This window comes from Carassius carassius, chromosome 2 (genome assembly GCF_963082965.1).
Source record: "Carassius carassius chromosome 2, fCarCar2.1, whole genome shotgun sequence".
Classification (NCBI taxonomy): Eukaryota; Metazoa; Chordata; class Actinopteri; order Cypriniformes; family Cyprinidae; genus Carassius; species Carassius carassius.
In genome coordinates, this window is record NC_081756.1 from 34832377 (window position 1) to 34904465 (window position 72089).

The following is a 72089-nucleotide window of genomic DNA, read 5'->3' on the forward strand; positions in this document are numbered from 1 at the left end:
TATTCTTATATGCCTGCTTACAAGGTTCCATTCCAAAATCTTACAGTCCGAACACATGCACGCTCACTTCTTGACAGGCTCTGCTCTCAGACTATTTGCCCAAGCTGTCTTGATTATAGTTGTTTGTGACAATCAGAGGTCCACTCTCTCCATTTTGAGAGTGGTTCTCTCTCCCTCACTGTCTGGCCGTACAGGCTAATGGTAATTCACTAAAATGCTCATTAATCTCAATCTCACAGTTAGCTGACTACAGTTCACCTCTGAATGATAGTATTCTCTTCCCTCTGAGGAATTAGCTTTTAAAATTGCTACTGTATGGCAACAAATCATATTGTGACATGCTCAAATACAACGGGTTAGAATCAATCAGCCACACTGTGAACTCTGACATACAATAAACATCAAAGAAATTTATATGCATTGCTAAACATCTGATGAAACCAAGGCTCATAGATTACCAAATAGGATAACAATTACTGGAGAGCTGGTCATCCCAAGGGCTGTGGACCATCAGTGATGAAGAGAAGAGTGCGAGGGGAGGAGGGACAGAGGGGCCATCAAATTAGCCTGGTCATATGTTTGTGTGCTATGGCTCGTGAGAGGGGAATTACTTTAGACTGTTTGCTTCTAATGAAGTATGATCATGTGTGAGATAGAACCCAGCAATCACAAAACAGATTTAAAAATGAAAATGCAAAACCATCCTCAAATACACATTTGCAAGTTATCATGTACCCTGCACCCACATATATATCTTTTTTTATCTGAGGAAATGTCATTCATGTAATGTTTATTTTTCCTCTTTACAGGCAGGCAAGTCACTCCATTGAGATGGAACTGTGAGAAACAGATCATAAGGTTTTAGATGAGATTGAAAAGGGATGAGCTACCTAAATGATTCAGCTATTTGAACAAATCTAACAAATGAATAAATGAATTGATGACTTAATCATTAAGACATTTACCACCACCTACTGGCAGTTTTAGTTTATTATTAGTTTATTATTTAGAAATAATTTAATATTTTCATAGTAATTCTCTGGCAGCCAAACTCATCCGTCCTTCCTCTTCTCCTGCAGGGGCGGGATTCTGCTTTGTGGGCAAGAAGGACGGTTCCCTGCGTCCTTGTATTGATTACCGAGGGTTGAACAGCATCACGGTAAAGAATACTTATCCTTTGCCGCTGATGTCTTCAGCTTTCGAGAGGCCGCAGGGTGTTTCTTGGTTCACCAAGTTAGATCTACGTAACGCCTATCATTTGGTCCGCATCAGGAAGGGTGATGAGCGGAAAACCGCGTTTAATACCCCCAGGGGGCACTTTGAATACTTGGTTATGCCTTTCGGTCTTTCCAACTCCCCCGCGGTTTTCCAGGCACTCCTTAACAATGTGCTGAGAGACATGGTTGATCAATTCATATATGTTTACCTGGATGACATATTGATTTTTTCTTTGTCTCTCCATGAACACGTTCAGCATGTTGTCAGAGGCTGTTGGAGAATGGGCTTTTTGTCAAGGCGGAGAAATGCGCTTTTCATGCACAGTCTGTTCCTTTTTTAGGATATATCGTGTCGTCTGAGGGGGTGCGCATGGATCCCGACAAGATTCAGGCAGTGGTTAATTGGCCAACTCCAGATTCCCGCAAGGCCCTGCAGAGGTTTCTGGGCTTTGCCAATTTTTACCGGCGTTTTATTCGCAACTATAGCCAACTAGCCGCGCCTCTGACAGCCTTAACCTCCACTATGATGACTTTCAGGTGGTCTAGTGCAGCTGATGTTGCATTCTCTAAACTCAAGAACTGCTTTTTTTCAGTCCCCATTCTTGTTGCTCCTGATTCCTCTCATCAGTTTGTGGTGGAGGTCGATGCGTCAGAGGTGGGGGTAGGTGCGGTTCTCTCCCAGCGCTCCTCTGTGGACGGCAAGGTTCATCCGTGCGCTTATTATTCTCATTGTTTGTCTTCCGCTGAACATAATTACGACATTGGTAATAGAGAGTTGTTGGCAGTCAAGTTAGCCTTGGAGGAGTGGCATCATTGGTTGGAGGGTTCGGGGGTACCTTTCATTGTTTGGACCGACCACAAGAACCTTGAATACATCAGGTCCGCCAAACGACTTAACTCTAGGCAGGCTCGATGGGAACTTTTTTTCGGTCCGTTCGATTTTTCCATTTCCTATCGTCCAGGTTCCAAGAACATCAAACCTGATGCATTGTCCCGCATTTTTGACCAATCTGAATGCCCGGTTTCTCCCGAGTCCATCGTTCCACATAATTGTGTGGTTTCAATGTTGACCTGGGAGATCGAGTCGAAGGTCCGCATGGCCTTAGATGGGGTAGTGCCTCCGCCCAGATGTCCACCGGGTCATTTATTTGTGCCAGAGAAATTGAGGTCCAATGTCATTCGGTGGGGTCATTGTTCCAAGCTGGCGTGTTATCCAGGAGTGAATTGTACCATTTTTCTCATTAAACAACGGTTCTGGTGGCAAACTATGGCTCGTGACACTCGTCATTTTGTATTGGCCTGCTCGGTCTGTGCCAGTTGTAAGTCTTCCACTCGCCTTCCTGCTGGGCTCCTTCAACCGTTGTCAGTTCCTTCGAGAACTGCCTCACAGGCTAACACAGTGGTTTTAACTGTGGTGGACAGGTTCTCGAAGGCTGCGCATTTTATCCCTCTGCACAAATTACCATCAGCTAGAGAGACAGCAGTTGCTGTCATAGACCACGTGTTTCCTATCCATGGCCTCCCGACAGACGTGGTCTCTGACAGGGGTCCCCAGTTTATATCCAAATTTTGGAGAGAGTTTTGTCGGTTGCTGGGGGCGAATGTCAGTCTTTCTTCTGGGTTTCATCCCCAGAGCAACGGTCAGATGGAGCGGGCCAACCAAGATTTGGAACGAGGGTTGCGATGTTTAGCGTCACAGAATCCGTCCTCTTGGAGTCAGCATATCTCATTGGTTGAGTATGCGCATAACTCATTACCGGTGTCGTCCACGGGCCTTTCTCCGCTTGAGAGTAGTTTAAGCTACCGGCCACCAATTTTTCCTAGTCTGGCATCTGAAGTCGCGGTCCCCTCTGCTCACGAATTCGTCCAGGGGTGCAGAGACATCTGGAGAACGGCCAGGGAGACCCTTCTTCAGGTGGGTTTGCGCACTAAGGTCCAGGCCGATCACCACAGGTCGAAACCTCCCGTCTATGTCGCTGGTCAAAAAGTGTTCATCTGCTGATATTCCTCTCCGCTCCGTTTGTAGAAAATTAGCTCCTAAATTCATCGGCCCGTTTACCATCACCAAGATCCTTAGTCCGGTGACGGTCCACCTCAAACTCCCTCCGGCATACCGGAGGATTCACCCTGCATTCCACGTATCTAAAATCAAGCCAGTTTTTCGTTCAACTATTAATCCGCCTGCCGCGAATCGTAGATGGGGAACCAGCCTATTCGGTTAATCGTATCCTGGACTCAAGGCGGAGGGGATGTGGATTCCAGTACTTGGTGGACTGGGAGGATTACGGTCCGGAGGAGAGGAGTTGGGTTCCTGCCCGGGACATATTGGATCATTCTCTTATCGATACTTACAATCGCCAGGTAAGACCCTCTGAGAGCATCAGGTGACGCTCCTAGGGGGTGGGGTAATGTCACGGTTCGCAGGTTTGCTTGCTCATTTTGTGTGTACTGCACTGATCTGATTGCCTTTCAGCGCCAGCTGCACTGACGAGCAATCAGATCAGTCGCAGGTGTGTCTCGTTTATTAGCCCTATATGTAGGGCTGTGTCAGTCAGGTTCAGTGTCAGATCGTTTGGTTTGCTGTCTCTGTTCTGATCTCTGTTCTGTGCAGTTCTGGTCAGTTCTGGTTCCGCTCTTGGTTTGCTCGGAGATCCAGCTTACATGTCTGCTTGAACTGTGGTCTACCTATGTTTGAGGATCGTGGCAGCACATCACATTTCTGGTCTGCCCTGCTTGGAGTCTACACTGCAGTTGTCGTGTTTCCTAGGACCTGCTTGGTGCCCATTGTCTGCCAGCAATTCTGTTTGGTCTACTGACTGTTTCAATAAACCTTATTACTACTCTCTACTGGATTCTGTTGTATGATTCCTGACAAATAATTTATTTTCTTAATTTTATTATTATTAAAGTTATAGTTCACCCAACCAAAAATGACAATTCTGTCATCATTTACTCACATGGTCCAAAAGAGACCATGTCTCTTATAAATTTAAATTTATATAATAAATTTAATCAAACAAAATATTTCTACTTTTTGTAATCTGTGCTTGATGCTTTGCACAACAATGACTTTAAATTGTCTTTTATATTTATAAATAGAGTAATTTCTCTAAATCTGATGTGTGATTAATCAGATTAATTAATCACCACATCATGTAATTAATTAGTTTAAAAATTTTAATCGCTTACCAGCCCTAGAATAAAAGCAAATAACTAATTTAATAAAAAACAAGGATTTTTAAAATATTTTTATAATCGATCATAATGAAAGATCACCTATGCTGCGTTTCACATGCTATTACATGCTATCGGAGTTATTGTAAGTGTTTTCTAGTCATAAATTGGACATGAACAGACCTTCAAGTCATATATACAACTCGGAAACCCTGAGTGAATTTTGATAAACGAGTTTCTGAGTTGGGAGGGCCATAAACTTGAAACATGTAGGTAGGTAAAAACATAGCTGTTGTAATGTAAAGCTTTATGCATTTACTTTATGCATCTACTTTGCTTTCTCTTGTTGTCTATAAAACAACAAGATGCATATTGTATATACTAAACACAGCACAAATAGTATTTATTTGACAGAATATCTGAGTTGTATCTAGCATGACATTCACTGAATATTGAGTAAATATCCTCTACACTTTTTTTGCCAAGAAACAGGCAAGATTGAACTCATGAATGGGCTGCGCTCAATGATTCATGTTCTTTCTGACAACAAAACACTTGAACACACACACACACAATAAAACTAGTAATTATAACTTAAGGGTACGTAGGACAGTTGAGTGTAAAGTAGACATTTCTGATAGCGTGTGAAGGCAGGATCATAACCAGTTCCAAACATTGTCTCTTAATGTAAGCACGCAGCAATAAACAGAAGTGCAAAGACGAAAAAAAATATACAGTATGTATTTCAGTTTAAAGCAACTTACTATAACAGTTGTCGTGTAAAGTGGAAGTTGTGGATCTGTTTAATTGCTTTATTTAAAGCAAACTAAAAACTAGTAACACTGGGAACTATAAAAAAAAAGTTGAACAGGGAAAAAAAATGTGCTTTGAGTTGAAGCAGGTACAGTAGTTTAAATTAAACCAACAAGAATCATTTTAATGTACATCAACAGAAGTGATCTGAAGTAGACATTTTTATCCCATAGACACAGTATGCTTATCCTATTTGTATGGTGCAGACCTACAGGTAACTGCCTAAATCATGTATTATCCACCACTGGTCAAAGCAAATAAAAGTTTCATAATTCATTTACAATTAGATTTATTTATTGATTGAATCACATTTTTGTCTGTTTAATCGGGGGAAAGTCATGGGGAATAGTTTTGGTTTATACAGAAATAGATTGAGTTTGGCATACCAGTGTGCTCTTATCAACTTATAACTTCAGATCTGTCAGAGCCATTGGCCCTCACAGACAGGTAAATCATCCTGTTGAGTACTGAAGGCCTTGCCTCTCTGTTGTCTGAACCCTAGGGCGTCTTCAGGTGGGGGGAAATATTGGTCACTGATCTTTACTCTACAGAAATTTTTCACACTTTTAGAATGAAGACTTTATACTCTTTTAAAGCTCTAATTGCTTGTATCCTGAACGTTCAAGTCTGACATTGCTCAAACCAAGCAGTTATCGCTACGATGTGGTTAACTGTTAAATTCACGTCATTCATATTTGTTGCACCATTGTTACATTCTACATTGGCATAATTGCTTTCCTTTGAAAGTAAATACACATTGAAATACTGTTTTTTTGTCTATTTCAGTAAGTCTGGTCTATGTGCGCTTGGTTCAGTGGGGAAAAAGTGGAATCTGCAGTGTGCAATTCCTTTATTTGTTATGCATCTTTCAAATATGGGATGTGTATTGAATGTGTATGTGCAACTTGAGAATATGCTCAAGGTGAGTAAGTGGGAGTAGAATTGGAAATGACACTCGTGGGAAATGGTACTCAAAGTGGTAGTGGAGCATCATAATATGGCCTCTTGTTGTGGTGTTTCATGATTTGCACATGATATCATTGTTATTATGTTGCTGATTGGCATCATGCTAGATTTGAAGTATTTGTCCGGAAAGCATGTTATGAACAAAAACCTAATAACAGTTCTCTCCAAAACATTTGAATTAATTCTCTCAAAATCTCACCTGTTCTAGGCTATTAGTTCAGTTCCATTATATATATAAAAAAAGGTTCTTGAAAGGTAACTTGAAATTATTAAATCAATGATGATTTTTCTTTTTTATTACATAATAATGGAAAATATCCATCCCATTCAGTCATGTCACTGGGGTGGTTGTAATGGCTGATTACTGGATTAAACTGGCCCAGGTTTCTTATTTAATATCTTTTTTATAGCTTTACTGATTTATTGCCAATAACACAACAGAACATTGGAATTCAATTTAGAGATGGGTGAGAAATAGCTCTAAACCAGCCTAAGTTGGTCTTAGCTTAAAAGTACTCCAAGATTATATTAATAAAACCACACTATAAACCAGCTTCACCAGCTTTAAAGCTGAGTTAAGATGTTTTTGTTTTTTTAATAAGATGTATTTTCATAGTTTTTGTTGTCCTTTGTCAATACAAAGTCATCACTTTCATGTACTTTAATTCACTTTCCACACTATCATGCCACTGTGAAATTTTCAGTAAGGTCCTCATGATCACACACATAGACACACACACACACACACACACAGATCTCTGTCTTCCTTTAAGGTCATTGTTTTGGCCCTAAATTGGTGATAAGATGTCAGGGTCAAAGTGTCTAGTTTGTTTGTTTGTTTTTGTTTTTTGTTTCTTGGGGCCAAAAGTTGAAGAATATAAACAAGCACACAGCAAATACCAGTCTAGAAACATACAGTGTGTTTGTTTGTGTGAACCTGCACACACTCTTTTTGGAATACGCCCATGATATTGGTAATGATGTGCTCTCCCACACCTCCTTGTCTCCTCTACTGAGTGTGTATCATGAGATGTGCCAAGCCATCTGTTCCGCCTGTGTGTGTGTGTGTGTGTGTGTGCTTGAAACCACTTTCTTTTGATCATGCCTCATAACGTCCCTGTTCCCCATGTGCTTTTACTGACTTTGATATATTTTAAGGAATTACTCCATATTTTGTCAGATCCAATAATCCTGCTCACAATTATTACCCGAAATACAGAAAAGCATTTCATGACGCCCACACTTTGAAATGTACTCAGCAAAAAGCTGTTCTTTTGAAGCTCATGCTGAATCCTTTTATTCAAAAGAGTGCCATGACTTAGAAAATACTTTTTTGTCTCGGTTCTTTGATTATGTGATTGTATTAAATGCAGCAGAGCAGCTAAAGTCATATCTTAGAGTTGCAGTTATGGAAAGAAAGACTGCACAAACAAAAGACAAGACAGAAGGAAACTGATTTGCTGAAATGAAATGGACATTAAGAGGAAGCTGGTTTTCTTGTGTTGCTACTTCTCCAATTTGTACTTTTTCTAGTATGGAAAAATCCTATGTACAGTTGTGTGTCTTACGAAGCACAGAACGCTCTAGAAACCCGCATACAGCTAACAAGGATTGTTGCTCTCAATAATAATTAGTTAACAAGCATACCGTGAACAACAACAATAATAATAATAAATAAATCATATAATAATATAATAATAATAACAATAATAATAATAATAAATCATCTCTTTAATACATATCCAGAGAATACAACATCAACAACAGAACATATATATATATATCAAAGATATAACAACCCTCATCCAGTGCATATTGGTAACATAAAAAAAACACTGGAAACATAAAAGAGTGCGGTTATATTCTGTATTTTTTGAACTTTAAAAGGTAAAATGGAATGTTTCCTTAACTTATGCATAGTTATCAAAAATAATGTTGGAACAAAGAAGCAGTTTGCAGAAAAGAATCTTACTTCCCAGGTAATAATGTTGCAAAAAAGGGACCAAGGACCACATTCTCATCTAAAAATATTCTTTACTGTCCTACTGAAGAAAAAAGTTTTTTTTTTTTTTTTTAAGAAAACAAGTCTATTTTTGTGGTAATCGAAAATCATGATCATGATTACATTCTATCCCATTCTATTCTATTCAGCTCTTCTCTGTTGCTCAGGAAGAAGAAAAAGCAGAAAGAAGAGAGATTAGAAGGCCTTTGGTCTGAGGAACATGATGCTATAATACTCACAAGCACACACTCAGTGGTGTGTATGGACAGAAATGCTGGCACAATTTGAGCATTAGAAGCAGCAGAATTTGATCTTAGAAGGTCTATTACCCTCTGCATTTCAAAGCAGAAACAAAGCACTGTCAGCACACACTGATACTCCCAAACACACACACACACACACATATGTACTGCGGCACTTAATAGAACCCTACAGCACTGAGTGTCCTTGGATGGCTGACAGTCCTTGGATGGCTGCTTAGGTCACACACAGCTTACACACACACACACACACAGATGCTCACAGTGCTGCCATCTATACTGTCACAAAAAGAGCCTCCCTACTGCCAATAATGAGACCCGATTCATCAAATTAATGTGTCTCTCTCTTCTTCTCTCTGTCTTTTTTTCTACTGAAAGAATGAGAGGTTTGAAAGGAAACTGAGGAAGTATATACCGCAGGGCAAAGGGAGCGAGAGAGAGGAAGGAGACAAGGCTTCTCCTCCCAGGGCTCTGGCAGTGGGGTGACAGTGCAAGCAGGGACTACTGGGGGAAAGAAGGGATGCATGGGAGATATTTAATAAGGAAGAATATGATGAAGGAGAGAGACATGTATTATTCATCCCCACTCTCATCTGCTGAGTTTGCACAAATCAAATAGAAGCTCTCTTTGTTTGAAAGATCAAGCCTGGCTGTTTGACTTGTATAGATTTTTATTAAATTCATTTGATCGAAGGAGGATGAGGAGTACAGATGTGCAAAGAGTCAATGTGCGGGATGTGTGGAGAGGGAAATTTTGACACTTAAACAGGAGTGAATTGGAATGGAAGAATACATTTAGACAGGAAGGACGAAAATGATCTTAGCGTGTTGCGTAACTCTGACTCTCAGGAGGGAAGCGATTTCCTGTAGGTTTTCGCAGCAGGCAGACAGAGTGCACGTGTGCTAAGAACGTAAGAAAAAAACCCCTCATATTTGCGATACCAAATGTGCAACATCCAAATATGCACAACCACGTAGTGACATATCACTTACATACAAATTCTCATGCACAGCAGGAAAGTGTGATGGCGTGAAAGAAGCAGAAAGAAGGTGTGCGTAACATGCAGAGGAACGAGTCGGTGTATGTGTGAGAAACCTACAGTATTTATAGAGTAGCCTAAAAGTTTCTGAAAGCTGCAAAAGCACTATGTGCTTGTTGTTTTAATTAAGTGGTGGATGAAGTACACAAATCTTGAGTAAAAGTACAGATACCTTAACAAAATTTTGCTTAAGTAAAAAGCACTCTTTTTAGTGTCGCAAACCTTGTTTATTCATTTGATAGTCTACTTTAGACATTATATTAACTATGCGAAACTTTGCAACTTATGTCAAATAACTCTAGCTATCATTCGAGTATTACTAAGTTAAGTAGAATACGTTGACATGAAACATCATCTACTGGGGGACCAAAACAACATGTTAACAGGTATTAAGCAGACAGTCTGTTACTCTAATGACTGGTACAGTAGTTAACATGCAGTTGCAAAGTTACAGAGAATGTCTAAAGTGGACAGTCAAAATATTATTTTGCCATTGTGCGTTCTTCATCTTACAGTACAAGGTATGATGATGACATTGAATGTATACTGATCTGCAAATAAGCAAGACACACAGATGATGACATGCAAATGTGCACATTCAAATTCAAGCATGTCATACAAGCAGCACACACTTTAAGTAGATTTAGTTCACAAAGGATTTTTTTTACTGTAATTGTCACAACTGGTGGTGGTAATCACTTGAAGACAAAGGTACAAGCAAACAGCAAATAAGGTTAATTAAAAATGAAAACATGTAAACTGCATGACACTCTCAACTCAGTAACCATGCCAACTAAAGCTTTGCAGGAACTAGAACAAAGGAAAAAGGAAACTGAAGTCTATGAAAATTGAAACGAAATTAAACATGACTGACAATTTGTGACAGTAGTAGAATTTTATGCTTTAGTAATACTATTAGTAAAAATTTCCCAAAATAAAAATACTCTAATAAAATGTTTAATTACAGTAACAAAAATACATTGTTACAGTACACAACTGGTTTACTTTCTTTTTGCTAGGGGCCAAAGAAAGCCATTTTCTTTTTATGAAACAGTTCAATAAACCAACAGTTAATATTGAAGAACTTCAGTCCTCATCTTTCAATGGTCCTCTCCATTCAACCAAAAGGAGCATCAAAAGGAGTGGGTGAAAATCTGCTTTTAGCAAACCACTTATTACATTTCGCAGACATGAAACCATTCAGGAGCTAGTCACAATGACTCTGTCTCTGTGATCTACCTGTACCTACTGTAACACATACACACAAACCCAAAGATAACTACCTTTCTAATCTACAGCATGTTAAAAGCTGTACATCAAAGAAGTAGCATGTCCAAATCACACCAAGCAAAAAATATCAGTATGACCAACTACTTCCACAGTGTCTGAAGACCCAGTGAGGAGAGGAGAGGAGTCGTCATATTTGTAAATGTCAAGGTACAGACATGCAGTTGACATCGTAAGTCACATGACCATGCCAGCATGATTGATGTATGTTTGGATTATATTCATACTACAGACATAAGTATTATGTACTTTATGAACTGTCAAGAAGCACATTTTTCAATAGAATACAGTACATACTCTGACAGCATGCAATTTCCTGCGGTAATTTCAGGTGTGCACAGCTACAATGATGATGTTCTCATGGTGATTTCATATGCAACAACTCCATAATTATGTATTTAGTTTTAAAACTTAGAAAGAAACGATGATAAGAAGCAGTTTGTTATTATAGTTTGTTTTAGATTGTATATAATGTTTTGTGAGATAGCACTCAGGGTCATTGTGGTCACAGAAGTAATGGTAAAACAACATACACTGGGACTCATAGTCACTGCGACGTGTTAACTCGTGAGCTGGGAGTGCTACCGAAATGGTTTTACTCTATTCCACACACTTCAATGGTACATGACTGCCATCTAGTGCAACATCTGTTTTTGCTGCGAGTGGGATCAATAAAAAATACTTTTTTGTGTATGTGTGTGTGTAAGAGAATGGCACTGAATTTATTTGAGCAAGAACCAGAGAGAGAGAAAGACAGCATGTTGGGGGAATATGCGAGAGCGAGCGAGATTGGGTTGTTTTAACATTTCTCCCTTCTCTCTCTCTCTCTATCTGAGCAGCACATTCATCATAAGAATCTGCTCGGCGTATCTCTGTGGAATTGATGAACCATCAACACAATTCTCCTTACTTTCTCTTTATATTGATAAAACAATCATGCATGTTTCTTCTCCAGTCACCAGTGCCCACTTATAATATAAATGGGGTGTCACACAAACACATTTTTGCTTTTGCTTTTATTGCTTTAATGTATACTTCAACCTGCATAAGAGACAGGGATAGAAATAGGACAAAAATAGTATTCAACATATTTTTTTTCAACACAGATTCTATTGTATTTTGACATTGTGTTAGAACTATATCCTGAAGTCAGTGGAGTTTTAGAATTGGTTTTTGGTTAAACAGCTGAAATAAGAGTTGTGTCCCAAATGACACACTATATACACTATATATTTATTCTATGCACTTTGTTTGTTTGTTATTTTGTCATCCAACATTGTATTTTATACCCTTGTAGCGCTTATACTTGCAGTCATGTAAATTACTTTCCGTCTTGCACAGTTCAAATACTGAAATGTGGTCAGAAGCTTAGTGGTGGTGACGTTGTAGTTATGTGACAGTGGTGTAGTTCATTTATTGCTTAATGATGGCTTCATGTCTGGCAATTGTATTTAGGCGTCAAAATTCATAAAAATGCTTCATAGATTAACAAATCACGTTTTGTTGGACATAGAGCTTAATTTCTGCAAAAAAAAACCCTATTTGCTTTTTGTCAAGGGAATCAGGGTGATGATAACATTGAGTTGCAACTATTGCAAACAGAGATGGACTGACAATTTAAGTCCACCACAACCGACAGCTCATGATCTCCCGCTATGTTTCAAATCATATAAATGTCAACCATGTTCTATAAAATACAAACTACTTCCTGCTGTACAATCTAGTGAATACATTGATTTTCACTGTGCCTTTATATATCAAAATATCTGTAAATTGGAAATACAGCACAATTAAATAAAACAATAAAATTAACAATAAAAAAGTCTAACCCAATCAGGCACTAGAAAGGTAAGATCCTAACAATAAAATTACAGAGACCTAGATTCAAATCCCAGATGATTACTCTTCAGTTTTCAATAAACTCAAGTGTGGAGCTCATTTGGTTGTGTTTATTTTATGAATTTACTGACTTGAATAAATTGACCGTTTATATATATATATATATATATATATATATATATATATATATATATATATATAACCACAATTTAAATAGCCCGGGCAGATGGTGACAGGAAAGTAAATCTGTTTACACAAGGTATATATTTGGTTTCGATAGCCCAAAAGTTGACTGCCCACTGGGAAAAGTCCCAGTACTCCCTATAAAGCACTACAGTGATGAAATGTGTTTATATGCTTAAACTTGGTTAGATTTTCAGCACTTCTGATTCCATCGACTTTAAGGCCCCATTTACACTTCATGGTTCAAGTGATCCAATTCCGATTTTTCCCTCTCATGTGGCACAGATCGGATATGACCGGTGAACGTGTAAGCAGGAAAAAACCATATTGATGCCGATGTTCTTAGATCTGATTCAGGCCTCATTCATATATGGTAATAAATCGGATATGAATCGTGTACTTGCATTTGCGTGTGCCATGTAAGCAGACATATCGGATATTCCCCAGTAAATGGGAGTTGTATGTCATTAAAAAAGTGGACACTACCAACTGAGATCACATGACTTATAGGCGCGAAATTCGCCCTATAAGGGCTCCTCTTTTTTCTCCGCCGTACGAGACCAATGTTTTGCTGATTTTTTTGTTGACTTTTCAAAATATTGGGGAAAGCAAAACACTGTATAATTTTATTTGCATCTGCATCCATTGTATTTCGTGCTGTTTTACTTCCTTTTCCGGGTCAGAACGTCTACGTTTGGTAGTTTCAGCAGTGTATAGTGTAAATGCAAAAATCGGATACGGGACACTTTTAAAAGATGATGTAAGTGGATCGACAAAAAAAAACGGATAAAGTCAGGAAATCGGATTTGGGCATCAAGACCTGCAGTGTAAATGCAGCCTATGTCAATGGTCTTTTAAATTGTATTTTGGTTAAATAAGGTCTGTGGTTATTCTACAACATAAAATACATCACTAATACCCCTTGTGATTTTTTTAAGTTTTTCTTGTCTTTAAAAAATGTGTTTTTTAGTGTATTTATTTGAAGTGTAACTTGGTTATTTTGTTTGGTTCAGGTCGCATTCATTCCATGTAGGGATAAGTGCAGCTGGAGCAATGGACGTGGTGAAAGTCTAGAGCAGTGGTTCCCAACCACATTCCTGGAGGCCCCCCAACACTGCATTTTTTCCATGTCACCTTAATCAAACACACCTGATTCAGATCTTCAGCTCATTAGTAGATACTCCAAGACATGAATTGGGTGTGTCAGACAAAGGAGAGATACAAAATGTGCAGTGTTGGGGGGCCTTCAGAAATGTGGTTGGGAACCACTGGTCTAGGGCATGCTGAAAGGTAGGGGCATGGAGAATGGTATTCATGATTGGTTGACAAAGCTGTCTCTCAGGGTGTGGGGGTATGGTTAGGGGTAGTTTCTGTTGTACTGATTTATCTTTTGTTACGCCTCCTTTCGGCACACCCATTCGTTTACATGGAGAGGGCGGGGTTTATGACCTATACTGCAGCAAGCCACCAGATGGCGAACAAAATGTTTTGGCTTCAGAACATGTGAGGCACACTTGGTTGATTAATGCATCCCTAATAAGTCACCAACAGTTTTCAAGTAATTGCACAGATGAGACTTCTGCCTCAATTTTTTATTAATTTGTCCTACTGTATACAAATATTCACACAAAAAAAACCAGCTCAGCTCAATCATCTCAACATTCACGTGTCCATGTCAGTCACTGTATAAATTTATATACACACACATAAACACTCATGTGTATATACATAAAACATTTTTTAGCCTTCATATTTATCAGCATACACAATGCTGAGTGAGAGAGTTCTGAGACAGACAAATTTAGGCACCACTGTTGCGCTGTCCTCTCTGGCACTGGACAAAGGTCTTGCAATTCAAAAAAGTTGCAATAATTTTTGCCAAAACAGAATCAGTTTAGTGCTCCATAGTGGATGATCTGTATGAGTGGAGAGAGGTATAATGATCACAGTGATGGTAACGCCCTTGAAACAGGGCACTCAGTTCAAGAAAGAGGAATTTTGGGTCAAAATCTGCATATCCATATACATTACTCAGAAGAAGAAGAAAAAAACTCGTTCCTCAGCTACCCAAAAGAAATCACATTAATACAATTTAATAACTTCTAATAATCATATTCATGATGAAAAAAATAATAATAATAATTCTGAGAATAAATGTGGCAAGAGGCGTTCTAATCTAATTACATCCTTTTTTTCTGGCTTTGATGTAAATTTTCAGCTTTTTAACGCATCTTTACAAATATTCTCCTTGATCTAACTATCATAACTTACTCTAATGCCGCCAAAAGCGACTCTTTCCTGGCAAGGAAAGCAGTAGTGCAACAACCTTTAGCAGGATAATTCAGTAGCGCTTTCCACACAGCAGTTAGTCAAGACGCCTTGTAAACGCCACACCTGAAAAGTCTTCATAACACTTCTAAAGGTCTGCTATCAATTGTACACAGCTTGGGTTTAATTGGGTTTCTTTGTATAAATGTATTTATAATTTATATAACAAATGTGCCAAAACAATATGCTGGCATTATTCTAGTACTGTAACATGGTGTTTTAAAACAAAAATAAAAAGAGTAATTATAATTGAAATATAGTGCTTAGGGAAGTATTTAGCACAGAAAAGAGTAATCTGTATTAAATAACTGAATCTTTACATTATGTTCATTATTTCACTATACAGGCGTTCTGACATGCTGCTTTATGTTAAGTGTTACACTTTTTCTTTTTTCCTTTCCCTTTTTTTTCTTTTCTTTTTTCTTAAAAAAATATTGTAGAAGTACAGGTGTAAGTACAGGAGCTCTGCGGCAGTAAACAGAAGTGACAAAACTGAAAGCCCAGATTTCACCCTGGACCCTTACCAGCTGCCTTTCAAACTCTTATGACTTCAAATGTGGGGAGAAAAAAATGGTAATTGTTAACTCAACCTAAATGTTAATAATTTGTATGTGGGTCACCAGATTAGGCGTTTTTAAAGATTTGTTATATAGGTCTTGTCATACAACACAGTTCAAGGGGACCATGGGATGTTAAGCACCCAAAAAAATAAATAAATAAAATCCATCCATATGACTTGTGCATTAGATTTCAAGTCTTCTGAAGCCATATGACCACTTTTTGAGACAACCAGACTTAAATTTAAGTGTTCTCACTAATAATCTTTACTTCCAACCAAGCTATGGTCAAGTCTGAATCCAGATGCAGCTTCAGAAAGCCTGAGTCCAGATGCGGCTTTATCATTTTTGTCAAAAAGCCATTGGATCTTGGCTGCCTAGTAACCAAACACAGCGTGCCATTATTTGCTGCAACGTGATCATTACAGCTGAACTGTTGTGTGAATAGTGTAAAGAAATTATTCTATCCATCGGGTGGTTTTGAGATGTTGGTACACTTAAAAATGGAATCAGATCTAAATGTGAACTTGAACAGTGGGCAATTGATGTTGACAAGACATCAAATTGATGTCAAATATGCAAATCAAGACGAAGTCAAAAACTTCAGATGATATTGACACATTGGCCAGCATATACATTAAAACCAATTTAAGTGTGGGATTAAATTACCCAACAATCAGGGGGGGAAATGATAGATGTTGATATTATGATAAAAAAGAAACATGTGTATGGAATAATGACTTAAATTTCAACCTGTTTGTCACACAAATCCCTAAGACTTAGAGATAGACATGAGTACTTGGAAATGATCAGTTGTGAAAACAGTTATTGATGTTTGACATGTATACTTAACCTTCAAAACCTAATTTAAACATCTGTACTGGGAGAAGCAAGATGGAACATAATACAGGATCTTAAAATGCATTTAAGACACACATTACTTTTTTTCACTTTTAAAATTGTCATATCAAAATAAAAATTCAACTTCTATCAAACCTGCCATGATGAAAACAAGTTTGTTACATAATTTCAGTAATCTATAAGATAAGCAGACTTGCTTTCTTCATTTTTTTATTTTTTATTTATTATTATTATTATTCATTTGGTCAGCAAGTCTTTATATAATGGCAAAACATGATGCCTTATTGTTTGATCATGCCACATACACACTGTAAAGTTTCAACCGCATTTAAATAGGGAGTAAATCCCCTACATTACAGTTTTGTGTGTGTATGGAGCAGAACTCACTGTCAAAACTGACACAATGGTAACCGTACCAGTTTGCCATCTTGCATGTTAGGTATCAAGCATTTTTGGGATTGGCTCCTAAAGCGGTCCAGTTTATGGAGTTAATAAAAGAGGCAGGTGCAAGTCACTATATTTTGATATGTGGCTTATTTCCAAGATAATGTGTTTGGAGTTTTTGTAAATGTGGTTGTCACTACTGGCATTTTTCAGGGGAGTCAATGCAATTGTAAAATGCAGTTGTCACTCCTGTAAATTAAATAGTGAGACACGGTGCAACAATCAAACACATCCATTTGTTGCATTTGTAACACAGGCCAACAGAAAAAAACAAAATGCAGATTTACAGAATACTTGAAATATTGCACATGAGTTGTAAAACTACTATTATGTTGCTCTTCGGTGTGTTTATTTTCTTTTATTTATTTATTTATTTTTTCTTTTCGAGATTAACAGCCCTTGGTCAATATTAATCTTGGTTGTATTGCAGGAACTCTGTAACAGTTCCTTAAAAAAGGTTTTGTGTACCATTAAACTACTTTATACAGGATAGGAGTGGCATGAGGGAAAGTAAATGACAGAATTTTCACTTGTGGGTGAACCCTCCCTTTAAGACATATTTCAGGAAAGTGTTTTTTGTTTGTTTGTTTTTTTGTTTGTTACAATTTGGAGATTTGGCTAATATTTGACTGTTCTTTTTATTCTGTTTTATTCTGTTTTCCTGAACCCCCTTCCTGGTGACATCATTAGGATGCACATTACAGAAAATTTAGACTTAGCAGAAAACAGTGAAGAGGACATGTTCTGCAAATGCTAACATAACCTTTTTTGGCCTTCAAAGGCGTACGTGTGAGGCTAAAAAAAGGCTTCCAACCCAGCACTGTAACTAGGTGAAGCTACATTCCATTTAAATTAAAAAAACGACAAAGTTACTGAAAAATGTTTTGGCTTATGATTGACCCTCATTTATTTCTTTAAGGCTTCTTTTTCTCTCCATTTCTTCCTCTTCTCTACTGTTCCTCACAGCTTTTTGCTTTTCTTGAACAAGCTCTTGATCTTGGAGCGTTTTTTCTCTCCATTGTCGCACAAGTCCTGGGAGGAGGTGGGCTGGAGTTTCTTGGGCTCCTTGATAGATTTGCTTTCTATGTCGAGTGAGCTAATCGAGGGGTAATGTCCCCCTGGAGGCATCCCACCAGCAGACAACTGCCCCATGCTGTATGACTTTTCCAGAATGCCATTATAGGCCGCAGATTTGGTGCCAGGGTGAAAGATTAAACTTTGAGATTCTGGGAGGACAGAAGAGCGGGTTATGTCAGGAGAGCCCTTGTGAATGGAGGAGGAGTCGAGAGGAGATGAAGGGGAGGATGTGGTAGAAGGTAAGGTCTCCATGGCGATAGCCTGGGCCTCCTGCGCCTGGAGAAGAAGTTCATCACGAGAGATTTTACGTGCTGGGGTCTCCAGGCCTGTAGCACATGTACTTTGAACAGAGGGACCGGAGAACTGCTTCCTGCCCAAAGAGGAACTGAGAGAATCTGAATCTGAGCATGTGTCCTGAAGATCCCTGTGTGATAGAAAGCTGCATTTATTTGATCGATATACAGTAAAAACTTGAATATTTTAAAATATTATTACAATTTAAACTATTTTCATGTATTTTAAAATGCAATTTATTCCTGATATGTCAAGGCTGAATTTTTCTGCAGCCATTGCTCAGTCTCAATCACTTCAAAATGCTAATTTGGTGCTCAAGGAACTATTCATATTATTATAAATGTTGAAGACAGTTTTCACTGCATAATATTTTGTGGAAACTGTGATGCACTACCATTCAGAAGTTTGGTTTAAGTACTTTTTCAGATAGTAATTAAGTTTTTTATTCAGCAAGACCGAATCAGCATCCAACTGATCAAAAGTCATGGTTAGAACATTTATAATGTTATTTCTATTCCTTAGAAATGTTGTTCACTGAACTATTACAGTTTCCACAAAAAAAAAAAAAAATAATAAGTAGTGTAAACCGTTTTCAACATAATAGTAAGAACCATTATTAATAATTGAGCATTAATAATCATCAAAATTAATTAAGCACCAGCTCAACATATTAAAAGGATTTCTGAAGGATCATGTGATACCGAAGAGTGGAGTAATGGCTTGCCAGCACAGAAATAAATTACATTTTAAAATATATTCAAGTAGAAAACAGTTATTTTAAATTGTAATAGCATTTAACAGTATTACTTTTAGTTTACTTTTATAGATAAACCTTGATTAGCATAAGTGACTTTCAAAACCATAAAAAAATGGAAATATTCTGAACTTTTGACCAAAACTGGCATTAATTGAAATTATTCATATATGAATGTCATTTTATGAAGGTAAATGGGTAAATGAACGTACATAATTTTAAATAAATGAATTAATACATACAAAGAAAAGCTGACATACCCTTTCCTTTCGACAGTGAAGAAGATGTGTTCATCGTCTCCCTCAGGTCTGTAGGCCAGTGGGGCTGAGGCCATAGACAACAGGTCAGGGTCAGGAGAAAGGGACGAGGGCTGAGAGATAAGACTTCTGCGAGAACGACAAACACTGCTGTTGCGGGTCAGAGAAGGTCGAATCAAAGTAGCTGTGTAGAAAACACAGTAGATCTTTATGTTCCTTAGAATGGTATACTTATCATAACAATGGAGGTAAGACTTTGTTTATGGACCAGTTGTCATGATTAACAGATTGTAAAATAAAATGTATTCATGAATAAAATTCATGAAATTCAGAAATATTAATACTTATTTCTGAACCGATTACATCTTACATTGTTTTTGGTAACACTTCATAATAACTTTCATTTATTGATAATAAACAAACATTATATAATGCTTAATATTAATATCGTTACTATATATGCACATAGCTAGAAATATGATATAATGTTACTAAACTATACATTACCTAATGATTAATATACAATTATTTTTATGTATACTTTTAGTTCATATGATCATCATTTGTTGGTCTTTGTTTGTTGTGTAGACCTCTATTTACACATCTCAATTAACAAATAATCTATATTTTTCAGTGTGTTGGCACAACGGCTGACACAGTATTTAAAACAAAACCATTTCATTGACACATTAATCCGAAAGACTGGTACTGCAGGCTTTTCAGGATCCCTTGAACATACGTAACAGCATCATATGGCATCAAATCCAAACTGCAAAAAAAGAAGGGAAAGATCTTCACATCTTGTTCCACGATCTGGCCAATGCCTATGGTCCCCTCATTTTTGTGGGCTGCTTTTTATTTATTCCAGGTACCAACTATAATCAGAAATCTAGTGAAACACTACTTCCAGGATCTACAGTTTTGCCTTACAACATCAGGCTTTACCACAAGTTGGCAACTGCTGGAGGTAGACATCATTGCAGGGTCCACCAACTTCCCATTGGCCTTCATGATGGCAATGGAGATCATTATCAGAGCCTCAAAATGGGCTTATGAGAGGAGAAAGAACAAATATTACGACCTGGCAGCTGAAGCATTCCAGAGCGGCAGGAAGACTAGCATCTTCCCAGTAGAGGTGGGGTGCAGGGGATTTGTTGCAACATCTACCACCAGTTTGCTGGGAAAAATAGGGGTGAAGGGTCACTCTCTTCAACAGGCCAAGTCCATATCAAGTGCTGCTGATAAAAGCAGTAACTGGCTCTGGATCAAGCGTAGGACCCCATCTGGGCAGCCTATTCCAATCAGCAGAAGACCTGTTATCGTGGTTCCGAATAGGTAGATATCTTTAATGTCCTCCACGGAAAGAGCCGCCAGACACACGACCCGCGAACTCTCCCAAGCGTCCATCGTGTAGCCAACTGCGAACGTTCCAGCAGGGCAGTCAGGTTCCCCCGAACCCAAGCTTCTCGTCGAGAAGATGGTGTCAATTGTGTTGAGAGACAAGTTGATGAAATCCATGATTTTCAGTTGATTTTCAGTTTGGAGAGCAGTGCAGAGAGAGTTTTTTTTTAGAAGTATTAGAAAATAGACGAGATGAGAGAGCAAGAAGGGAAGGCAAGGGAAGGAGAGGGAAAGAAATGCGTCCACCTCCGTTGAGAGCCAAGAAGAGAAAAAAAGCTTTACTAATTAATAATTTGTTCATGTTTTTGCAGTTCCCAATCTAAAGTGGAAACTATTAATCATTTGCAAATGTTTATAAATGTTTACTAATCATTAATACCTTTATGAGCAGTCATCTCAATGGCAAAAAGTGTCCCGAAATACATGAAGTTACCCTATTCACACATCTTTACTAATTATTTATTAATGAAATGTTCATGTTGTTACCATAGCTAATCTAAAGTTGAAACTATTAATCATTTGTAAATGTTTACAAACAATTACTAATCATTTAGTATCTTTATGGGCATTGGAATTTCAGCTAATTTAACAATGTTTGTGTAAAGGGTGACTGGTTAAGTTTAGCTAAATGCATGCTAAAGATATAACAGATTGTCATTTTGTCAGTGTTTTTTTTTTTGCCTCAACACTCACATTAGTATACTACTCTTCAGTATATCATTAGAGGATATTACCTGAATCATAAATAAACAGGGGAAAACAAATCATCAAAAAAAGAAAATATGTGTTCATTTATTAACACAATATAATATAAACATATTGAACTGTGTAATAATCAATTTGACCCCTGTACACTGTTGACGCTTTAACCAACCCTTAAACCAACTCATACCACCAAACCTGTCCCTAATCTTACCTGTATCACACCTAAATAGCAGCAAAATGGTTGTAAATGAATGCAAGCTTTTAAGCATATTATAACGTGTTTAATTTTTTTTTTAATTTGTAGCTTTTCAATAAGTGCTTGATCATATGAAACTGAAAGTTTAATGACTTGCGCAAACATTTTAACTTACACGAAATAATGATTAGTTTGAATATTATCTAATGTTTAATAAGTGTATTAGCAAACATTATAAAGAACATTATATCACATTTCTAACTCTTTGAATATATATGAACTAATGATCCATTAAGCATTATATAATGTTTGTAAATGATTTATTAATGAAGGTTAGTTAGAAGTGTTACCTTGTTTTTAAATACATCTGAATGGTTTCGAAAGAAAACCTTTTGCACATTAATAAGATAAACATTAGTTTAAAAAATATATATATTTTAAAGTCGCATTTTTAGAACATTTCACACAATCTTGAGTTTAAATAAGGGAACTTACAAGTGAACTGTGGAATGATAGGTGGTGTGTCCTCATCGAGATCATCCACACCACCAGCGATTGGGTAGGGTGGCACCGACATACGCGGCATGACCACCCAGCTGTGGTCGGCGTACAGGGAGGCGGTGAGGTTGGGCAGCCCAGAGTTATTAACCACTGGAAAGCCACATAACTTCTCTATTTGCTGCCAGCGGTGAAGACGTTCACGCAAACAGGCTGTGACCTCTGAAAGAGATTTTCTAAAAGGAAAAAGGAAAAAAAAAGAGACTAATAAGCTTTCATTTAATGTGGGTAACCATTAGCAAGTGCATGTGCATTATGTGTGCTTACTTAGCCTCAAGTATTTTGTGGTCTACTTCATCCAGTGATGAGCTGTGTGCAACATGGAGGGTACCAAACACAGAGTTCCTCTTCTTCTTGATCTTTTCCGCCTGAAATTCACACAAAATGACCATAGAAACACACAAGTAATGAAAATACAATGACATTGCATGGAAATGCACCAGTTGTCTCGTGGGTGATCTGCACAATTGCTGCTTGTACTGAACGCAAGCTCATCTCTCCTGCTGCAGTGACTGCTAATTGCTTTAGCTTAACTGCCGATGTCTCATTCTAGATGCAAATAACAAACGGCAAAACAAACCATGTAGTTAAAAAGTAATTTAACCACATCATTAGGAATTTCAATTAACATTGGAAAGTTCAACTTAATTTTTGTTAGTCACTTAGAGTGAATGTGAATGAGATGTTTGTTAACTTCACTTTTAACGTATAATAGATGATGTTAAATAAATATTTCATAAACTCAAAGATCCAATAAATATTTGGCCTGAAAAGTTCAGCTCTGTTGGTCAAACAAGCATTTCCTGCCCTGACAAGGAGTGTCAATAATTAAATCACTCACCTCGTCCTTTGCGACCGTGAGCTGCAGCTCGGCACTCTGTTTTTTAATGTTGTAGTACTGCAGTTCCACTTCATGTGTGAGCTGAAGCCACATCTGCAAGGCTTCTGGCACCAACCAGTCTGCCTGCATCTCTTTCTCTGCTCTCTTCAGTGCCATTCGCACCTGGATATACCCAACAAACACAAACACTCAAACATATATTACAAGTGGAACTTGTAAGTTATTACTTGTAATGTGGAATGACAGACATCTCAATTTGAGGAACGCTGCATCCATCTAGTGGTGTATTTACAGAATAAGACTGTTGTGGTGAAAGGCAATAGAAATCCAATGATAAACTACAGGAAATAATATGTTTTGGACAAAAAGCAATTAATTACATTTTACTATATTTAATACTTCTGTTCTGTTTCGAGTCTTAGAGACCCAAAGGCCATTTTAATAGCTTGAGAAAATATATTTAACATTGTTTTATCATGTTGATAGCTCATAATTTGCTACATAAAATGGTCTATTATTGGTCAGTTATTGTGGTAGCATTAATTTCAGATTTACCCTCTTCATATGTGCATCACGTAAGGAAAATGTTAGGCTGCATACTGTGTGGTCAAAAGTCTGGGTTGCCTTACAAAAAGAAGCATAAAATCTACTTTAAGTGTACTTTTTTTATTTTAAAAGTTCAAGTATACTGTATTTTCTAAGTATACTTTATGAAGGATACACTAATATCAATGTACTAGTAGTATTCTTGTTTACTAAATAAATTGTTAATGAATTTACAATTTACAGTTGTTAATGAATTTACAATTTAGACATAGAATAAAAATATTTTGATCTTGAAGAATTGTGTTTGTCAGTGTTACTGGCTTATGGGTACGTTTTTTCAATGCATATTTAAGGCCCATTCACACCAAATAAGTATTAACCTCAACTATAACCATAACTGCGCAGAGGAACGATAGTGCTGGAATCACTTTCACAAATATTTTTTTTTCCAGCTGAAGGACAATAAAAACAGTGACAGCCAATCAGAATCCATCCAGCTTTACAGAGCTTGGGCATTTACATAACTGTACATAACTGCAGCGCAGGCTTACACTTAAACTTAACGCATAAAATATTTAGAATACTTAATACTTTAAGTACTTAATACTTTATTATTTTTCTATGATCTAAATCTATGAAAGGCTTTGTTTGATTTATATTGGTTCCTACCTGCACTAGTTCTTCCTCTGCATACTTGAGTCTGCTGAGTTCACATTCAGCCCCCTCTCGCAGCTCTCGCAGTCTGCTGGCTTCTCTCTTTGCTCCGTTGATCTCGTCACGCATCTTCTGCTCCAGGTTCTGCTTCTCCACCGCAACTGTCCGATTCTCCTCCTGAGCCTTCTCCAGTCTGATGAAACCACAGAGAAATGTAAGTCACATCTGAAATCTGGTGTGCTGCAATTTAAAATAGTAATTATAATGTTATGTCATAATTTGTTCACCCTCATGTTTTTCAAAACCCAAAGGACTTCAGAGGAAAATAAAACAAACCGTATCATGTGCACTGTTTTCCATATATGCAAGTGAAAGGGTTATAGGCAGTCGAGCTCAAGAAAAAGACAGAAAAATCACATTATGAATGTAATGCCATACTTGACATGTAATGGCAAGGGGTCTCATTATACTGACATATGGATGTGGGTGAAGACAGCAAAACCCATTCAGTTTGTGTTCCACAAAGAAAGTCATGCAGACATGGAACGACATGAGGGTGAGTAAATGATGACAGAATTTTCTTTTTAGGGTGAACTCTTCCCTTGAGGGTGCTTATAGAAAAGCTTAACGAGCCTTCTCATAATAAGAAATGAAATATGATGTTAAACAGATGATAGAATAATACAGAATATTTAGTGCTCTTGTTCTCTCTCTCACCGGCTCTGTAACTCTATCAGGCTCTGTTCAGCATGCTGTAGACTGTCCAGATCTTTCATCATCTGGGAGATGTGAATTCTAGACGATTTGTTCTGTATGTATGCAAACCAGCAGCCTCCCACACCAATGATGATTGAAATCATCAAAACAAAGTCCTTCAGCCAGTGATGGTGAGGACCTGGAGGAAAAGGAGAGAAAAGAGAGAGCATTTTTACCCACTAAGCAAGCAAATATTACAATAAAAGAAATACTTCTATACAATAGCTTTGTGCAAAAATGTAACAATTTTAAATGTTTGAAAGAAGCATCTTATGCTCACAAAGACTGCATTTATTTTACCAAAAGTACAGTTAAAATGGCAATATCGTATTGTAAATTTCAAATAACAGTTTTCTATTTTAATATAATTTAAAATATAAGTTATCCCTGTGATGGCAAAGCAGAATTCTCAGCTGGCATTACTCCAGTCCTCAGAGTCACATGATCCTTCAGAAATCATTCTAATATGCTGATTTGGTGCTCAAGAAACATTTCTTCTTATTGTTAATCTGAAAACAGTTATGCTGCTTAATATTTTTTTTTATTTTTTCTAGTATTTTTGTAGAAGTCTATCACTTTTGATCAATTTGCTGTGTCCTTGCTGAGTATTAAAGTGACAAAAAAAGAGAAAGTGACGTGACATACAGCCAAGTATGGTGACCCTTACTCAGAATTCGTGCTCTGCATTTAACCCATCCAAAGTGCACACACACAGCAGTGAACACACACACAGCGTCAAAACACACCCGGAGCAGTTGACAGACATTTATGCTACAATAATCCAACCTTTTGGATTATGAGTCCGAATCTTTAACCATTAGGCCACGACTTCCCCCTAACTTAATCTTAAAATCTTACTGACACCAAACTTTTGAATGCTAATGCAGTCATACTGACTACTTATGACACCTTTGTGTTGCTCATGCATCCTTTTTAAACCTTAAAACTCTCCGTTCTCATTCATTTTAACTGCATTGAAAAAAGCGACATTGTTTGTGACATTACAGTACACTATTTGTATTCCAAGAAAGCAAAGTTTGGGACAACATAAATTTTGGTTTGAACTATTCAATTACATAAACTATTTACCAAGTCTTATTACAGCTTATGTGCATTGACTTACGTAGTGGAGGTCCAAAGAGCACTGCGTCCAATGCTTTTAGATTTAATTTCTGTTTATGTCGTTGGTCTAATATCTTTAGCTGCATTGACATAAATGACGGTTCATTGGCCGCTATTCTGTAACAGAAAGAAAAAACACAACTGGTCAGGGAGTAAGAATAAGTCAAGATCACACAAAATCAGCCAGTTTTCCTTGCTAAAAATAAAGATCAGTTTGTGATTTCAAACTTTACATTGAAATGCTAGGGCTTTCAATAAATATCTCTGAAATGTCTATGATAATCTTAGGGGAGAAAAATTAATCCATGTAACTGCAAAACTATCCTGTGACCGTGAAATTAACTGGTATGTATTAAGGGCACAGTCTGTGACTATGTATATGTGTGCATGAATGGCAAGTTCAAGCTCAAAGGCCTAATTTTAAGAAGCGAGTACTAGATGACTGAAAGATCACATGTGCTGCCACACACATACTAAGCATAGCTGCAGGTGAAAGGTGATCTGCTGCTGTGACATCATTTCATGAGTCATGGAGAAGCGGCAGAGGGGAAACCTAACACCCTAAAACCTTTCTTTACCCCCAATGCTTATGCACATCTTTACTGTCTGTGTACTGACACATCAGCACCACTAGAGGGAAGCACTGCTGCTAAAACGCACATTTGGTGATTCTTTTCATTGGTGTATAAGCATTTAATATCAGTGTTAAATACACACCTTTTTACTTTTATAGAGATAGTTAAGATACTTGTACAACTTTAGCTTCTACTAGTTTCAACTCTAGTTTCATTTGCCTTTAACAAGTGTGGCTTAAAAATAATGCATACAAAAAAAAAAAAAAAAGTTTGTGTGAGGGTGTGATTGGTTTAGGAGTAGAAGTATTATAACTAAGTTTAAAATCAATCCAAGTCAATGGAACGTCCATGATGAATAGACAAAAGTGTGTATGCGTTTACCGAGGTAACGTGTTGCCATCTACTTTAAACTCTCTGAAGTTTTTTTCGTACTGAGGAAGCTCCACGGATTCTTTCAGCCACTGAACTGCATCCTCCAGTGTCCAGTTGTGCACTGAGAGAGAGACAGAGCAAAGAGAGGGGTGAGAAGATGCATATTGTATATATGAAAAAACACTTACATTCTATATGTATATCATATACATATATATACATATACACATATATATATACACACATATATATATACACATATATATAAATATATATATACATATACATATACATATACACATGTATATATATATATATATTATGATTATTATTAATGTTGAAAAGAGCTGAGAATATTTTTTCAGGGGATACATTGAAAGAACAGCATTGTTTGTTACATTTGTTACAGTTACATTTATTTGTTACATTTATAGTATTTACATCATTTACATATACATATATATATATATATATATATATATATATATATATATATATATATATATATATAAGTAAGATGCCTTTGACGTTGTCTGTGGTTCAGGATTGGCTTAACAAGAGGAATACGATGACGGTTGTCAAATTAATTGACACATCTGTATGCCTTGATGCCAACCTCAGTCCATTCCTTGTGAAGTTCACTCAAATTCTTGAATCGATTTTGTTTGACAATCCTCCTAAGGCTGTGTTTCTCTCGGTTGGTTGTGCATCTTTTTCTTCCACACTTTTACCTTCCACCCAACTTTTTGTTAACATGCCTGGATAGAGCACCCTGTTAACAGCCAGCTTCTTTGGAAATGAATGTTTTTGGCTTACCCTCCTTGTGAAGAGGGTCAATGATTGTCTTAAAACAGCACGTTACATTCAGTTATGACAGCACAGTAAACTCTTTCTCAAAGATTATATACGTATTCCCATTATAATATTGATGTGAAGACAAAAGGTCTGGGTATTCACATAAAATTCTCCAGGCATCTTGCTGGAGGTCATTGTTCTCTCATTTCTCTTTTCTTTGTTTGTACCTTGTGAAGTGCAGCGCTCTGAGACTTATGTTGCTTCAAGCACATCATTCTGAACCCTATATGTGTATAAGCGCAGCGACTCCATGTTTCTTCAAGTGCACCATTCTACACCCTGGATGCGCATAAGAGCTTTGTAGCACTCTGTCTGAAGTGTTTCACGTTATCAACAGTTTGCACAGAGAATGATTGTTAGAAGCATTTATTTTTCTCATGATTCCTATCTTATTTTCAAGAATGTATTTTGTAAGAATACCAACAGTTAACAGAATAAAAAGGTTCAAATTGTATAATGTGCACCAAATATTTTTTTCCAAGATATTGTTTTTGCTGCTTAATTATACAGTCAGGTAGTTTAATTTCATGACTTATATATTTTTATTCAAATGTAGTTTTTCTCTTTAATGAGTAAGTGAGTACAGGTACATCTACAAAAAAAAAAATTAATATCATGGAAAAGTGCTTTATTTTTTGTAATTTAATTCAAAAAAGCAAACTTTCTTATATTCTAGGTTCATTGCACAAAAACTGAGATATTTCAAGAGATTTTTTTGGTTATGATGCTCTGATGCTTACGATTTACAGCTTGGGGAAATTAAAAATTCAGTATCTCAAAAAATAGAATATTCCATTTTGAGCTTGATTAGTTTGATTAATTTTGAGTATAAATACTGGGTACCTCTTGGGCTAGTTTAGAACAAGCAACCACAATTATGTTGTAAGACAATCATCAACAACCCTCCACAAGGAGGGTAAGCCACGGAAAGTCATTGCTGAAAGGGCTGGCTGTTCAAAGAGTGCTGTATCAAAATATATTAATAGAAAGTTGACTGGAAGGTAGGGGTGCGCCGATCACGGTCGGCTGATCGTTATGCGCATCTCGTCAGTAAAGCCGGTTCTCTAATCAGCGGTAAATTCCATCAGGTGCGTGATTTCACATAAAGCAGCTGTTACTACACAGAGCCGTTGTTAACTGAGAAGCTGCGCAAATCGACATTCATTTTCAGCAATTATTTGCGCATCTTCTCAGTTAACAACGGCTCTGTGTAGTAACAGCTGCTCTATGTGAAATCACGCACCTGATGGAATTTACCGTTGGAAAAAGTGTGGTAGGAAAAGGTGCACAAGCAACATGGATGACCACAGCCTTTGGTAAGACTGTCAGGAAAAGCTGATTCAAGAACTTGGGAGAGCTTCACAAGGAGTGGACTGAAGCCGGAGTCAGTGCATCAAGAGTCACCACACTGAGACGTCTTAAAGAAAGGGGCTACAGCTGTCACATTCCTAGAACCAAGCCACTCCTATACCAGAAAAAAATGTCAAAAGCATGTCACCAGGGGTAAGGAGAAAAAGATCTGGACTGTTGCTCAGTGGTCCAGGGTCCTCTTTTCAGATTAAGTAAATTTAGCATTTCATTTGGAAATCAAAATCTGAAGTCTGGAGGAAGACTGAGGAGGCACAGAATCCAAGCTGCTTGAAGTCCAGTGTGAAGTTTCTGAAGTCAGTGATGATTTGGGGTGCCGTGGTGTCTGCTAGTGTTGGTCTATTGTGTTTTATCAAGTCCAATGTCAATGCAGCCATCTACCAGGAGATTTTGGAGCACTTTATGCTTCCATCTGCGGACAAGCTTTATGAAGATGCTGATTTAATTTTGCAGCAGGAAATTAGCACCTGCCCACAGTGCCAAAACCACTTCAAAGTGGTTTGCCGACCATGATATTACTGTGCTTGATTGGCCAACCAACTCAGCTGACCTGAACCTCACAGAGAATCTATGGGGTATTGTTAAGAGTAAGATAAGTAACTTCTGACAAACAATACAGAGGAGCTGAAGGCCTCTATCAAAGCAACCTGGGCTTCAATAACACCTCCGCAGCGCCACAGGCTGACTGCTTCCATGCCATGTCGCACTGCTTAATTAAACCTGCTTTGGAGATTTTGAACATTTCTGTTTTGTAAATCTTTTTTTGATTGATCTTTGATTTTTTTTTGAGATACTGAATTTTTAATTTTCCTAAGCTGTAAGTTATAACCATCAGAATTAAAACTAAAAACTCTTGAAATATATAATATAATCTTACACTGAAAAATAATAACTACAAAAAAAGATTTTAGGATAACATCATAATTATTTACTGAGCCAATCACAATTACATAATGAAAGCCATAAAAAAAACAGACAATTAATCCTGATAATAAGCATTATCGTCAGAATTGCCAAAGCCCTAAAACAGATAATTAATTGCAATAATTGTGACTATTTGTATAATCATGAAACCCCTACTTTTGGGAAACTGATCAAGTGATTGTTGGTACAGATGGTCAGATGTTCTTCCACCGAAGCTTAAGATGCTCTTTGGATCATATCAAATCAGGTTTGAGAATATGTTCGTCAGGTTTCATACAAACTTTTGTAAGTTAATGCAGCTTGCATTCTGATATCAAGTTAAGCAAATGAGACACTAAGACATGTTCCTGGATCAACATTTCTATCCAAAAACACAGACCCTATCCCTACCCCTAAACCTAACCATAATTTATCCCTAAAATCAGATGGAAATGATAGCTGAATTACAAGGGTGTAGAAGCACCTAACCCTGGGCATAAGCCTAAAACTGATATTTCCAGTAAACTTATCCCTCAATTCTGATTGGTTGACTGGATATTTTTCCAAGGATCAACATGGATGTTGATCCAGGAACATTATGTATTTGGTGAAATCAAGTTCTGTATATTCAGTCAACCTGAAAAAGTTGACATCAAGAAAACAGGGTGAATCTGCAGGTGTTGTACAGGTGGCCACTCATGACAATGAGATCAAGTTTAAAAACTGGCAATCGATTTTTAATGTCTCAACTATAACATTTCTTACTCAAACCGAAATGAAGTGAAACAATCAACAGTAAATACATAGTGTGTGTGTTGGGGGGGGGGGTATGGTGTGTGTGTGTGTGTGTGTGTGTGTGTGTGTGTGTGTGTGTGTGATATCTACACAACAGGGTGCACCAGTGTCTTCTCAGGTTATATCTCAGAGCTTCAAACAGAGCCTGATGTTTTATGGTGACATCACTCCACAATAAAGGCTCAATGGGAAACACACAATCTTTGTTTAGAGATGTCTGTGTAATAGGGGTGTAACGATTCACTCGTTTTCTCGATGCATCGATTACAAACCCTGTCGATTCATATGCATCGATCTTGAAACATGATTTTTGAATCGTGAATCACCGATCTTGAACAGCAATCGATTCAAAATGCTAAGAATCGAATGAATCGCGATTTCTATAGCGATTCAATGCTTTCAAAATGTATACACATTAAATTACTACACGCACGAATTAATGGAGACCTTGAAGAGTGTTCGTGAATCGTGCCTCTTATCTGTCCTTCACGCGCTCCACTGTTTACAGACTGAGACTGTCACAGGATTGCGCTCGCGCTCCGTTCGTCTCTGACGCAGCTGACGTGTGATCTATAGGACTCGTGGCCAGTAATGCTAACGTGAAGTAGTTTTACTTTTCTGTAGTTTGTCAATGGCTCTCTGCATCTTACCGACGGAGTTACCGGAGCCGTCGACAGCTGTATTTATTGCATGGACGGAGCAGAAAAGTGTCTAAATCATACGAACAGATCCATTGAATGATAAATGTTTTTAAACAATGCGGATGAACCGAATATACGAAGGAAACTTTTAAAATTAACCACAGCATTAACAACAACCTTAAAATAAGAGCACAAGATTTATCTGATAATATGCATGAAAGTAGCGTTTGTTTCATTAGCAAACGTTTTCTCTCAGAATCATTCGCTGATGGAGAGGAAAAGTTAAATAGAGATGAAGACGTTTTCACACTGAAAGAGAAGCGATCTCGCTCTCATGGACGTGCCAGGCTATATCTGCAGCTAAACTGAATAAAAGCAGAATGAACTGATGAAACTAAAAAAAAACCACAAACAATTTATGAATGATGCAGTGCTAATTGACATTTATTACAGTACAGAAACTATAAAGTATATTTTCTACCTTATTCTGTGCAGAAAATTTAAATAATTGCTAATTAAATGTAGCCTAGTATATAAAACAATCATAAAATTGCCATTAGGAAAAAAATATATATTACAAATGATTGATTATTGTCCAGCAGTGTATTTGATTTATTACAGCTAATTAAAAGTAGTTAAAAAAGAAGATAATTCCTTGTAAAAAATAAATAAATAATAATAATAATAATTATTATTATTATTATATAGGCTACATACATAAAATGATTGTATTTGACATTTCTGTCACTTCTGAAATTATGGCTACGCCCCCTGGTGTGACTAAATGTTAGCTTATACATAATACTCTTTAAGCTCTTTTTTAAAAACTTGGCTTACATACATTTTTACGTATGTCATGTCGCATCATTAAACTAGCATTTAACAATGGACAAAAGTTTTTTTTTTTTTTTCTAACCTATGGTTCTCTAACCATAAATGCTACTGTAATTTGCCCCCTGACTAAGCATTTAAATAATTTAGTAGAAGCATTTAAATAATCCTGTGAATGCACTTAAAGAATGCAGAATCGAATCGTTATAATCGAATCGAATCAAATTTAATTGTGAATCGAAATGAATCGAATCGTTCTAAATTTGCAAAAATCATTATTGAATCGAATCGAAAACCTATGAATCGTAATCGAATCGAATCGCTGCCTTGCCAAAGATTCACAGCCCTACTGTGTAAGCTTGTTCAATTCAGTAACATCGCTCCATTCAGATATCCCATGAGTCATGCCATCACTACTAGGAAACCCCAAAACCAAACACAAATTAAATTCCTGGTGATTGTTTTGAATGTGTTTCATTAATCTACATATGATTTTGACCAAATTTGTATATCTCTGTACAGTCTATTACAATTATGGTATGCACTACTGTTAAAATATTTGTTGTGTGTAGGGGTTTGTTTTTTTTATTTATTTGAAGAAATAAATACTTTTGTTCGGCAAGGATACATTAAATGGATCAAAAATGACAATAAGGATGTTTGTAATATTACAAAAGAGTTCTACTTTAAATAAATACTGTTCTTACTATTCATCAAAGAATGGAAGCTGAAAATTCAGCTTTGCCATCACATGAATAAATTACATTTTAAAATATATTAAAATAGAAAACAGTTTTGAATTGAAATAACACAATTCACAATAATACAGTTTTATCGTACTATATTTTCAAATCAATCTTTCAAAAACCATCAAATGATCTTACTCACTCCAAACTTTTGAACAGTACTCCACAATTATTTTTGGCAGAATTTCAACAAAAATATTATTTTAATTAACATTAATTTTAATAACCACATTTTAATGCTGAATTTCGATTAAAAAAGTGAATTAAATACTTAAGAAAAAAAACACTTCACCTTATTACATTATCATGAATTTTTAAGCTCAATGAACTTCACTGATAAAAAATGGTATAGTTACTCAAATAATAAAAACTAAAATAGCCAATTTATATGTCAAGTCAAGTCACCTTTATTTATATAGCGCTTTAAACAAATGAATTCTATATTTATGCAGCAAGTTGGATGTACTGTAGGGGTGACCGGGGGCAATTGTATCATGCTAAATTCCTCCACAAGCTAGAGTGATGACACTTCATCTGCACATGCTCAGTAGGATTCTTCTTCTGCTGTCTAAAGTTTAGATGACCGTGAATTTAAACTTACATGCATTTTCTCTAGGTTATTGATAAAACTTTACAACTTACGCTTATATAGGTATGTGTAGATGGCAGACGATGTTCTATCATTGTTCTAACATTTTGTTACAATTGCCCCAGAGACACATGGCCCAGAGCAAGCACCTTGTTTGTCTGTGTTGAAGAAAATGAACATATTAAAATGTAAAACTACATTAAATAATAAAAAAAAAACATTATCTCCTATATTATCTCTTTGAAATATTATTTTAATAAGCCTAGTACCATTTTATTAATGTTTGGTTAAAGACTGTTCTTGAGTCATCAGTTGATTAAAATATTTGAGTAAAATATATTTAAATAACATTCAATCAATTGTATTATTAATTAGTGCAAATATATTTGTTTTTTGTATCAAAAAATAACTAGTGTATTTCAAGTAGTCTGTGAATAATGAAGGAAAATGTAGCCATCTACCTGGAGATTTTGGAGCACTTTCTTCCCTAAATAAGTTAAAATACCTTTCTTGATTTGACTAGTTTGGGACACATCCTGGGGTGTGTTTTCCAAAAGCATTGTTAAAGCTAACTATGGTATTTAGTTCAATTGAAATCTATTGGTAATGATGGAACTTGCAACCATAGTTGCTTTTGGCAAATGCACCCCTGCTCAGTACTTTCAAATGATAAAGTAAAGCAGAATTTCTACCTGTGGACACGTTACTTCACACAGTGCTGTACATGCCACCCAGCTCACATTTTCCCTGTCCATCTTTCTTTACCTTCTGATATTTTCCAGCCCCTCCACAGCTCCTCCACCGTGATGTGCTGGTCCTCTCGGTGAAGATTACTGTGTTTATTGGTCTGCTGCTGCTTCATGTCCTCTATGATAAACTGCAAAAAGAACAACAGGATAACATTACTGCTCAGACCACATGAAAATGACTTCTTATGAATTAGTTCATGCCATATCAGGGTAAATTTGGCTTCAGGTCACAAGTGACTCTATTAGAGGATTTACTGGTTTCAAAATTACCTTTCAATATAATGCAAATATTTTTCATGCAAAAAGACATAAGAGAAACACTACATTTGAATATTATACCTGTTGCCTTACACATGACATTGAGTCATTTTGCAGATTCTTTTAACCAAAGCGACTAACAAATGAGGAAAAACAGAGCCACAATGCACTTTTTCAAAAAAAAGACCAAAAGAATACACAACTAGAACAGAGTTTTGTTGCACAATAAAGCAATTCAAATATGACAAGCATACTAGATAAAAGTAAAGCTCTCTGTGGTCAAGTCTGTGTAAACTCTGTATCTATCAGTGCTTCTGCATATTTGTGTGCTGCACATACATGATGAAAAAACGTAATTTTGTTAAACAGAGGTTTGTTTGTCCTTTCTGTTTGTGAATTCTGTTGCTATGCTCACATACTCGTATCCAACAAATGAGGGACAAGACAGCTTTAAAGTCATGTAGGTTTATTTAGCAACTCGCTCTCCCTCACACACACACACACTCGGGAATCTGCTGTGTCCTGAAAGAGGACACCAACTTTCAGTGGCTGGAAGAAGGAGAAATTCTTGGGCCTCTTCTCGAAACACTTCTTGAGCCTGAACACCTGCCATGACCAAAAACTATCTTCAAAACACACGTCACATCCTCACTAACCATGTAAAAAGTCCCATCAAAAACCAAAGAGAGCTAAGCAGCTAAAAAACAGGAAAGTAAATAAACACTATCTTCACTTTCAAAGGAAATGGTGAGGGCCACTTGTGACATATGTACGTGTTTAGTGTGGACAAACCAGAAGACTTAATACCTCGTAACTTATCTATTATTTTAACAGACTAACAGCAACTTTTGTACAAATCGTTTTATACTATTAATAACATGTTTTATTCCAGCTGCAATAAATTGTGAAAAAAAAAGAACTCAGGAAGTAAGTAATCCACATCTGCAGTAAATTAAACAGAGAGTGCATTGTGAGATTAACACATTTGAGTAATGTCAGATGACATAAAAGAAGGAAACGTCCACTTCACTCGATGAGTGTGTTTGAGAGAATAAAGAGGACATATGAAAACGTCATTGAAACCTCAAAAACATAAACAAACACACACGCCCACCTCATAACATCATAACATATGAGCTATTTAAAAAAAAAAAAAGAGTTAAATGTTCAAATAGCATTAGTTATACTAATAATTTAATATAGAACACATACACATACATTCATCTTTCCCTCGATTGCAACCAGTCGTCCTGTCCCTTCAGCTGAAAAACACCCCCACAGCATGAAGCTGCCACCACCATGATTCACTGTTGGGACTGTATTGGAGAGGAGATGAGCAGTGCCTTGTTTTCTCAACACATACTGCTTAGAATTAAGGCCAAAAAGTTCTATCTTGGTCTCATCAGACCAGATTCCTTCAGGAGTTTTTTTTAGCAAACTCCATGGGGGCTTTCATGTGTCTTGCACTGAGGAGAGGCTTCCGTCGGGCCACTCTGCTCTTCTCCCCCAGCCAGCTCTAGGAAGAGTTCTGGTCATCCCAAACGTCTTCCATTTAAGGATTATGGAGACCACTGTGCTCTTATGAACCTTAAGTGCAACAGAATTTTTTTTGTAACCTTGGCCAGATCTGTGCCTTGCCACAATTCTGTCTCTGAGCTCTTCAGGAAGTTCCTTTGACCTCATGATTCTCATTTGCTCTGACATGCACTGTGAGCTGTACGGTCTTATATAGACAGGTGTGTGGCTTTCCTAATCAAGTCCAATCAGTATAATCAAACACAGCTGGACTTAAATGAAGGTGTAGAACCATCTCAAGGATGATTAGAAGAAATGGACAGCACCTGAGTTAAATATATGAGCGTCACAGCAAAAATTCATGAACAAACATGAATAAGCTATTAACTTTATTAATAATTATCTTAAATTAGGATTAATGAATTCTGTAAAAATGTTAATTGCTAGTTCATGATAATATAAATGAAATTAACCTTATTGTAACTTATTTATGGCTGTGGATTGATTTTATTAAACATATTTAGAATAAATTATTATATAAATCTTGTATGAATATGCATGAATATTTTTCATCATGTATACACAAACACATAATAATGAACACTTCGCCCTCTGGGTGAAGTGTTCATATGTCAATAGACTCTTTTTGCAGGCAAGAACCAATGTCAACTTTGCTATTTGAGGTCCCTAGTGGGTCTAAGCTTTACTGACCTGTTTTTGAGCCCCCCGACCCACACACACACACAGAGAGAGAGAGAGAGAGAGAGAGAGAGAGAGAGAGAGAGACATGCCCCCACACTCCAACACATAATTAAATGAAAGGCAAGTATTAAAGAAACACTTCTCCAGGTCTAAACAATATATGCTCACCTCTACACTCTCATTCACTTCAATTCCTCCATCGTTGTCATCATCTAGCTGCTTGTGAATGTGACGAAGCGCCTCTAAACTGAAGCGGTCGGCTTCATTTATACATGGAGGGATGACTGTCAAACACGGGTCTGCAGGGAGAGACACAAAATTATCCTTTATCCATCTACACAATTAAACTCTGCTTTAAACGTATGCTTTTCTATGTAGTTCAAGTTTATTGCATATCCAGACAAATGATTTACGATCATTATTATTTTATGGCAATTTTCAGGCCTTAAATGCCTGTCAACAAGACTTTCTATTGTTGATTAATAAATGATAATACTACTCATCAAGTTTTTATCCTGTCTAACTGTCTGTATGTGTGAGAGGCTCTGTTTACAGTGGTGTGCTTGACACACTTATTAGGTTGCAGGCTGTTGAAATGAGAATATTTATCTATTTAAGAGAAGACGTGCGAAGAAAGAAGAATCAATCCAGTTTTAACAAAACTATTACCCTAAAAGACCCCTGATTGGATGAAACATCACACATCACTGAGGAGCCCAGGAACATTTTCCCATGGACAGAGACATTAGACAGAAAAAAGACCCACATATTTAATTATATAAATACTTCTTTAGATAATAATGAATGAATATGAAAACATGATTTAAAATGTACTTTAAAGTAAAATATTTCATTTGAAATGACAAAGCGCACTTTTTAAAAGTGTGATAAGAAACAGTGATGAACGTGTGCTCGAAGTACCAACAACAAGCCTTTTATTTCATTCATAATATTTTATATGCAAGTATTTTTTAATAGAATCTTAAGATTTGAAAAACTCAGAAACACTTTATTTTAAGGTGTCCTTGTTACACGTTACATGTGCATACTATTATAATAACAATTTACTATGCATAATTACAATTCATTTTTTTGACACAATCTGTTTTGTTTAAAGCGCTATAAAAATAAAGGTGACTTGACTTGACATGCAAGTAACCCTAAGCCAAACCCCAATAATAAAGTAAGTACATGTAGTTAATTAATATTACTCATTACTTAAATGTGTAATTACAGTGTAACAAGGTAACCTTAAAATAAAGTGTAACCAAAAACTCTAACTGAATAAAAAGCAGAAAGCTACTGTATCACAGATGAAAGTGACTGAAGCCCTTGCTTGTATGGCTGAACAACCTCAAAATGCTGCTAAACAAAAACAAAAGAAGGTCTTTTCTTAGTATTTGCATCTTGTTTTGCATGTGTTCCCCCATCTGATTGCATAATCATATTTGTGTACCAGATGTCGCTGTCCACACTCATTTCCATGTGTTTTTTTTTTTGCATAGAACTCACTTGTGCTGATGGGTAATATCACAGGAACACTGTGGCAAGAAGAAATGCCTAACAATTACAAATGTTGGATATCATGCAAACTGAATTTGGATTCGTATCAAACCTCGAAAATAATGTTTCTGGATTGTAAAAAACGAAAACAAAAATGATGATACAAACATTTTTTGTGACAAAATTAGTGACACTGATCAAGTGAATAAAAACAGAGAAAACTTTCAACAGCATATTCAGATTAGTAAAGAAAACAAAAAGACTGCCGATGATGTGCAGGTCAAGTAACATTAATCGACTTACTACAAAGCTTCCCTTAGCACACACAGCATGTGGCAGGAAGTGACACTGTGAGGGGGAGAATAAACGTAGCAAAAATAGTTCTGGAGAACAAAGTGAGTGAGTGTAAAATTAGGACATGCAAAGTTATAAATAGATTTTTGTTTCCAGTTGTCAGGAAGTGGTTTATCTAAATGACAAAGAACAGTAAAGGCTTCCACGAGAAATACACGCACATACACAAACGTTTTAAATGACAGAGGCTGAAGTAATGAGTTACAGAGAAAAGATGAACTGGCACTTGCTCAAACATTCTATATCAAGAAGAAAGAAACTCAAACAATCTTCAAGCCCTTTTTTATTATCATTAAAAATATAACAATAAGTATGCTGTTACACTCTCAGGAAAAAAATATATATAAATTGTACCTTTATTGGCAGAACAGCTTGTATGCTCCAAGGGACATATTTGCACAATAATCAACCCTTAAAAAGTTCAAAATGGAAACCTTTTTTTCAAAGTTGTGCGGCCCCTTTAATCTAACTGGTAATTACAGAATTGCAAGAATGAAGTGGAGTTTAAAGTAAATGCATATTGTGAGAGATCTGATTACAGATTACAGGAGCGGTCACACTGCTGAAACACTCTCAACACACACGTCAGCATCGGAGGAAGCATGTCAGGTCGGAAACTGTGTTTATGTAAGTGTGTGTTCATTCATCGCAGGAGAGAAAAAGAATTAGAGATGTGAGCACTCAACAGTTTATGAATGTACAAACCAAGAGGAGCTGGTGGGCTACCGTAAAACAGTCACCAATATTAAAGATGTGACAAAAAAGTACCAATGACACTGAAATATGAATTGAATAATGTTCCAATAAAATGTTGTGGGTACTTTCTGGAATACTTAACAAATTCACAGCATAATTTTAAATAAGTAGACAACTTATTGACTATTTAAACCTTCCATCTATTCCTATTCCAAGTAGCAAGATAAAACATAGGTCTAAACCTTTTCTTTCACATTTCAAATGTCCTCTTTCCCAAAACAATATTCATCATGCCTTTGAGATAAAGTAAATTAAAGTAATAATGCTGTGATATCACCATGCTTTAAATGTTCAAAAGCCTTTAAATCTGATCCATGGATTTATGAACTATAAACAAATGTATCCACCTTCTAATGGTACAGTTCAGGGATTTACTACTTTTTTGTCAGTGAAACCACTTTAAGATAAAATATTTACTTTAAGTTTACTTTACCCCCAGATTTTAAGTTAACATTGGCATAAAATGAGTTTACAGTTCTCTGCTGTAGGTTAATGACAGGTAAATGATGTTGACATGCATGTAAACCTTTTTTAGCTTTTTATTATGCATTTTTTATTATGTACTTGTTTTTATATTTTTATTATTTAATCAATTATTTGTTCATTTATTATTCAATTACTTTAATAATAAATAATAACTTAAGAACCCACTGCATACCCTCACATACCTTCAAGGGTTTGCGAAGCCAATTTTGGAAAACCCTGAACACAAAATGTTATTTAATCAAAAACTGGTTCTACACAGCAGAAACTGCATTTCCTGTTTTACTCACACATCTTGGCCTGATTTTTTTTTTCAGAATTTCTAAGCTTCCAGTTTCAAATCAGCAAGATGAGCAAATCATAACAAGAGTGTAAAAATAGAAAGAAAAAAATTCTGGACACGTGTTGGTGAAAAGCAATCTTTTTGAACCTCCATAAAAAGGCATATTATTCATCATTGTACAGGGCACCTTTAATCCTCTGCTTATGACATTGCATAAGTGTGTGTTAAAATACTCTTATCTTTTTATATATATATATTTTTTTTTTTTTTTCAAAATCTGACAAAGCTCACAATCGAAAAGTTCAGACTTCCAGAAAAGGAGACACAGCTTGTGCACCATTACAATAGGAATGTGCAGATAGAAGCTGAAACTCAAGATATGAGTGACTAACCACCAACGCAAAGACAGCCAGAGTCTTAATTAGAACAGATACTTATCTATGATCGTATAAGCAAAGAAGATCAGTGTTTGCACTAGGAGAGGAAAGAGAGCAGTCATCAGAGGGAGAAGAACCACACACCATCCGTTTGTGTTTGCAGATGATGTGTAGAGATAGTCATAAATGCTGTGACTTTAACATAAAGACAGGATGTCGAGGGCCACACTGACACTCACACATTGCTCGGGGTCACAGAAAGTTGACTAAGATAAATCTCAATGGACACTTTTTTCAGACTGTGATGATGCATTTCAATGGTCTTCAGCATCATAAATCTTGTGTCTACAGTTGTGGCCAAAAGTTTTGAGAATTACATAAATATTAGTTTTCAAAATGTTTGCTGCTAAACTGCTTTTAGATCTTTGTTTCAGTTGTTTCTGTGATGTACTGAAATATAATTACAAGCACTTCATACTTTTCAAAGGCTTTTATCGACAATTACATGGCATTTATGCAAAGAGTCAGTATTTGCAGTGTTGGCCCTTTGTGACGAGTGGGGCGGGGCCGAGGGATGTGGGAACACGAGTGAGGCCGGTGGAGTGATTGGGAAATCCGCTACACCTGCGACCCACCACCGGTCTTGAGTCCCACAGAGGAGATGGAAGGATATAAAACTGGAGCGACGACAGTGAAGGACGAGAGAGGACCAGGCCTGGGCTTTTAGTTGTGTTTTGGCCACTGTAACGAATTCAACTCTAATAATCATCGGGAAGAAGGAGGCGGGAACCGGCGGACAATCAAACGACATTTAATAATTCAAAATAAACACAAAACAGCGCATCAGCCCCTCACGGACGACTGATGCGCGCAAAATAAAAACCAAAACACAACTAAAAGCCCAGGCCTGGTCCTCTCTCGTCCTTCACTGTCGTCGCTCCAGTTTTATATCCTTCCATCTCCTCTGTGGGACTCAAGACCGTTGGTGGGTCACAGGTGTAGCGGATTTCCCAATCACTCCACCGGCCTCACTCGTGTTCCCATATCCCTCGGCCCCGCCCCACTCGTCACACCCTTCTTATTCAGGACCTCTGCAATTCGACTGGGCATGCTCTCAATCAACTTCTGGGCCAAATCCTGACTGATAGCAACCCATTCTTTCATAATCACTTCTTGGAGTTTGTCAGAATTAGTGGGTTTTTGTTTGTCCACCCGCCTCTTGAGGATTGACCACAAGTTCTCAATGGGATTAAGATCTGGGATGTTTCCAGGCCATGGACCCAAAATTTCAACATTCTGGTCCCCGAACCACTTAGTTATCACTTTTGCCTTATGGCACGGTGCTCCATCATGCTGGAAAATGCATTATTCTTCACCAAACTGTTGTTGGATTGTTGGAAGAAGTTGATGTTGGAGGGTGTTTTGGTACCATTCTTTATTCATGGCTGTGTTTTTGGGCAGAATTGTGAGTGAGCCCACTCCCTTGGATGAGAAGCAACCCCACGCATGAATGGTGTCAGGATGCTTTACTGTTGGCATGACACAGGACTGATGGTAGTGCTCACCTTTTCTTCTCCGGACAAGCCTTTTTCCAGATGCCCCAAACAATCGGAAAGGGGCTTCATCTGAGAATATGACTTTGCAGCCACAAAATCCTTGCCTGTGAAGCCATTTTTATGCAATGCAATGATGGCTGCACGCGTTTCTTTGCAGGTCACCATGGTTAACAATGGAAGAACAATGATTTCAAGCATCACCCTCCTTTTAACATGTCAAGTCTGCCATTCTAACCCAATTAGCCTGACATAATGATCTCCAGCCTTGTGCTCGTCAACATTCTCACCTGAGTTAACAAGACGATTACTGAAATGATCTCAGCAGGTCCTTTAATGACAGCAATGAAATGCAGTGGAAAGGTTTTTTGGGATTAAGTTAATTTTCATGGCAAAGAAGGACTATGCAATTCATCTGATCACTCTTCATAACATTCTGGAGTATATGCAAATTGCTATTATAAAAACTTAAGCAGCAACTTTTCCAATTTCCAATATTTATGTAATTCTCAAAACTTTTGGCCACGACTGTATTTGTGTTATAAATATACTTACATTTTTTAACACTCACCTTTGCTTCAAATTACAAAAAAAAAAAAGAAAACACAAAAAAAAAACCACATCATTCTCTCTTCTGATTTGCACCGTCAATGTCTCTATTTTTAAAAGACCTGAAAACACTGTCGTGGAGTTTTCCTTTGCTATTTGAGCAAATGGGAATGCAAAAAAGTCCCCCCTTCACTGCGACAGAAGCTTACCCAACTATGACGCCTTCAATCGTTTCTATATACATATATATACATATATATATGTATATACATATATACATATATATATATACATATATATATACATAGGTTTTTAATGTATGATAACAGCTGGAAATTTATGGAAAATGACAGCATATGATTGTTGTTTATTCAATTCCAACCCTTCACAACTGATGCGTTCAAGATTATTCATCTCCAGCTAGCTATAAAGTTAATGCATTTACATTTAAAGAAGCACAATATGTCACAACAATTTTCAGTTTCAATATCAAAAAAAGAAAGGAAAAAAATACACTTGTTTGTGTCAATTAGCTGAACTTGTTTCTTTTTATGTGCAACATCAATGGTTGTAAGATTTAGTCTTATAAACGTTTAAAATATTGCACTGAGTGGCACAACTTGAGGTCATATGACCCAACAAGCAATAGTCTAAAAAGTGAGTTGCAATGTGTGAACCGCTGGTTTAAGGTGTTACTTGTGTTTGCACGCATTAGAGGAAACCTGTACAGTTAGAACTGTGAACAGAGTGTCGAATGGTGTCATACTGAAATAAAGTAGGGCAAACAAGAAATAGGCCTGACTATATAAACTACAGACTATATAAAATCAAATGTATGGTTAACATTTGTCTGCAATGAAAGCATTTGGTTACTGTGATATTTGCATTTAGGTTGACTTTGGCACTATATTTCCACAGTAATTATCATGAGAGAGACAACTCTAGTCAAACAGTTCTATATTAATCTGACTTCTCGAAACAGAGTCATCATGAATATTCTGAGTAGGCATTAGGCAACGCTCTGAACTTCTTGTTTTAAAACTGTGACTTCCTGTTTGTTTGGAACCACTTCCTGTGAGCTCTCCTACAGGTTCTCTAGAATGCCGCCACCACAAACATGACTTTAGCAGTTAAGCAGGGAAAGACATCAGCTATGATCAACAACAGCAGCGTGGTACAGCTCCACTACACTGCCACAACCAGACCTTTCCAAATCTGTGCACAGTTTTACTCCATTTTTAAATTTCCATTTCATCTTTACAAAAGGTTTACATCCATGGATTTCTGATCAAATTTTCACCAAGAGCATCTGGGCTTTATTTTCCAGTTGCTGAAAAAGTTTTGCCACTCATCCAATGACTTCATCAGCAAGAATCCATTGACAGCTTTAATGAGATTGAGAAGGTAAAGATGGTACAACAGTTAAAAGGTGTTTCTGGAGTAGAACGAATTCACTGATGATCTCCACTGTAGCACAAATGGTATTTCAGCATGTTATGGCAGCACACACCTCGCTCACTGTCCACAAGGGTGACATCAGAGTACGATGGATCTAACCTTAGACCACATCTAATGCGCAACTGGAATAATTGAGCCTTCAATCTATCCACAATCAATTAGCTGAACAGATCTAGAGCGGAAGCGCAGCACATAACAACACAGCTACAGAATGTGTAACTCTAGCAGTCTGTGAAGCCGGATAAGCAGCCCTTGAGAACACACCTGTTTTTGGAGGGCCTGAAGAGCAGGATTACCACTAACCTCAAAGCCCACGCTGACTCATCTAGCACTACAGCCCACTTTACCCACAATGCAAAGTAAAATCACCAAAAAAGGTGACTTGATTTACTATTTGTCACTAAGCACTGCTTAAAAAGAATATAGCTTTTGTTTAGCTAATGCTAATGTGCATTTACACTACCATTCAAACATTTGGGGTCAGTAAGGTTTTTAATTCATTTTTACTTTGTAATTTAATCTAATGATGGCAAACTAGAATTTTAAACCGCCATTACTCCAGTCGAAATGTATTCAGACATCAGTCTAATATGTTGAATTGGTGCTCAAGAAACTTAACATCTTACAATTTATTATTGTTGAAAACAATTATGCTGCTTTATAGTTTTGTGGACAACATGATACATTTTTTTCAGGATTCTTTGCTGAATATAAAGAAAAGGACAGCATTTACTAGAATTGGAGATACATTTCAATAAAGAAAAGGGAAACAGAAACAGAAAAAGGCGTAAAGCATAAGCAAACATTTTGACAAATACTGGGTCTGTTAAAAGAGAAAGTGATCTCTTTGTCATTTTGCCTACTGTAGAAGAAGTGCTGAGAGGTACTCATTGAAGTTAGAAATAAAAAAAACAGTGTGCAAATGTGACATTCCTTTTTCACTATGCTTTCAATGTTTTTTGAGCTGGCTGTTTTCCTAGTGACAGAGAAGTGACAGCTATTTTTTTCTTCTTCATAGAACACACCCCCTTCTAAAGACTTCTTTGCAAAGTGAAGATGTAAGACTCTCTCTCTCCCTCTCTCTCTGACCCTGAAGAGGGAAAGTCCCTGAAATGAGAGGCTGCCGCTATTCCTTTCATCCAAAATATCTCTTCATCATCTCCTCACTACTCCGCACTACTTCAAGCTTTCCTAATACATGTCATTCATATGAATCTGCCTTAAACCCAACTACATTAAAACATTCTCTCTGAAGTGCTTAACATTTTAGTTTTCTGCAGTCAAAACAGGATTGATTAATTAATTAATTAAAAGTGAGGGAGAGTGACTGAGTGAACAAGTCAGTGGTTTTGGACCAAAATGCATAAGCATGAATGTGTAAAATGTCTCTGTCTTTATGTTCTCTCATGTGCTTCGAGAATTAAAAAGTACTCACCCGATGCCATTTGTAGACAAGTTTGTTACTTCATCAGAAGAGATATGGAGAAATTTAGCATCACTTGAATTTGGTGCCATCAGAATGTGAGTTCAAACAGCTGATTAAAAAAACATACATCAACAAGTAATCCACATGCCTTTAATCCATCAATTAACGTCTTATGGAGTGAAAAGCTGCATATTTGTAAGAAACAAATCCTTTATGATGTCCTCATCAAAACACAGTTTTTGCTTGTGCTGTACCGGATCTGTGTATATTTTTGAGTTAATTTCTTTCACTGAAGAAAGCAATATTATGGACGGAGGACTTTTATATTTTAGCTGCAAGCAAAAGTTAAAAAGTGGATTTGTTTGCGACTGGAGTCATGTCAGTTGTTTGTGGATTACTGTGATTTTCATCAGATGTTTGAATTCTCATTCTGACGGCACCCATTCACTGCAGAGGATCCATTAGTGAGCAAAGGATATAATGCTAAATTTCCTGTTCAAGCAAACTCATCTTGGATGGAATGAGTACATTTTTATTTTTGGATGAACTATTGCTTTAACACCAAGGCAAGCTGTCAGCATGAACTGTGGCCCATTTTCCATCCAATCTTTTAATACAGACAGCTACTCTCCGGTGTTGTCTGTGAAAGTGTCTTGGTATCGCGTTGATGTCTGACGTTTACATCATTACTAAAGCAACCAATTTAAATAAACCTGATACAGACGTTTGAACAAACAGATCTGATTTCATCACTTGCAAAATGATTATAAAAACAGAGAAGCATGAACAGAGACTATTGTAACCTGACCTTTAGTAGAGGAAAGCAGGAGAAATTACACCAAGCCAAGCTCACTTTCACTTTAGTCCCCATATGCATGTGAACTGCGTGTAAAGGAGTGTGGTAGATCAAGGGCATGTAAACTAGGGACCACAGCTGGACTAATGTATATTCTGCTCTGTAGTGGGTCTTAGCACCTTCATGTCATTCCCTCTTTATCATCATGCCAACAGATGTCACAGCTATGCATATGGCATGTCAGGCTCCCCAATGTGATACCTGTTATATCGTTCTAAATATATTACAATCACAAATCATCCGGGTTATGAGGCATTTAGAAAGGAACTGGGAAGTCCACTGAAACTGCAGATGCATTCAAGAATTTGAATTGAATTTGAATTGAATTAGCAAACAGTATGCAAAATCCTAATTTGAATTTTAGGTAGAAATGAAGTAGAATTAAAATGAAAGTTGAAAATGGAGAGAAAAAAAAAGAAACTATAAACTGTAAGTCTAGTTTTTTAATAATTGATTTATTTTTTTTCTTTACAAATAATCATACATATAACACACAGTTATTTCTAGATGCCATTTAATGGTCTTCTAATGTCTAATGTGATATCACAGTAGTAGTAATCAAATATTTGTAATAATATTCATACACATGTATCTGTCACACAATAATGTTCATACTTTTGTAAGCTTTTTTTATGTTTTTGAAAGAATTCTCTTGTGCTCACCAAGCCTGCATTTATTTTATTATTATATATCTTTTTTTTTTTTCATTTTAATATATTTTAAAATAAAATGTATTAATGTGGTGGCAAAGCTGAATTTTCAGTAGCTATTACTCCAGTCTTCAGTGTTACATAATCCTTCAGAAATCACTCAAATATGGTAAATCGCTGCTCAAGAAACATTTTGTATTAAAATCATTATTAAAAACAGCTGTGCTGCTTAATATTTTTGTAGAAACCATGATTTTTTCAAGATTCTCTGATGAACAGGAAGTTCAAAAGAACAGCATTTATAAAAATAAAAAATAAAAAATTCTTCTTATAAATGTTGCTGTCACTTTTGATCAAATTTAATGCATCTTTGCTGAATAAAAGTAAAAATTTATTTCAAAAACAAAATCCAGTTTGACATTCTGAATTCAAATTAACAGATGCATTCACACATCCGCTATTTGTTTTTAGGCCCGAATTTCATTTGCCAACAGTTTTTTAGAAATCACAGACAAAAGTTTCAAATCTGAGCCTAATCAATGCTTGTTTAAGTGAGTGATGATCATATACTGTTAGCTATCAAAGATGCAATCTGAGAGAAGCGCCTATGCATCTGTGCACCAGTGCCAGTACCTGAAACACTTTTAGCAGGCTGACATATCTAGACTTGTTTGCAACTCTTCTAGTTTGAAATGTGTTTTGACTGGAAATGATGCAGATGACAATCTATACAGCCAATAAGGGACCATGATTGTTTTTTTGTTGTTTTTTTCCTCAGCAAATCAGCACACACACATAACCTGGATCACAAGCTTCTTTTGTTCCATTTACATTCGGAGGAATTCCAGTCTCGAGCCAGAATCAATATTGCGTCATCACGTACCACAAAATGTGATGTTGTCAGGGAATCTTCCTTGTGAAATATTGTGTAATGTGTGACCCACAGTCGCCAATCTGTTGTGTAATGTGCAAACCAAAGCAACTTCATGAAACCCAAAACAGTCGTATAGTGTGAAAGGTAAAGCGATCTGACGACTCGGAAAACCATGTGTAAAGTATGGGCAGCATAAGTTTGTACAGTATGTCAGTATGTCACAAGAAAATTGATAAGAAGTGCAAACAATATCCTTCTATAACGACATTGCCAGGTGGTGATGAGCCAAATAAACGGACGAAAGGATGTTTATTTCTCTTTACATGGCTCACTACCTGTCCATGCTGATTTTGTTTGCACTTTCATTGATTCTCGTGTCATTACAAAATGGGTAATTTCACTGAAGTGCATTTATACCAGTCAGCACATATTCCAAAATGTGCCCATTACCTTGTGAAATCAGCTAGTATGTACAGATTATAAATGACAAGTAACCCCTTTATAACACAGCCACATGCAGCAGATAACTCCTTCAGTTCTAGAAAAAATGGCACCAAACTTGCTGCACAGTCCAGCTCAATGAAGTAACATAAATCTCCATTGGGCACAGTTCTCTGCATGAACTGACATACCAGATGATGGATGATGCAGGATTTCAGAGAATTGTTTCAGTTCAATTAAAACATTACCCTTTCCATGTTACTCTCAAAAGAGGCATTTCTGGTCTACGATAAGCACAACAAAAACTGTAGTCCCATCAGGGACACATGAGTGTGTGTGGGCAATTATGTGGATCTTAACTGCTTTATTCACGAGGATCCCATAGAGTAGACAGTCCTCTGGAGACTGCCTTAATGCAGACTTCAAAATGGGTTTGCACAGTGATGTCACAAAATAACTGTTTTGGTTCCCCAAAGTACCGGTCACTGAAAAGAACCATTTTTTCTCTAGTCTACCTTTTAAAAATCCAACGATAAAGAGCCTTCTGTGGAATGTAAAGGTTACATGGAAAGGCTCTTCATAGAGACACAGATGCCAATGAAGAACCTTTTTTGAGAGTGTTGAGTAACCACTTGAACAACCAGAAAAGCCCCACAAATGTATAGAAATGCACTATAAAAACCTTACCACACAGCCAATCCACAGCAGCCTAGTACCATGGCGGTGTGTTTTGCATGGCTAACCTAACCTCACACATTCTTCACATAAAGAGTAGTATATAAACCTAGTCTTGGTTGCTAACAAACTACCTTAATTTCAATTGAATCATTGAGTTGTTTGGTCTGAAAGCTCTAGAACATAACAGAAGCATGTGTTTGTGTCTGTGTGAACTAGTATAAACTCCGAGGGGTTCAATGTATTACCCCAAGTGAGAACCATGTCTAGGTCATAATCTTGTGATGACAGCAGAAAGCAGACATGCAGGATATTCCCAAACTGTGACTGAGTAACCAAAGGAATTGATGGCATCTAGTGTTCCATCTGAGCAGACATGTGTGACTATATTCCATTAGATCTAATCGGAAAGCATGATCAGGTCATCAGAAATGCTTTCAGGGCAGTCTAGATTATGACATCTAGTCCTAGCATTCAAGTTTAGACTGTGATCAGTTGTCTTTTGATGGTATTGTGCTTGTGAATGTGATATGTTATAGCAGAAATTAAACTAAAATGTAACTTCAATTTCCTTAATAAATACTTGTTCAAATAATTACCAATCTAACAGACAGGAAATGTAGTGTGTAAAATGTTCGGTAAATTACGGTGGAAGACAAATGTAAACCTCTGTCATCATTGACTCGTCCTTATGGTTTTTCAAACCTGTATGATTTTCTTTCTTCTGTGGAAGCGGATGTAATGTTTTGAGACACTCGACTGCATGTTATTTAAATGAAACTGTATTATAGTTTACATTTATTGCAATTAGAGTGCTTTTTGACCCACCTAAGTAGAATTTAAGCACACCTTTACATATAATTTCATAATTACTTTGAAATATGGTTCAATGCTGAATGTACTGACAAGCATAATGTTGGTAAAACTTTAGTATAAGGTCCAATTTACACTAATAACTAGTTGCTTATTAGCATGTCTATTATTAACATATTGGCTTTTTATTAGTGCTTATATAGTACATATAATGCATGACATCCATAATCCTAAACTTAACGACTACCTTATAAACTATTAATAAGTAGCAAATAAGGCGTTAATTGAGGTAAAGGTCATAGTTAATGGTTAGTTAATAGTGAGAATTGGACCCTGAAATAAAGTGTGACCATAATGTTTAAAATGTAGGCCCTAATTTAATGTAATTTCTATTTAAACTTGTGTCATCTATTTAAATATGTTTGTAATGTCACGTGGTACATTTGAACACTTCCATTAATATTATAATAAAGAAATGTATTTACATGCTTTAGTTAGTCAACAGATCAAAGTGTACTTCTTTAAAGCATGACTAAAGATTGAAAAACAGTGATCTAAAATATACTCTAAACTTTAAGTACATCTAAGAGGCCTTATATTTTATCAATATTATATTATCTGGAAATACAGTAAAAATACATTGAATTCAATACAATTAAGCACAGTTCTTTTTCAAAAGGGTTTGTCCATACAATGACAGTGGGGTGCAATGTTGTTTGGATCCGAACATTCAGAAGTAAGACAGTCATCAATTTGGAATGACATTAGGGTGTGTAAATGACGTTTTTGCATGAACTCTCCCTTAAAGGCTTTTCTGTGCAGCCTGTTCTGTTCAAAGAGCATTCTTTCACTACTCAAAGCAATTAATCACAAACCTGGCCACACAGCATATTTCACTGGTCAACTCAATCACACGATCTCCTGTCAAGAAGAGTTCAGACTTTAGAAAAATCATAAATAGATCCACTGATGAGTAAAGGGATCCAACTGTGACCAGCAGTAATGCTATTTATCATGATGTGCTAGCAATGCTATCAAGACTGAGATTGACGTTACCGATTAAATCTTTCGAATCGGCTGCAGAGTAGTGTTTGTGCTTTAATGTTTTGCACTTAAAGTGACAAGGTTGCATATATGCAGACCTATAACATACCAACTCTGACCCACTTCAGCCTTGTATCAGGAATACTCCGATACTGCTTCCAGAGCCAGACCACGCTCCTTGTTTCGTATCAGCTCAACAAGCAATAAAACTAATCGCTTAATAGCTCTATTTGTTTTGAGACTGTCTATGGAAAACAATTGCTTCCTTTTTTTTTTTGCAATTGAGTTCCTTTTATTCAGACCAAATAAAGAGATTAACAGACAAATTAATAAGTAATAAAAAGCAAATTAGGAGTTTATTGATGCAAAAATTGTAGTTAATAGTTAGTTAATGAGAATTGGTCACTAGTGTGACCAAAATAGTAATGTGCACAGATATATTCAATTATTATAAATATAAATGTTCAGCTTTTATTTAATGATGTATTTGAGGGCAAAAATTACTTTAATAAATCAACAAAAAAAATGTTCCAGTCTGAACAAGAATAAAAAAAAAAGCTACTTTTTGTCACACACACACAAACACAAGTATGTATACAATACAATAAATACTGAACAATAATTTATCATTTTATAACTTTTTTCAATTCATCACTTCACCTTTGTATATCACCTTGTATAAATTTACATTTTAGTCATTTGTGTCACAGAGGGTACCATGCACCAGCTGAAGTAGGTTCAAGTCTGGACAGTCTACTGTAGTGTTACACCTTTTGTTTATTAAGAAAGATGATCCGTGTTTACATCCTGATCCATCACGTCTGAATGAGCATGATGCCTTTGTGTCATAACAGTATTTCAGCATTTATGGAAATGCATTTATTCCACCTCTGTGAACTTCGCAAGCAGTTTCTGTCCTGATAAGGAACTATTTAGAGAATGACAAACATTATGGCATGGAGTACACATACAATGGCAACATCTAAAGATGAATTCTATTGCTGTTCTCCAGTCAACAGAGACAGGAACATACAACGCCCTTGTAATTTTGTTATTCAACATTTCGGTTTTCATTGGTTATGTTATCGTCAATCCTAACTATTCCAACACAGTTACACAAGTTACAAAAATGTTGCATTACAAGTCTGTATACTATTGACCAGCCTACATAATATGTGAAAGGCAGCTTTGACATCGATGCCTTCTTTCTACTTCAGACTTATGTAATGATAATATCTCTGTCTAGAAAGAGAGAAGAAGACAAACACAGAAAAAGAATTCCTAGACTCATACTTCAAGGACAGTGTGTCCCTCTAAGAGGAGGTTTGTTTGTTGAGAAGCTAAACAGTCAAAATACGCATCAAAATTAAATGTGCGGACAACCATGTTCACAAGAATATCTCTAAGTTAGTATTTACTGTATCTGTTAGATAATCTTATCTGATTTAGCCTTGTAAATAGATAGAGGGGTGATAAAAAGTGAGAGAAATTATTTTGGCAGTCTCATAAAGTGTCTCATCTTTCTGAAAATGCAAATAGGGAATGAATTAGTAAAGGGACAGTTCCCCAAAAAAGTTAATTCTCTCATCGTTTACTCACCCTCATGTCATCTCGAACCTGTATGACTTTATTACTTCTGTGAAACATATAAGATATTTTGAGAAATGGCTCAATGTGTCTTTTTTGTCCATATAATGGACATCAGTGGTCTCCAGCACCGTCCGGTTACCAATATTCTTGACATGACAACCAGTTCAGTCATCCCTCCTTATCAGAGCTCCTATGGGTGAATAAGTGACGAGAGATTAATTTTTAGGAGAGCTATGACAGTTTATAAACGGATTAATGATTCCTGATTAAACAACAGAGCATTTCAAAAACAAACTTATATTCCAATAGACTATCTCAACCAGGATGGTGAGAGTTTTACAGTTTAAGCTGATTGCAAATAACCCGTAGACACTACTGAAACAGAGTAACACTAATCGGCTACAAACACATTTTAGAATGGTAAAGTGAAGAAAGAAAAAGCTTTCATTTAAAATATTGCAGCATGGCCTGAAGTGACCAGTTCATCCTCTCATCATTTAGCATGGGACAGAGACTAAAAAGGCACACAAACATAAACAAATTCATCTAAGCCTCTAAGACGATGTGTATTTAAATGATCTGACAGAAACAAACACAATCAACCTTTCACTCAGAGGGCATTTGTTATGATAGTCAACTGTGCTACAGGAAATTCCTTCATTAATGTGCTTACAATTGGTAGCCCTTAACTGAACAAATAGCCTAACTAACAGATGCCACTCACACAGACACAAGCCAGGTCTACTAAAGCCCTTCTCTTAAATCCTTTCTATATTTACTTCTTCATCTGGTGAAATTTTACCTTTTTCTTACTGTTTCTTGAATACACACATGTATATTATCAGTGGCATCCTGCAAAGCAACCGATGGTGACCACAGCCCGGATGGGAAGTGAATTGTTGGGTCGACTCCGGCAGGACTGTTTGACTCGCAAAGAGCTTAAAGTCAAACTCCCAACATACACACACATACAGAAGCACAACAACACCAGAGGAATGGCCACACGACTACACATGCATCAAACAGCTCAAATTCTCATTTAGCATTTTAAACTGAAATCATAAACAATGGCAATCAAATAGGGCTGTCAAAATTGCTCAAAATTGACGTTCGAATGTTCCCTCTAAAAAATACACGAATATTCGAACTATTCGAACATCTGGTAGCGCATGTTATTAATGAGGCGCATTATGTCAATAACAGGCAAAAAAAATACAAGGAGACATAACTACTTGTATAGATAGTCTATTTAAGTTTAAACATATATGACAACGTATTACCTACACAAAAACAAGGAAATCAACTAATGGCCAAGACTGCAGACCTCACACTCTCTCACCCTCACGTTCTCTGCGCATAATGGTTTAAATGGACAAACACATTTTTGTGCAAGCAATTTAAGGTCGCGACTGTTGTCCCAAATATAGCAGGCTTCATTCAGTGATTGAAACAAATATTATTAATATTAATTGAAGTTTAACAGCATATAGAACTGACATTGAATGCTCCGAGCGAGATGTGCTGTGGTAAACATGGAACTTTTCCTTGACATGAAACGATAAATAATCAAATCTCGGATGCATTGCTTGACAGAACTCCCCGAAGCGTGCCCCATCCGCGATACTGATCGGTCTCATGTCCTTACAAATGAACGAAATTATTTTATCCGTTATGGCCTCTTGTCGTGTTGCAGACAAAGTGCTTGCGGCGAGCGATGCAAAGTAACGTTAAGTGTCAAGACGTGACTGTTTAGCTGGAGTTCCACACATTATGCCATGCTCATTTGGGTGCACATTTTTGAGATGTGACCTCATGTTGCTAGTGGTCGAATGGTATGCTAACTGCTAACTGTATCTTAAATAGCTTGCATTCAACTTTATCTCGCGGGTCAACAATTTTACCTCATTTTCTCTGCTGCGGTCGAGTTCGGCTCTGCACTTGCTGGCATCTTCCATGAAGACGCGTCAACTTTCAGCAGTGATGCTGTGCCAGACAGTGCGACTCCTGTGAGGCTGTGACCTGTCCCTGAACCCTCAGGCGCGTTAGCGCGCCCACTCGCAAAGCAGACAACCACGCCTCTACTACCGCAGGCCTTTTTTTCCACATTTTTTTTTTTATTCGAATATTAATTTTCACCTTCGAAATTCGTTTTTTTAAAACTATTCGAATACATATTCGAATTTAGAATATTCGTTGACAGCCCTACAATCAAACATAACTTTGAATACAATGCAAAAATATTAGGAATTAAAAATAAATCTCCAATAAAACATGTTTACATTCATTGCAAGTTACTTTATCACTTGCAGTAAAAAAAAAAGAAGATATTTTAAAAAGACTACCTTAAAGATCTAATTTTGTGAAATGTGTGAATCACAACAATTTACAGAAGAAAATATTATTTAAAAAAACAATACAGGCATGTTTAACACCGTAATTACCTTATAACTATGGGTCATTCCCTGCATACCTGTACAAACCATCACATTTGTGTAAATTGTTTGTCTTCATTTTTTTTTTCAGAATATTTTATTATGGTTTCTATGTTAATGTGCATTTGTGTGTTACAATTGTGGTGTTTTGTCTTTGCATGACTAACAATGTTAAAGGGCAATTTTGATGGCCTTTAAGTCATCATGTGGCTTTCCATTGTCCACCTGTGTCATTTTCAGCGCATTTTACAGTAACAGATTTTAACAGCTATAATAGGATGGTATATTGAAATTATTTACATACACGGCGACTGTAAAAGTAGTTACCAAATGCTTGTAAATTGTATAATTCTTGTAGCATCATCACTGTATTTTGTACAGTAAAATTCTGGCAACCACAGCTGCCAGTTTTACAGGGTTTAGGGCATTTATAGGATTTTTTCTTTTTTTAAGAGCTCCTGTCTGTGTCCCACTAAGCAGCACATGGAATCAAAATATTCCTAATAGGTTGTATCTCATGATGACTGCACCCATATTGATATAGTGGGAACTCAAAGTACACACACAGTTTACAGCAGCCTGTGTAAATACATTTTGAGACAAGCACTTAATTTGTCACTCAGCAGTTTTATCTGCCTATAGTTGGATTACAACTTTCCCTGTTTTCGCGGCCTGCTGCTGAGGTTTAACAGCTTTTATTTAATGTTATTCAGTGATGCTTGCACATATACAATAATTGAATAAGTAAAGCACAATTCACAAGTATGCATGCCAACACAGATGCTATGTGCCAGCATCTGAATACTCCCTTTGCTACCTTCCTGCTTATCAGTCTGAAAATGGGCAGAATTCCTGCCAAACAAATATTTAATTATATATTTAGTTAGCAGGTTTAAAGCCGTATGCCATAAAACTCATACAACTGCTGATCATATTTAACTTACAGTCAAAAGGATAGCTTACTCAGTTCCGTACTTACTCTCCACTTCTTCTTTCTTGTCGAGCACACACACATATATGTGTATTTTGTTTTGTTTTTTTTTAGGAATATTGGAAACCAGACAGCTGACAGTAGCCATTGACTTCCATGGAATTTAAAAAAAAAAAAAGGAAAATACTTGATTGTCATTTTTGGGTGAACTTTCCCTTTAACTAAACTCATCAGTGACTGAATAACAATACTGAACACACTGCCCTCTCATTTCCCATGTCCTAATAATAAACGTGTAGAGACTCATTTGGAGGATGATAGTAATCGACTCCCAAAGAAGGCCGTAATAAGGTCTTATTGTGTCAAAGATCAACATAGACTACCTATAATGCATCTACCTACATTATTACACTACTCCAATAACTTACCTATACAAACAATTTAATGTATTTTCCAGCTGAAATTAACACTTGTGGTAGTAAAACACCAAAACTGTTATTCATTTTCACATAAACTATGATTGCAGGAAAAGAATATCAAATAAGACTTCGTTGTGCAATTCTATGTTATGACCTCAAAATTCTTTAGTAGCATTTTGCCTAGAACACTTTAAGAATTTTGTGAATATTTGTAAACTAATACACATAATCAACTCCATATGTTTGGCTTTTCTAATGTAGTAAACTTGCTTTCACCTGCCACAGCATTGCACTTGTGATGCAGAGAGCTTGGGTATGAGTCCCGTGGAACAAGAGTCACAATAAAACGGTTCATTGAAACAAATGGTTGCTTCAGCAAATGCCTCTTTATTTCACATTTGCTTTTTTTTATCACTATTGGTTGTGTTTAGGATAGGTTTTAGTGTAGGTTGTACAACATTCTTGCAATACAGCATTAATTTTTTACAACCACTCACTGGACATTTCACTTCTGAATGGTAACAAACAACTTAAAATGTTGTCAGATTCACATTCATCTGTTTTTGTCAAAACTGAACACGCTTTTAGCACCACTAACTGAACATTTCAATTTGAAAGGGTCACAAAACTTGCAAAAAGAAACTGAACATCTGTTTCATAGTAATGTCACCACAAGCATGCTTTTCCAATGGGCCTGGGTTGTCAATGTTAAATACATTTCCGTTTAAATTGTACTGTTATACATGCTGTAGGTTGAAATGGGACTACATATACCAGAGGGTAAGACCAACGTTGAAACTATGTAAAGGCTCAAATCATTGATTGAAAAATCGGAGTTAAGAATACCTCAAGGTACACTTAAGAGTTATAATTAAGGGTTTCCTTAATTCAAGGGGCCTGTAGCAGCTTGGGAACTATGGTGCACTTGCTGTATTTAATCGAGTATGCATATCGAGTGTCCATTAGAGTGCACTAAACTACGGCAACAGCTGAAACAATTTGTCTGAGGCCTTTAATTTCTGATGAGTCAACTACCAATTGCATGCAGGTTATTTAAACTTCCGATTAAGTCTGCATTCCTGTATGACCACAGATCTGGATTACATTCATCATATGAGCAGTTTATAGCTCTGTACAGACTGCAATCGGTTATCTCACCCTGTGTCCTCAGCAAACACTCTGACCAGACTGTCCACTGTCATTAAAGGCATGACTAATATTGGGAAAACACCTGTGGAGTTATGAACCAGAATAGACTGACTGACTGCATCAGTCCTGTATGTTTATGAATTATGCGCTTCCAGTATTGGTACAATTTTTTCTAACACAATTTATTTATTGATACAAATGATTTGTTTGATATTTAAAATATGGATTTAAAGTACTGTCCTAGCAGCTATCATTCTATGGATCAAATGCATCCATTTGAACACACAGTAATAAAGTCATCTCTAAATTCAAAGGGCCCTAAAAAGCTAAAGAGCAGGCTACACTATAGATCTTATTGAGCAACCCTCAACACAATGCCCGGAACAACATTCTCAACCCTGCATGTGACAAGAACAGCCTTGTACAATAGTGACAGACATACAGTAAATCAGGCACAACAAATAAACTGCCAATATTTGGACATTTGAAAATGTATTGTCATCAGCCAGTGAAAGGGGTTGTATCTCTCATGGTTGTTGGCAAATATTTTTATACCTAAAATAATCATGAACATTAATTTTACAATACAAATATTGGAAGTTGACATAAAAAATGCTGTTTGAATGGGCAGCCTTGCGCTAGTTACTAGTGAAATGGTTATTTGGCACTATTAGGATTGTGACTAATGACTAAAAGTAACCTACCAATGATAGACTTGACAGACACTAGTCACTATTAGAGTGATAGAATAATGGATATGTTAGTAGTAAAATTTAAAAAGATACTACTTACTACAATATTATTAATTAGTAACTGAAAAAAACACTAGTTAAAAAAAAGATTGTTTAAATGAATAATTGTCAAAATAGCTTGCCATAAAAAGCATGGTTAATGTATACTATTTAAGGTCTTCAGTGAATATTGTGTAGTATGAGTGTCAGTTTCATTTAAGCTATTTACAAAGGCATTGGGCCTATATCAGCCAGTGGCCATGGAAAACCCCATCTGGTGGTTTCTCCTTCATAGAGGTGCTGCCTGATGACAGTGCTGTATGGAGGGGGTTCCTCCTGCTCTCTCATGCCAGGCGTTTATTGGTGGAATAGCAGGGATTCCATGTGAAAACTGTCCTGACCTTCATCACTTTCATAAGCAGTCCCTCATACAGGCAAAGCATCAAATTCTCTAGAATCATCCAGAAGTGATGTGAGGCTGGGAAAGACCTGCATACCATCAGGGCACACGGTGCCGCGAAATGACTTATTAACATTCCCTGATTTGCACTCATCAAAAACAGCTCTAGCATTCGAGTACCACAGTATCTGGACATTATCTGGAATTTCTAAAGAGAATAACGCAGGTTGATCAAATCCATAGTTTATTATGATATAGAGGTCTTACCTGTAGGAGCGACAGCTACTGCTGCTGGATCCGGAGTGACTCGGTTCGACAAATGACTCGTGTATGAACCCTCTAAGCCCAATACCGCAGAGATGACGAGTCCACGCAGCAACAGAACCACTGCCCCGGACAAGAAAGTCATGGTGTGCAAAAGCTTTAAACGACCAATAAATAAACCAACAAAAGATCACACAGTATTTTCACCCAGTGGATCGGCAAAACGAATCAGAATAATGAAACGTGTGATTGTAACAGTAAACACCGAGTTTAGACACCCGAAATAAACGAGAAGATCCAACCTGAAAAATTTAGCCAAAAAAGAAGTAATCCAAGGCAAACAACGATTTAAAATGCATCCAAGCTGTCCAAGACCTCAAAAGAAAATCGCGAGGTAAAACTCCATCCAAAAGAGATGGTCAACTCTTCTAATATGACACATTGAAATAGACATCAGAGCATGCATAGACATCAGATCCTGGACTGGGTTGGAGGATCTGGCTATATCCTACTTTAGGATCCAAACAGACATGTGCAAACAGGCGAGGAATCCCCTGTTTGAGAGGAGATGAGAACGCGCATTTTCCTGCAACAGAATACCCCAATGAGTCCAATACAATATTCCAGATCTACACTGGACGTAATAGCAAATAGTCGATGTATATCCACCACAAGAGCCGGCAGATATACAGCATAGTAAACGCCTCTGAGAATGAAAGTGTCAGATCCCAGTGTGCCGTTTAATCCAAATCCATCGGGACCATCCGAAATACACGCGTGTGCCGTTCATGTCCAAATATTAACCGAGTTTAAATGTCAAGTCCGCATGACTGCGCCTGACTTCAGGGCTCGGGTCTGCCCACTGCCTTTGCCAGTTGATGCAGAAACTAAATTCAGGGGGCGGAAGTCCTTATGCAAATCATTTGACAACAAGACGCCGGCAGTTTGATTCTCCCTACTCGGTGAGCTCGCTTAAACTCTCCTGACACAAAACCAGCTGCTAGTGTGAACTGGATGGGCTTTGTGCGACAACAATGTGTTTGGCTGACTATCGCTATGCGCAACATGAGAACACGAAAGTTGCTCGGGAATGTTGGCGCCTCCCGGAAATAGCCAGCTCTATTGTTCATTACTTCCCACTTGTATTTCTCCCATCGTGACACGCAACACTTTACACCCAGACAATCATCCAAGTTTTCCTCCTCGCGGTGGGCTGCGATTGGCTGAAAGGTCCCAACATGGCATAATCCGATTGGCTGATAGAGCGCGAGAGACTTGAGCTTTGAAAAGGCAGACCGCGGTTGAAAGCAGGCAGGCAGATAATAGGTGATGATTAAGTAGTATGATTTATTTATTTATTTATTTATTTATTTATTTATTTATTTATATTCCTACATAAAACGATGTGCATACGATTTAGTAGGCTATTAAAAGTGATGCATTTATTAGTTTGTTTCTGTATTGTTTGCTTTATGATTTAAATTATGTATAGGCTATAGTTCAAGGGATGAAGAACCCAGACATATAAGTCTTCCATAAAAAAGTCTGGTGGTCAGTAAAATTTATCTTATGCTCACAGAGGCTGCATTTATTTGATACAGTAGACAGTAATATTGTAAATTTGTGCTAACCCCAAATACCATAAGATCCAGAGTCCACATCATAGTCTATATGAACTTGTTTAAACCAAATCAATACAAATGAAAACAAAATAATAATTTAAATGTTTAAACAATCAGTATCTGCTGCAATGATTAAACAAACCACAACAACTCAATCAAGTAACAGAACAAACTATCCACAATGCACAAAAATTGTTAGGACTTATCAGAAGAATCATATGAATGTGTGTTAAGAGACACAGTAAACAGCATACAGAAAAAAAGGAACAAAACACAAAATACCGAGACATGATGTGAAGGGAGTGATAAGTAAACTCACTTAATGCATCCAGGCCAATAGGTGTCAATATAAAGTGCAAAATCACAGATACTATTTGGAACAAATAAGAATCAGCTAAACACTAACAAAAGCATAATGAGTGCAATTTTAATTAGCACACGTTGTGAATACTAAAAAATAAAATGCTTTAATATATCAATGTACTAATGTATTAATTTTATTATTAGACTTAAATGTTTAGATTGATGAAATCAAGGTTGTGTTAGCATTCAATTAGTATTCACAATAAATACTTAATTCTCTAAAAGCAAGCTCCCTTAACTTCCTGCATAAAGGTTTCAACTGTATCAGCAGGAGAGGAGAGTAGTTATCACAGAAGTCTAAAGGTGTCCAAGAGAGAGGCAAAGGAAATGTGATAGTGCCTGTCCAAAAGAAATGTTTCAGCGAGGAGCAATACTATGGTACAGTGAGGGACCGCTAGGGGTGCGCTGGTCCCATGGTGACTGAAAGTCCGGTAAAAACGGGACAGGGCATGGGAAGCGGTGTAAACAGGTGGCAGTTGCAAGGCAGTGGAGAGCGAAAAGCAAAACAGACAAGTGGCATAATTTGATATGAGGCACAGAGGGAATGAGAGGGCAGATGGATAGATGGAGCAGATGTTGGAGACCTGCTGGAGTTTGCTATAAGCTGGGGTCAACTTGTAGGGTCACGAATGATGCTGAAATTCATGGGCCTGAATGCACTGTACAGCCTTTATTAAATAGGGGTCATTCCGCTAAACTGGTGACATGTGTCTTTAAATAAATGTGAAAGAATGAATTTAAGAATGTATTGCTTAAACATTTCAGAAATTAAGGGGGCCATGGGTGGGTAGGCGTATTATATATAATGATCATCGAGCCACTTCTTTATTACTTTTGCTTTGTGACATGGTGCTCCATGTTGGAAAATGCATGGATCACCAAATTGCTCATGGATCGTTGGAAGAAGTTGCTCTTAAAGGAAATTTTGATATAACTCTTTATTTCTGGCAGTGTTTTTGGGCAGAGTTATGAGAGAGAGGCCACTCTTTGGTTGAAAAGCAACCCCACACATGGATGGTCTCAGGATGCTTCACTGTTGGTGTAACACAGGACTCATGGAAGCTTTCACCTTTTCTTCTCCAAACAATCGATGATCCAGATGTCCCAAAGTCAGAAGAGAGCTTCGTCAGAGAAAATAACTTTGCACCAGTCTTTTGCTGATCAATACATTTCCTGCAGAATTTCAGTCTGTCCTTGACTTTTTTCTTGGAGAGAAGTGTCTTCTTTGCTGTACTGTAGTCAAACCTCCGTCCTTGAAGTTCTTGATGATCCGGTAAATTGTTCTTTCGGGTGCAATAATCTTTGTAGCAATTTCCTTGCATGTGAGGCCATTTCGATGCAAAGCAATGATGTCTATAGGGCGCCCTTTGTAAAGCGGCTCACGCTGAAAATAACAGCAACATTTTGTCACATTTAGCTTCAAACAATGTTTAAAAAACTGGTATGAATTTTTGACGGTCACTTTTTAGCACATTTACAGCAATATTTGTCAACTTAGAGATATTTTAAATAGTTAAATATAAATATTAAATGTTACACCTAAATGTTAAATGTTAAATCTAAATGCTAAATCTAAATCTAAATGTTAAATCTAAATCTAAATGTTAAATCTAAATCTAAATGTTAAATCTAAATGTTAAATATAAATCTAAATGTTAAATATAAATTTAAATATAAATGTTAAATATAAATGTTAAATCTAAATCTAAATGTTCAATCTAAATGTTAAATCTAAATGTTGAATCTAAATGTTTCGGTTGAAACTAAATATTTAGCTAATATGCAAATTTAAAATGGCGGAAGTGCCAAAATAAAAGCTCGATGAGGTCAGTGTGTGTTTATAGCATCGTGTCAAATAAGTAACGAATAAAAACCATCTCATTCAAGGAAATTAACTCTTGGACATGGATTATCTGGATAATGACTACCTAAAATAATAAACACGTTTGGAGAAACTGTATTTGAAGAGTAGACTAGTGTCACTTTTATGAAAAGATTTGCATGCTTAAACGCCAGCAAGAGCCTATGCTCTCGGCTAATGCCCATTCGTTGGACATTTTGAACGACAGTAGTGTCAATAGTTACTGTAACTGGTCAGGGGCGGCGGGGAAATAGGCTCTTGTGGCCGTTTAAGCATGCGAACATGACAGAGAGTGATGACATGAGGGAGTGATACAGTCTATGGTGAGGACATAACATTCAGTCAAAGTGAAACCCCTCGTGGCTGGCTATTATGGCTACAGGTCATCATAAGCCCCTCACTTTTCATAAAAGTGACACTAGCCTACTCTTCAAATACAGTTTCTCCAAACGTGTTTATTATTTTAGGTACCGTATTTTTCGGACTATAAGTCGCACCTGAGTATAAGTCGCATCAGTCCAAAAATACGTCATGATGAGGGAAAAATATATATATAAGTTGCACTGGACTATAAGTCGCATTTATTTAGAACCAAGAGAAAACATTACCGTCTACAGCCGCGACAGGGCGCTTTATGCTGCTTAGTTTGTAGGTGTACGTCTGCAGACTGCAAGACAGGGGCGTAACTTGAAAGAGGCGTAACTTGAAGTTGTCGAAATCTCACAGAATCAAGCGAGATGTCAAAACGATAAGTTGTTGGCAATATGACCACTTTCACAGAGGTTACAGAGTAGAATATTGATTACATTTTTTAAGGGAAGCAGGAGTTTTAGTCAGGATTTGATGAATAAGGTTTGTACAACAATGGAACAATGTGAGTGATGTGTACGTTTAGTAGGAAAACATATTATCTGATCCACACTCTGGAACAGAAGAGTATTGCACCAATAAGATGGATGCCAACCGCCGTTAAACTGGAAAGAAGACGACTATGACGGCTTGCTGTGAGTTACAATGGTGAGAATATATTTTTTCACGAAATAATTATTTAAATTTAAGAGTACAAGTTATTTTCATACAGTGGTATTGATTTTGGAGTTAATAATCTATTAAATCTAAGGTGTAGCAACATATAAGCAAAAGGTGTAAAGACGCTATCCTCCGGTTTCACAGACAAGATTGATTGATTAATTGAGCCATGGCCTGATCCTGGCTTAATCTAAACCCTGTTTGTTACTTACATAATATAGCATATTTGTGATTGTGCTGTAAAAACACGTTTAATAATGAATAACTAACAGGGGATCTCCATTAAGTACACGACTCAAAAGTGGATTTACATAAACCATATACATCTTTAAGACTATTACTAAATGTCTATCATCTGACAGGATAGTCTTTGATAAGCATTGCAGGTGAGCACATTTAACAGACATGAAACAGGCATCTGAGTTCACTCATTGTTGTCAACACTGCTTTAGATGAGTGTAAGTCATGTATTTAAACAAATTTACATACAGTAACTAAACACAGGTTATCTATTTTATTTGTCTATTTGCAATATTGATAATTTTAGGAACATTTGTGTTGGATAAAAAGCGACTTACATCATTTACTAACTCAACATGCAGATGCAGTATATCACAGATAAATCACAGAGGAGACTGACTCTTGTCTGGATGTTACAGGAACAGATGAGACACGTGTGTTTATCTGCTGTAGAGTGACTGATGAAGGAATGCTGCCATCAAAGGATTTGTGTAAGTACACTACAAAAATAAATGAAACATTTTAATTAGTGTAATTTCAAAGAGTTATAACAGCACTTTTCTTATTGTTGATTTCTGTACATTTGCTGCAGATCTTTTGTGGTGGAGCAGGACCTGCAAGGAAAGGAGAAAAAAGGAAATACCTGAAACAAATGAATAAAGTAATGACTTTTTGTATTGTGTGTGTGTGTGTGGGTTATGAAAATGTCTGCAGACTGGTGTGTGCACTGAGGATGGAGAAGTCCACTGCAGCATCCGGAAATGGTCCAGAGATATGGATGAGATGCTCCATCACTCCAGCTCTTACTGTCTCATCAGGACCAGATGCTGCTGTGGTCTCTTCATCATCGGTGGAAGCTTTTATCTGAAGTCATTGACAGTGCTCTTATTACAGGGGCCTACAATCCTCTGATCCACCTGGAGAAAAGAGCCGTGCTCACAGACATAATGCTGGTTTTGAACCAGTTCAGTGGTTTAGCCCACTACAAAAATAATAAATTAATGCATGTACTTGTAAACTATGTGTAAATGTTTTAAAGGTAGTGGTGCTCGTGGAGAGCAGGCACACGATTGTTTGGAGCAGACACAGCAGCAGTCAGATTGTCCTGCACGTGTTCATCTGCTCTCGCTTCAAGGTTGTGTGGTTGAGAGAGCCGACATCATGGTCTTCCTCATCCTGTTGCTCAACGACATCCCTGTTGAGAAGAGTGAGACTGTGAAGCACAGCGCAGCAGCAGAATTGGCACAGCTGTGTTTAGATGATAGTAAGATGTGGGGTTCACCATCTGTAAATACATGATTGTTAGAACAGTAAGTTTGAATGAAGCTTTGTTTCATGTGTTGTTGACTTGTACATGTATGCATTTATTGTGATGCTAACATTTATAAATTTTTTTAATCATTTAGACATGTTTCTTGTGGTCAGTAAATAAAATATAAATATTTTATCTATTCGTGTATTAATTGCTTGACTGAAAACTGATGCATACACATCAACTGCATTAGTGTATATTCATGTATAGCTATGTCACGACAGAAAATACATGTTGCTTCTTTTACTAAAATGTCAATTTAAGGAAAAAAATGTATATAATTATTGGTTGGCATTTATCATTATTATTATTGCATGTAAGTGTTGGGGTGGGCAAAGGATGCAGTTCATTATGGGGTAATCTTCATTTTTGAGTAGTAATACTTACATTTTTAGAGTATAAAATCTTCAATCTTCTCCAAAGGTGAGATCTTTGAGCAGCTGATCGACGTGTGCAGACATTGTAGAGTCGCTGAGAGAAACTGTACTGGACTGTGGAGTTAGTGATGCTGTGAAGTGGTAGTGCACCTGTACCTCTTTTTTATTATTATTGCCAAACTTATAACATAAAAGATCAGGGTAAGACGGTTGTATTTAACAATAACAATCATAACACCATAAAACAGTAAATAAAAATTTAACGTGTTCATCATATGAGATCCTATACAAGAAAAAAAAAACACATAAAATAATTGAAAAAATATTACGATTTTGGGTTTTCTAATTCTATAAAAAAAATCAAATTAGTGGAGTTAAAAATATAAAAACGTTAATTAAAAGTATTGGCTATAATACAATCTTCATTATCAAAATAAATTCATTAAACCTGTCACTCATTTCTTTTACATTTTACGCTCGTTTTAACTTTGTAGATTACATGATCAACATAGCGGATGATGATATCCAAATCGCATTTATGTCTCATACATAAATAAGCATTCAGGCTGTAGAGTACGTATTCTTTTATCGCTCGTTAAATTAGTTTGTATCGAAATTAAGTGCCTAATTAAAGGCTATGTGGTTTCGAACGCAGCCCAACAAAATCTCGTTTTGACATCTCGTGTGGTTCTGTGTGATTTGGACAACTTCAAGTTACGCCTCTTTCGTCAAATTACGCCCACTTAGGCCCCTGTCTTGCAGTCTGCTGACAGACCCTTCTCTAGGCTACAGGAGCATTGAGCAGCATAGAGCGCCCTCTCGTGGCTGTAGACGGTAATGTTTTCTCTTGGTTCATGTAAAATTAATTTTGATAAATAAGTCGCAGGACCAGCCAAACTATGAAAAAAGTGCGACTTATAGTCCGGAAAATACGGTAGTCTTTATCACGATAATCCATGTCCAAGAGTCAATTTCCTCGGATGAGATCATTTTTATTCGTTCCTTATTTGACACAATGCACATACACTGACCTCATCGAGCTTTTATTTTGGCACTTCCGGCAAATTAGCTAAATATTTAGTTTCACCCGAAACATTTAGATTCAACATTTAGATTTAGATTTAGATTTAACATTTAGATTTTACATTTAGATTTAGATTTAATATTTATATTTAACATTTATATTCAGATTTAGATTTAACATTTAGATTTAGATGTAACATTTAGATTTAACATTTATATTTATATTTAACATTTATATTTATATTTATATTTAACATTTAGATTTAGATTTAACACTTAGATTTAGATTTAGCATTTAGATTTAACATTTAACATTTAGGTTTAACATTTAATATTTAGATTTAACTATTTAAAATATCTCTAAGTTGACAAATATTGTTGTAAATGTGCTAAAAAGTGACCGTCAAAAAATTCATACCGTTTTTTTTTTTTACATTGTTTGAAGCTAAATGTGACAAAATGTTGCTGCTATTTTCAGCATGAGCAGCTTTACAAACGGCGCCCTGTAGATGTCTGCATGTGTTTCTTTGGAGTGCACAATGATTGGAATCGCTTCTTCCATCCTTTTATAGCAATCAGGTTGCTCTTACAGTCAAATTAGTATGATAGTGATTAACCTGACTAGCACTCATTCACTCTTTCACATGTGCTGCTGATATGATTAGTCAATTATTGTTAGCTGGTCATTTTGTGTCAGGATCAAAAAACAGTGAAATGTTTTCGTGTGTGTATGTGTGAAAAGTATTTTTTTGGCAAATGAAGCTTCTAAAAATTATTTCAACTGCATCTGACCACTCTACAAAATAATCTAGAAACAATGTGAATGAACACCACAACAGCTTAAGCAGCAAACTTTGCAAAACACAACATTTATGTCATTGCCAAAACATTTGGCCGTGACAGTATATAATAGCTTGATTTCACCAAGTACAACATGTTCCTGGACCAACATCCTTGTTAATCCTGGAATAACATTCCAATCAACCAATCAGAACTGAGATATATATATATATATATATATATAACTTTTCAGGAAATATCTGTTTTGGCCTTACAATCAGGGTTATGTGCTTCTACACCCTTTTTAATCAGCTATCATTTCCCACTGATTTGAGGAATAAATTATGGGTAAGGTTAGGTTTAGAGGTAGGGATTGGGAGAGGTATTTTTGGGCAGAATATGTTGATCCAGGAACATGTCTTACTTGGCAAAATCACACATATATATATATATAATAAAATTTATTTATTTTGTGTAAAACTCAACTTAATGCATTATTTGCTATACATTTTTGTATGTGCATATTTTATTTTTTTACAAATTTAAAATCAAATTACATAGAATCATCCAAAATTACGTTACAAAGAATTACTGAAATATTAATGGAGGTTGAAACTAAATCTAGTCATACATATTAATGTAGGGCAATGCAATGATTGTACTTAAGAACATGAAATTACTGTTTAGACTATATAGCCTTTATTTAAATAAATTTATTGAAATATGGCAACTGAAACAAAATCTAGTCATGCATATTAATGTAGGGCAATGAAACATTTGCCCTTAACAACATGGATTATGTTCAGATTATACACCTTATACTGAATAAATAATGAATTAGCATGAAGTTTAAAATGTACTGTAAGTTTGGCAATTCTTCACATGGATTTCTGCATCAGAAAACTGCTTCTAAATAAATAAAAGTTACTGTCAAGAACAGAAGTAACCCATACACAAGTGATGATCATGTAAAGAAAATGATATATTAAAGCAAATCAAAAGATAATGAACCCTGATTAATTGCAATTTGCATAAAATGTATGTTATTGCACATGCAGATGTGTAAAGTGCTCCTGTGCCCAAAATAAACCGATGATACAGACAAAAGAACAATTCATTTGGTGTATGACTTCAAAATTACCTGCAATTCTCTTTTCAGATCAATTAACAATTAGGTGATCTCAGGGAGTGTAATGAGATCCGAGTCTAAGTTATACAAAACAGCCATTATTCAGTAAGAAAGGCAAATGCGCATCTCCATTAGTGCTGCTTCTGTTATCCATCGCAATTACACTTATGTTCATACTTTGATAAGTGTTTGCATCCAAATTCACTGGCACTAAACCAAAGAGCTAACCAGAGTGTCCTAAGTAGATGGCATATATTATCATTTCAAGACTTCCGCTACGCCTGAGATCCTTATAAGACCTTATCTAGGGATCTTTAAAACTTGCACTGCAACTACAGTACAAATTCTACCATTAACATATAAAATATCCCACAGAATGAACCTCACTGTCACGAAACATTTATTTCATAAATCCTGGTATTTAACTGTGGCTGATATGCATTTCTAAGGCATTATATTATATAAGAGCAACCAGGGTTATATAAATCTTATTTTTATAATGTTATATTTATTTTTTAGTATTAGCTTTTGTTATACTGTAGGCTATATTTCAGATTTCATTTTAATTTTAAAGACTTACAAAAGTGATTCTGTCATTTTTATTTTAATTTCTATTTATCTTTAATTGATTTCCGTTTTAGTACTTCAACTTAGTTCATTTTAGTTAGCTGCAATCTTAATCAAATTAAACTGAAGCAGGGCATCTGCAATTAATTGTACTTCTGTAATTTTAATGAATTTCTCTGTGGAAAAGGAAAAAGCAGTGTGTGATTAACATTCTTCAATAATTTTCTTTCATGTTCCAAAGAAGACAGAAAGTCATACAAACATACTATATTATATTATAATAGTATACTAATGTCATTGTAATGACATGAGGGTGTGTAAATTAGAAAGAAAAATAATAATAATAAATGGAAAATGACCTTTCTTTTTTTTTTTTGCATGAGAAGATTTGCTGATGTGACCACACCTTTAGCCGAAATACAAAGACGCATAACCGTCAATCCAGTTTCACCAGATGGAGTCTGCTAGCCTGCAGTGATGTGATTCAAAAGCTTGGAAAGTGCTAAGAGTGCATCCGCCTCACAGGAGCCGTGTGGGCGGGGGCCTTCAGAAGGAATCAAGTGTTCTCAAGCAACGGTCCTTGTGGAATTGGAAGCAAATAAATTTAGAGGCCCCTATCAGGTTAGCACATCTCCTTCTAATGTTTCATGACCAGGCCTGGGTGCTAAAAATACAACGTGTTATGATACTTTGTCCTGTAGGGACCAGGTGGTACATAAGCATGCAGAGACTGTCCAGCAGCATCTTCACACCGTCTTGGGACCCAGGCCCGTGCTGCACTGTGGGATACAGCTAGAACTAATGAAAGCAGGTCAGATGCGATTTTACTACATCCGACAACGCATAACAAGCATAGGATGCTTTCATAAAAGTTAAACGTAGAAATTAATTACCAAGTAAAACATGTTGGGCTTTTGCATATAAAAAATTTAATTAAAATAAAATAAAACACCAATAATCTTGGTTACTGTGTACAGGTTTTTTTTTTTTTCAGTTAAAGTGAAGGGCAATCTTCACCCTCACACAAAATTGTTATAAGGTTTGCAGTTTATGGCGTTACCTTGTAATGGCAACAAATATGTACAATTTAATGTAACTTCACACAGAAAGATTAGTAAGCAATTCGTTACTAATAAAAACAAAAATCATGTCAACACTACTGTACTGAAATTGTTCCAATTCACTTCCATTGTAAGGGCCTCACTATAACCCAAATTTTTGTGTTTATATACGTATATAAAGAAAATGAAGGATAATCATAAATTATTTTATGGGAATAAACATCATTCCACAACTGAGCGTAACTTGTACTAAATAATCTTTTAAGTAATGAGTTATAAAAGGTTACGCATACAAAGGCACAGAAGGATAGACGCACACATATACAGTGTCGACAGTTAACTGTCATGCTAAAATTCCCATAACATTTGACATCACATCGTCTGAACATTATAGAGCTGGGGTGTGGGGGACATGGTCAACATTTAAAAGTAGTTATCCCAGCAATTCTGAAGAATGTGCTTTGGGTAGACTGGGTTACTTGTGTTGGCTGTGAGTGAAGACACTATTTTGGTATTCCTTACACACACACACACACACACACACACACACATACACAAACACACACAAGTAACAACCACAGCTGATGCCAGTGATGTCACTTCCATTAGGTTTTCAGCTCGGAAGGCAAAGACCGCAGCAGCCAGGACTGAAAAAGAAGAACAGACAAATAGTCACATCCAGGAAATTGGGTGTATGCCATATGACTGACCCTTCTTATTTAAGAGTGCCCTAACATAAAGGTCACATTTTCAAAATGAAGATCAATTAAAAACAGTTTAACACCTCCTAAACACAGTGTTTATCTATTAACTATTTATCTATTAAATTCCTGACATCAAACTCTGGCTGTATTCAAGAAGTGACAGTAAATTATATGTTTCATGTGCACAATAGTTGGCAATAGTCCCATAACAATAGGAGCTGGTCAATGGACAGGTATCCTGAGAAGGCTCAGACTACCCACTTTAAGGCAATACTCAACCTAAAGGAGTCTCTCACACACACACACACACACACACACACACACACACACACACACAGAGAGAGAGAGAGATATACTCAGAAACACTTCCCAGAACATACACACAGTATAGTCTTAAACCCTTATTCAAAACTTTCTGTTATCTGGTTTCACATTTGTTGAGGTGTGAGACTTGTGTGTGCATAATTCAGCCACAAGATGGCACTGCACTGTTATAATGTAACACCGTTTCACTGACTGAAGTGACATCATAATTCCATTTGGAAACTATTGTAACATAATAATAATAATAATAACAATAATAATAATAATAAACTACATTTAAATAAAAAGATTTTAATATTTTCAGAGAAAACACTTCTAAGTTGTTACAGGTGTTTCATCAGAAAAAAATAAAGTAACAGTAGCTTGTTCTTTTCTTCTTCTAGGTTTTAGCCCATTAGAAGTTGGTAAGATATTACAGGTGCTTTTTAGCCCATTGCTATGAATTTGCTAAGGGGCTCCTGGGTGTTTTTAGCATGTTGCTTTGTAGCTGCGAAGAGGTTTTTAGCCCATTGCTGTGTGGTTGCCATGATGTTCTAAGTGGTTTTAATCACATTCCTATGCAGTGGCGAAGGTGTTCTGGGTGCCTCTTAGCCTCTTGTGGTGCTTCCGGTGGTCCCTTTCTTTCATTTTAAATCCATTTTATCATGCAGCAACT

General features: G+C 36.5%; 1 protein-coding gene across 4 annotated transcripts; it reads right to left on the reverse strand.

Annotated features, from left to right (window-relative positions):
* Positions 1 to 17851: 17851 nt before the first annotated feature.
* On the reverse strand, positions 17852 to 60241 carry LOC132109239 (stromal interaction molecule 2-like). 4 transcript variants are annotated; one of them, XM_059515301.1, is made up of 13 exons: positions 59345 to 60238; positions 59046 to 59199; positions 37200 to 37330; positions 34573 to 34684; positions 27089 to 27200; positions 26134 to 26249; positions 24972 to 25149; positions 24270 to 24447; positions 23055 to 23216; positions 22481 to 22581; positions 22151 to 22389; positions 19357 to 19537; positions 17852 to 18472 (listed from the first exon to the last, which is right to left on the reverse strand). In XM_059515301.1, exons 2-13 carry the CDS (start codon positions 59185 to 59187, stop codon positions 17932 to 17934), a joined length of 2193 nt encoding a protein of 730 aa, XP_059371284.1. In that variant the 5' UTR covers positions 59188 to 59199; positions 59345 to 60238; the 3' UTR covers positions 17852 to 17931. The 4 variants fall into 4 exon arrangements, 3 of the variants coding, with proteins under 3 accessions (XP_059371284.1, XP_059371283.1, XP_059371282.1); XM_059515300.1 differs by having other exon boundaries at positions 59046 to 59628; positions 59712 to 60237; XM_059515299.1 differs by having other exon boundaries at positions 59046 to 60237.
* Between the last annotated feature and the right edge of the window lie 11848 nt (positions 60242 to 72089).

Excerpts from the sequence above, each read along its gene's own strand:
- LOC132109239 (XM_059515301.1), bottom strand. The coding sequence starts at position 59,187 with ATGACTTTCTTGTCCGGGGCAGTGGTTCTGTTGCTGCGTGGACTCGTC. Across the intron at positions 34,685-37,199 it reads AAGTGAATGAGAGTGTAGAG|TTTATCATAGAGGACATGAA; the intron begins GTGAGCATATAT and ends TTCTTTTTGCAG. Across the intron at positions 27,201-34,572 it reads GGGCTGGAAAATATCAGAAG|TGCACAACTGGACACTGGAG; the intron begins GTAAAGAAAGAT and ends TCTCTCTCTCAG.